This window comes from Cricetulus griseus, chromosome 3 (assembly GCF_003668045.3).
Source record: "Cricetulus griseus strain 17A/GY chromosome 3, alternate assembly CriGri-PICRH-1.0, whole genome shotgun sequence".
Lineage (NCBI taxonomy): Eukaryota > Metazoa > Chordata > Mammalia > Rodentia > Cricetidae > Cricetulus > Cricetulus griseus.
In genome coordinates this window covers 22,456,008-22,524,025 of record NC_048596.1, presented here as the reverse complement: position 1 = coordinate 22,524,025, position 68,018 = coordinate 22,456,008, and the positions used below count along the sequence as shown (strand labels likewise).

General features: G+C 39.9%; 2 protein-coding genes across 2 annotated transcripts; both read left to right on the top strand.

Annotated features, from left to right (window-relative positions):
• The first annotated feature begins 30,337 nt into the window (after window positions 1-30,337).
• Window positions 30,338-45,881, top strand: LOC118237717 (cytochrome P450 2C26-like). Its single transcript, XM_035441860.1, has 4 exons — window positions 30,338-30,505; window positions 32,026-32,188; window positions 32,354-32,503; window positions 45,712-45,881. The coding sequence occupies exons 1-4, from the start codon at window positions 30,338-30,340 to the stop codon at window positions 45,879-45,881; spliced, it is 651 nt and encodes a 216-aa protein (XP_035297751.1).
• Window positions 45,882-57,980: 12,099 nt separating this feature from the next.
• LOC100772776 (cytochrome P450 2C26) lies at window positions 57,981-62,735 on the top strand. The gene is made up of 3 exons (XM_035441861.1): window positions 57,981-58,252; window positions 61,022-61,163; window positions 62,331-62,735. The coding sequence occupies exons 1-3, from the start codon at window positions 58,022-58,024 to the stop codon at window positions 62,510-62,512; spliced, it is 555 nt and encodes a 184-aa protein (XP_035297752.1). The 5' UTR covers window positions 57,981-58,021; the 3' UTR covers window positions 62,513-62,735.
• Window positions 62,736-68,018: the final 5,283 nt, after the last annotated feature.

The window sequence follows — 68,018 nt, the reverse complement described above, 5'->3', positions numbered from 1 at the left end:
TGATTATGCACACACATCCACCCACTCACATATATACATGCAAAACAGGATGTGAAAAGGAAAGTACCAAAGCTCTTTGGCTGAGCATCACTTAGAATCACAGCTGTATTTGGTGTTCTTTTTTATTAAATTTATTTAATTTACAAACAATCTTATTTTACATATCAATCCCAGTTCCCTCTCCAAAACATCCTTGCATGACCCCCACCAAACCACCCATCCAACCCCACACCCACGTCCCAAGAGTGTGAGGCCTTCCGTTGGGGATCATCAAAGACTGTCACATCATTTGGAGCAGGACCTAGGCACTCCTCCGTGTATCTGGGATGAGAGATTATCCATCCATAGGGAAAGGGCCCCCAAAGTCCATTTGTGCACTATAGATAAATACTGGTTCCACTGTAAGAAGTGCCACAGAGACTACCCAGTCCTCCTAACTGACACCCATATTCCGAGGGATTGGTTCATTCCAATACTCTCACTTGGTCGGGTCAGCTGTTTCTGTGGGTCTCTCCAGCATGGTCTTGACCCCAGCAACAGCTGTCATGCCATGAGACAGGATGATCTGTGATGCCAGTGCTCTCCTTCCCCTCCCTCAGGCAAGTGAATAATATATAAAGTTTCCCCTTCCTGAAATAAACTGAGCTTGCTACACCTAGCTTGTCTCCTGGGAGACTTTGCCATTGACCCTGTGCCTACTCATCCCTTCCCCAAAGGGGAAGGTCAGGGGGACAAAGCAGCAGATGAAAGCAACAGTAGATAAAATGGTTTTTATTTCTTATAGCTGGTAGATTTTAAGGGAAATTTAGTACAAATTGAGCAAGTGTCAAAGAGCCCATACGGGGATCCTCCCAAACTTGGAATATTTAGGCACAATCAGGTGATAAAGAGGAAGTGAATGGAATAAATACAATAGGATAAAGACTTCTGACATGATCTTTAATGTAGGGGAAAGGAAAATCTGTGATAATACGTATGAACTGCTTGAACTAGGAAAGACCTTCAAAGAAATGAAATAACCTGTTGCAGTCTGACCCTTTCCTCCTTAAAATTGCAATGAACATTCTGCTTACTATAGCAACAGAAATAAAATTCCCAACAGACAAAAAAGGAAAGGCAGACACTTTCTATCTTTATGTGTCTTTTTTTGTTACTCTATTTCTTTTCCTTTTATATTTTTTCATTTTCTGAAGCAGGGTTTCTCTGTGTACTTTTGCCTGTCCTGGAAATCACTCTGTACACCAGACTGCCCTTGAAAATCACAGGAGTCTGCTTGCCTCTGCCTTCCAAGGGCTGGGATTAAAGGCATATGCCACCACGACCACCACTACCACCACCATCACCACCACCACCACCACCCAGATCCTCCTCCCTCCCTCCCTCCCTCCCTCCCTCCCTCCCTCCTCCCTCCCTCCCTTTCTCCCTCCCTCCCTTCCTCTCTCTCTCTCTCTCTCTCTCTCTCTCTCTCTCTCTCTCTCCCACTTTATCTTGTTTCTTTTCTATTCCAAGCCTACATATATATATATATTTTTTAAACATGCTGTAAACCCTCTGGAGGTTTATTTTCCTCTGAATCTTTCTTTACTGTAAATCTCTGCCTTTTTCTAGCCAGGAGCCTTTAATTGTTAAACAACATTGCTAAAATTAAAGCTGTGGCTGTTTTAGCTGCTGTCTTTTCAAGGTGGCATGGATTCATTTACCACCAGAACTGGGAACTGTGTTCACCACCTTGGTCTATACTGCTATCAAGCATCATGCTGCCAGCTTGGAGATGTGCTCACTGTCACTGCTAGTTGCTCATACACACCTTTCAGTTGTTAGCAAGGCCTCTGAAAAGTGCTTTTTGCCACTTATGCCATGTCTGGAAACCTCCCTCAATGGAGCTTCTTGAATCTCTGCTTGTCTATAGTAAAACAGAGCCAACCTGAGAAAATTCACTTGCCTCTTCTATTCTTTTGTTTTTAAAATCCCTTTATAAGTTTTTGTCAAGTTTTAAGTGGAAATTCATGCTCCAACTTGGGTGTCATTTTGAAACTTAAGCTTTTTAACCAGTCAGGTCCTGCTACCCTGATCTTGAAGAAACATTGTATATCATGGAGAACACAATAAAATAAAGGCCCCACCCATGCTTCTATACCAATCATGTCTCTTTTGACTGAGAAATGGATACAAATTATAGGACATTTTCATTATATTTTTGTTAATGTTTCTTTTAAATTTCACTCCTTAGCTGACCAAGACCAATTGGTGTTTACTTAGTGTGTACAGTAGTGGGTCTTCAGAAACATGTTAAATGGATTTTTAAACATAGGGTTGACAGAGGTAAACTGAACTCAAAGGTTTCACTTCTAATAAATCACACCGGGGAAATTGTATGAATGTGGCAAAGCCTTAAGCTCCCATCCAACTCTTATTATTCATACTAGAGAGAAACTATATAAATGTAAAGGTTGTGGAAAAGCCATCAGAACAAATCCAGTGTCCTAGCCTCTAGCTCTCATGTTGTGAACAAAAACTTCAAGACAACCTACCTCTTAGACTTAACTAGTACCTGGAAACCCTGTTTAGCAACAAACTACCTCCAAGAGATAGACAAAGCCATAGAAACCACAGAATGCTCCTTTCCAGCACGAAGCAATGAGAACACACTACCTTCAATTAATAGACAAAGCCATAGAAACCACCAAATTTTCCAACCAATAAAAAATGCTAACAAACCAGTTGCCCTGACTCTGGAAAATTCCTCTAATTGTTCCCCAAATATCAAGCAATCAGGATCCAACCTGTGCCCCTCCCATACCTACTGAAGTAATCCTATGATTTTTTCCTTTAAATTCCGGCAATAGATAAGGGACCTCATTCCCTCTGGGGGCTGCTGCATCAGCTTTCTAGATGGAGACCCTACAGGTAGGATGAAACAATAAAGCTTTGCATTTATAGTTCAGTGAGTCTGCCTCCTTGGTGGTCTCTGGGGGTCTTTGAAATTTGGGCACAAGAGGGTAAGCTTTGAATGCTTTGTAGATTTGTAAATAATTTAGAACAGAAATAGACAGTGGTTGTAGAGTGTATATGAGGAAATCATGCATGTATTGAAGTAGAATCCCCAGGAGCCATAGGCTATAAGGTAACTTCCGAGTGTCACAGGTAGGTTATGTTGTGTTGCCTCCCCAAGAATTTTTTGCTAAAGAAATCTTTGAAATCCACCAGTCATAAGGTTATTGCCACTGTTGTTCGCTGCATGCTAGATAGTAAGACCCCATATCTGAAAGCACCTCATATTTCTGGTAAAGTGTGTGGAGAAATCTGACTGGGGTGAATGGGAAGTTTCCTCTTTTCTGGACAAATTTTATACCACTTGAAGTTACCACACAGGCTCTTAGGGGAAACCTGTCCTCAATAATTCTATTCAGTTTTGCTCCACATTTGTGTCCCCCCACCTTACCAGGATTATGTTCCAATTGATATAATAATGAAGCGACTATTAAGGGAGCAACTAACTACTTCCTGATAGGGTGTGAGGACTACTATACAGGAAATGATTTACCTTTGGCTGTGTAAGCCAGGGTCTTCACCTGTGGCTAGGATGTTAGTTGATAGGTCATGTCCATAGGACGGCATTTCACAACCTGTGGCTCAACATGTTGAGTTGAATTTTTTTGAGTGGTTTTGTTTTTGTGCTGAGACTTGGCTATCTGGTGTCAGCAGGGTGTATACAAATGTGGGCATAGAGGTGAAAGCTTGGGGACCCTTTACCTGCCAGTGCCGATCTTAGGGGAGGGCAGCTGTGTGGGCCTGGGTCTGAGGTTCTGAGAACCCCTCACCTGTACTGGGGGATCTGAGGACTGCCTAATGGCTTTTGGCCTCTGTATTTCCACTTCTTGCTAACTATTTTGTAACTGAAGTGTGTCAACCCAGACTATGGCTTTGTTAAAATCAATTTTAGTTAAATTTAAAACAATCTTATTTTATTATCAATCACACTTTTGTTTGCCTCCTGTCCTACTATTCCCCCCACCAACTCCTATCCCTTCCCCCATCAACTCCTCAGGTATGGTGAGGCCTCCCATGGGGGATCATAAACTTCTGTCACATCATTTGTGGCAAGACCTAGGGCCTCCCCCATGTATCTAGGTTGATAGAGTATCCCTATAAAGCCGAACACACTATGGAGTCAGAACTAGATTGATCAGAGATAATTTATTAAAAAGTACTCATGCAACGGAGCCAGTGACCAGGTTTACACCAGATGCCTGCTCCTCCGTTCAGGCGGGTGGGAGAGGGGAAAAGAGGTTTGTATGTGTCTCTGATATTTAAAACCTTGCTACATCACTCTGACCAAAGTATTCTCCAAGCTACTCCTGCTGAAACAGGATGACGATAGCCTTGTGCAAAGAAAATGTTAGAGTAGTGACAGTCTTAAGTGAATTACATCCAGTCCATATTTGGTGAGAGATGCATGCTTGAAGGTCTAGTTTGAAGTCATTAATATGATTGAAGTTCTTGTGTTGATTGGAGTCAGTACCTGAAGTTCTGGCTGGATGTCAGTTGAACTGAGACAAATGGGATCCAGTGGACTCGATGAGGTGTGGCTCATTTTCTTTCCAGATAGTTCAAGGATTGCTGTTGACAGTTCTTTATTGGCTGTGTCGAAATCAGACATCAATGTTAGCAGAGAAATTTTTACTTGTGTATGTATGCATACCGGGAAAGGCAACAATGGGAAAATAACAATTCTGAGGGAATGTATATTTTGAGAGAAAGAGCCAAGAAAAGACAAATGACAGTCCCCAAATTTCCTCTTATTCTGTATTACATCAATTGGTTTCTTGATATAATACAGAAACTCTGAATTTCATTTTAGCAACATGCTTGAATTTAGAGGAGGAAAGCCAAATGCAACTCTAAAGCCAGCATTGGTTTAATTGAATAGGGACTATGAAATAAAGAGAGATAGGGTTCTCTGAGGATAGATGTAATATTTACATTATGGCACATTCCTTTTGTTCAATGGTTATAGCTACCTTCTCTTTCTATGTATCCACCCATGCAGTGTCCTTTGACTTCTGGAGGTGAGCTTTCCTGTGAAGATAAAACAAAATACTTCCCTTTCCTTTATGAGGCTTCTATACAGTTTATGAGATGTACCTTGGTAGAATACCTGTCACTTTTCCTTGTTGAGAGGTTTTTTTCTTTTCAATTCGAATCTTGTTCAACTTTGATGGTATCCAAAGTTTTTCTTCTCCTGTGGAAATCAATGCAAAACTCCTAGCCCATCCTAACACATGCCCTTGTTTCAATACATAGGTTAGTACATCTTTGAAGTATACCGGCTGATTCAGTTCAGCAGTTTTTTTCCATAGTCCAGTGCCTTTCTGCAGCTGTTTGCCCTTTCTCATTGGCATTAAGAAAGTTTAGTTAGTTAACAAAGCATTAAGCAACATATGTTTGGGGGGTTTAGTTATCACAGCCTGTTTATGGATCATCTCCTTCAGAGTTCTATTAGATCTCTGCACCACTGCTTGTCCTGTAGGATTGTGTGGTATACCGGTTACGTGCTTTATGTTATAATATTTGAAAAACTGTTCCAATTTAGTAGAGGCATATACTGAAGCATTGTCAATTTTTATTTGTGTAGGTATACCCAAAATCAACATTTCCTCTAACAGGTGTTTCATAAAAAGAATAACCTTTTTCAGAGCTATGAGCAGTAACCCATTGAAACCCTGAAAATGTGCCCACAGTATGATGCACATATTTTAAATTTCCAAATTCTGAAAAGTGAAAGGCATCCATCTGCCAAACCTCATTTCTCCAAATGCCCTTAGGATTACAGCCTGCTGGGAAGAGAGCTTAGTTATAGAAGGAACAGACAGGACAGTTTCTCACAATCTCCTTGGCTTGTTGCCAAGTGATGGAGAAGTCCTTTTTCAAACCTTTGCTATTTACATGGTGTTTCTTATGAAATGCTGAGGCTTCTAGCACACTTCCTACTAATAAACAATCAATGTCATCATTGCCTTGTGCTAGTGGCCTGGCAGACCTGTATGGGATCTGGTATATGTTATATATATAGGATTAATTCTGTTCTTAATTGTGTAGTAATCAATCTCATTATTGCATAAGAACATTTAAGATAGCCTTTTCACTCTTGCTTAGATTCTTATTTGGGATCATCCTTTTGGATCCCTGAACATTTCCCTAGCACCAAATTTCTCATTAAGCCCATAATGGCTCCCTCTATTAAGGTATCTCTTTCCTTGCTCTTCTCTGTCTTTCCCCCAACTTGACCTCCCTGATCCCTCATGTTCTCCCCACTCCCCTTCTCTCCTCCTATTTCTCCTACCTCCCCTCTCTTTCCCCCAATCTTCCATTGAAGCCAGGAGATTTTGCCCCTTTCCCCTTCTCAGAGTTCATGGATGTATCTCTTAGGGTCCTCCTGGTTTCTCTGGATTTGTGTATTGTAGCCTGGTTATCCTTTGCTCTATGTCTAATATCCACTTATTAGTGAGTACATACAATGTTTATCTTTCTCTGTCTAGGTTACCTCACTCAGGATGTTTTTTTTCTAGTTCCATTCATTTTCCTGAAAATTTCAAGGTTCCATTATATTTTTCCGCTGATTAGTAGTCCACTGTGTAAAAGTCCCACATTTTCTTTATTAATTCTTTGGTTGAGGGGCATCTAGGTTGTTTTCAAAATCTAGCTATTACAAATAATGCTGCTATGAACAAAGTTGAATGGATGCCCTTGTGGTATGAATGTTCATCCTTGGCTATATGCCTAAGAGTGAAATTGCTGGATCTTGAGGTAAACTGATTCCCATTTTTCTGAGAAACCACCATACTGATTTACAAAGAAACTGTACAAGTTTGCATTACCACCCGCAGTGAAGGAATGTTCCCCTTTCTCCACATCCTCTCCATCATAAACTGTCATTGCTGTTTTTGATTTTAGCCATTCTGACAGGTGTGAGATAGTATCTCAGGGTTGTTTTGATTTTCGTTTCCCTGTTGTTGAGCAATTTCTTTTTTTAAATTAGTCCAAACACATTTTAATTCCCCCACACAAACATTTCATTTATTCATGTGTTTAGAATTCTTAGCACTGAATCAGAGTTTCTTTCAGAAGAATCATTTTTCCCCTCAACACATAAGAAGAAATATTAGTAGTATTCTCCCAGTAAAATGAGACTCAAGGTACCCATACCTGGATGGCTCCAACAAAAAATTCCCAGAGTAGCCACTTAGACATTAATGTGAAGACTTGAGCTTACAAAGTTTGGAGCAGTGTGCACACATTTGTTCAGCGGCCCTGGTATGTCCTTCTGACACACACAATGACCAACCATGTCTAGATTCTCAGCCAGGTAGGTGAACATCAACCTCCAGGTTTCCTCTCTGGTGTCTGTGGATCTGTCCTGTCATGACAAAGATTAAACAATGCTTTATGATAGTATGGTTACTAACAGGAAGATTTGAGTGTTCCATATAACATACTTTCTTCAACTACAAAGTACTTTTTTTTACTCTGACACTAAAACAAGCGTCAATATTTACTTTTTAAATTAAAAACAAGATTGTTTTACATGTCAATCCCAGTTCCCACTCCCTCTCCTCATCCCCTACCACTCCCCCCCATCTAAAAGCCTACCTATCACATATCTTTCTGCTCCCCATGGAGGGTGAGGCCTTCCATGGGGGGATCATCAGAGTCTATCATACCCTTTGGGATAGGGCCTAGACCCACCCCCATGTGTCTTGCCTCAGGAAGTATCCCTGTATGTGAATTGGGCTCCCCAAATCCACACCTATGCTAGGGATAAGTACTGAACTACTACAGGAGGTCTGGTAGATTTCTGAGGTCTCCTTACTGAAACCCATGTTCCTGGGGTCTGGATCAGTCCGATGATGGTATCCCATCTATTAGTCTGGGAACCCAGAGCTCCCTGTTGTTCAGGTCAGCTGTTTCTGTGGGTTTCACTAGCCTGGTCTGGACCCCTTTTCCCATCACTCGTTTTTCTCTGCAACTGAATTCCAATTCAGTTCAGTGATTATTTGTGGGTGTCTGCTTCTACTTCCACCAGCTGCTGGATGAAGGCTATAGGATGGCATATAAGGCAATCATCAATCTCATTATCAGGGGAGGTCATTTAAGGTAGCCTCTCCTCTGTTGCTTGGATTGTTAGCTGGTGTCATCTTTATAGATCTCCAGACATTTCCCTAGAACCTGAATTCTCTGTAAACTTAAAATGTCTCCCTCTATTATGGTATCTTCTTTGTTGTTTTCTTCTATTTTTCCCCTGAGTCAACCTTTCTGCTCCCTCATTTCCTCCTCACCTCTCCTCTTCTCCCCTTCTCATTCTCCTAGCTCCCTCCCTGCTCCTCCCTTGCTCCCAACTTCCTCAGGAGATCTTGTTCCTTTCCCCTTCTACAGGGGACCATGTATGTCTCTGTTGAGCAATTCCTTAAGTGCTTTTCAGCCATTTGAGATTCCTATATTTAGGATTCTCTATTTAGTTCTGTACCTCACTTTCTAATTGGGTTGTTTGATGTTTTGGTGTTTAGTTTCTTGTGTTCTTTGTATACTTTAGAGACCAGCCCTCTGTCAGATATGGGGTTGGTGAAGATATTTTCCCATTCTGTAATCTGCCATTTTTTCCTGTTGATGGTATCCTTTGCCTTACAGAAGCTTCTCATTTACAGGAGGTCTCATTTATTAATTGTGGATATCAGTGTCTGTGCTACTGGTGTTATGTTCAGGAAGTGGTCTCCTGTAACAATTTGTTTAAGGTTACCTCCCACCATTTCTTCTAAGAGCTTCAGTGTGACTGAAGAGAATTTTTATTTTCTCTTTAAGGGCCTCAAGCATCCTCATGAAATTATTTTCTTAGGTAATTTTCTTCTACTTCGTGTCTGTTGGGATGTTCAGGTCTTGCTGCAGTAGCACCACTAGTTTCTAGTGGTGCCATATTGCTCTTTATATTGTTGAGTGTGTTCTTTCCTTGCTGTCTATGCATCTCTTCCTCTAATCGATGTAGGTGGAACTTGTTCTTTAGGGGTTCTCTCTTTCCCCAATTGGTATAGTTGGAGGCTGTGGCTCCATTGACTACTCCTCTAGGCACAAGAAGAGAAGAGCTTCTGTTGAAGGTCCTTCTGGTAAATGTGAGCCCAATGTTCAAATGGTCAGGCTTCTAGGAGCAGGTAGGGTTACAGCTCTGGTGGATACTCCTCCCGTTAGAGGAGTAGATGGGGTGGACGGTCCAGTAGTCAATGTAGTAGCAAAGTATCTCCAACTGTGAAATGGCAGTGGGTGCTGGCTGGGACACAGGTGCTCTTTCCCAGAGGAAATTTTTGTGGTAATTTCTGGAAACTACTGCTGGAAACCACTGTTGTCATTTCACTTGGTGATCACTCATTGCTCCTGGGCCTGAGGCTGGGCCTCCCTCTGATACTGCTGTTAGGTCTGGGGCTCGCGGCTCCCTTGATACTGGTTGGGGCCTGAAGCTCTAACCTCCCTCTGATGCTGCTCCTGAGTCTGAGGCTCATGGCTTCCTTGAGGCTGCTCTCTGCTCTGGACCTGAAGCTCAGGTCTTCCTATAATACTGCTTCAGGCTTTTGATACTGCTCCCAGGTTTGGGGCTCATGACTCCCTTGATATACTGCTCTGGGCCTGAAGCTCAGGTCTCCCTCTGACACTGATACTCTGGGCTTGAAGCTCTGGCCCTGAGATTCTGGCCTTCCTCTGATTCTGCTTGGGGCCTGAAGCTTGAACCTACCTTTGACACTGCTCCTATTCTGAGATTCATTGCTCCCTTGATGCTGCATTGGGCTTTCCTCTGATGCTTTCGGGCTGGGATTTGGGCCCTTCACTGATCCTGCTCTGGGCCTGAAGTTCTGGTGTCCCTCTGACAGTACTCGGGAGCAGAAGCTTGAATCCACTTCTGACCTCTTTCTTTATTCTGAATATTTGTTTTTTTTGTTTATTATGTGGTGAGGGGACCTTTTTTGATGCAGTCTATTTGTTGTTCTGCAAACTTCTTATACTTTCATAGGTATGTTATTCCTTAGGTTGTGAATGTTTTCTTCTAAATTTTACTGAATATGTTTTCTGCACCTTTGAGCTAGGCTTGTTTGTCTTCTTCTTTACCTATTATTTTTAGGTTTGGTCTTTTCATGGTGTCCTACATTTCCTGGATATTTTGTGTTAAGGATTTGTTGGACTTAACATTTTCTTTGGTCAATTAATCTATTTCCTCTAGTGTATCTTCAGCACTTGAGATTCTCTCTTCCATCTCTTGTATTCTGCTGTTTCTGCTTGCATCTGTGGTTCTTGATCATTTAGCCAGATTTTGTTTTTCCAACATTCCCTCAGTTTGTGTTTTCTTTATTGCCTCAAGTCTTGAACTGTTTGAATTGTTTCTTTCACCTGTTTGATTATTTTTTCTTGACTTCCCTAGCTTTCTTTAAGAGATTTGTTTATTTCTTGCATTTTTTGGTTTGTCTTTCATCCATTTTAGTTTGTCCTTTCTTCCATTTCTTTAGGGGATTTTTAAACTTTCCTGTTAAGGTCCCCTTTCATCTTCATAAAGTTGTTTTAAAGATCTTTTTCTCCTGCTTCATCTGCATTGGGATGTTCAGGTCTTGCTGGTGTAGAACCCTAGACTCTGGTGGTTTCATATTACACTTTATATTGTTGAATGTGTTCTTATACTGTTGTCTTCCCATTTCTTCTTTCAGTGGGTGCAGCTGGGGCCTCTCCCGGTGGGTTTGGGACCAAGGCTTTGATGATCGAAGCTCTACCAGTGGGTGCAGGGCTGCTCCCAGGTCTCTGTGGATTCAGTGGATGTGATGGGGCTATGTGTTCCAGTCAAAGGCCTCCAACAAAGAGTTGGAGGGGGCAGGAAGGCCCAGTACTTATGTCTCCCATTGAGAGCGGGGCCAAGGCTCCAATGGTGGCAGATGCTGGATGGTTTGGGCTGCCAGCAGGTCTCTGGGGATTTGGTGGGTGGGACCAAATATTGCTTTTGTTCTTAAAAACTCATCCTGAGAAAGGATTGGGGCTACCCTGAGATCCCAAACACCCAGTGTAGTCACTGGCTGGCTAATAAAGACATTCTATTGATTAAAAATGAATCTGAGCAGTCTTTTCTGGTGAATTAACTACAACAGTAATCTTTTATGTTAGAACTTGCCACCCACTTCCCATTTTTTCCTCTAAAGATCCCAAGTTTAGGGGAGGGATGATATGGGCAGCCCTTTGGGAACCAATGCTGATATTGTACCCTATCCAGAACTCATAACTCAGACCAGCTGTGAGACCAAATGAGCAGTGGGGATAGACCAAGGCCATGCTGCTTGTGTAATGATTACCTCTGAGGTTGATGTGTAACCTAAGGTCTGAGCCATCAGCCACCGTGGTTCTAGTGGGAAATGCAACAAGCCCAGGCATATGTCTATATTCCACAGGCTCTGTCCTCATCTAATACTCTGGGCATAAAAACCATTAGTATCTCACCCAGTTAAGATTTCCCAATTTTCAATATAAGTTCCAACATATAGTCATGTGCTTTCTAGTCTAGCCTATGTCCAGTAAATGTCTCTTTCTTTCTTTCTTTCTTTCTTTCTTTCTTTCTTTCTTTCTTTCTTCCTTCCTTCCTTCCTTCCTTCCTTCCTTCCTTCCTTCCTTCCTAATTTTAGATCAACATTAGTTAGACAATAAATTCTGCTTACTTTGCTTAAGACAACAGGGCAAGAAGATTTTGTGTACACTAAAGGTCTAAAGATTATGAAAATCAAACTTTTTCGACCTCTGTGTCAAAAAATGATTATCTAATTATTAACTAGATTCTAAAGATCATTAAAATCAGACTTTTCTGACCTCCACATAAAAAAGATGATCTAATTATTAACTAGATTCTAAAGATCATTAAAATCAGACTTTTCTGACCTCCACATAAAAAAAGATGATCTAATTATTAACTAGATTCTAAAGATCATTAAAATCAGACTTTTCTGACCTCCACATAAAAAAGATGATCTAATTATTAACTAGCTTCTAAGGATCACTAAAATGAAGCTTTTCTGACCTACATGTCAAAAATTATTTTTAAAACCTATTTTATTAATTTAATTATTTTATTACTTATTAAATTACACATGTGTGCTTTGATTGTCACTGCATAAGGTTGATAATGAGTCACAGTACACAGTGAGTGTTGGTGGACATAATAGAACTGAATATCTTTGTGGAGGGAGAAGGTCACTATGAGGGTTCACACCCTGGCTCCACTGCCAATAGTCTCTTTCTGGTCCAAGCATTGAAACTCCAAGGCTCAGCTTTAAATACCTAAAGGAAATAATTTTGGCTTAGACAAAGAACAGTCAAAAGAATAAATAAGAAGAGACATGGTTGTGAGTATTTCAAGAAAATTCACAGAATCTGTGTAGTATGACTTAGGAAATATTATATATAGTCATTTTAAAAGAGAATTGTTCATGCTAAGAAAGCTTAGGAATCTCTACTTATTCAATGTAGAAAAATATGAATACATCTGTGCAAATGAAGCCTTGTGTTTGTAATTTGCCATTATAATTAGAATAATACACATAATTCCATTATATTTGTATCTTTATGATTATTGTGTCCTTGTCTTCCATTTTGAACACTCTAGTCATTTTATACTACAATTTCAAACATCTCTAAGCATCCATGATTTGTCAAAGCCATAGTAATTGCTCTGTATACCAACTTCTTATTGAATAGTATGTTTTTTATATTCTCCACAATTAGAGAATTGTAATGACTAGTTTTATGTCAACTTGACACAAGCTTCAGTCATCTTAAGGGAAGGAATCTCAATTGAGAAAATGCCTCCATTTTCTGACTTGAGACATATGCCAAATTAGTGATTGATAGAAGATGGCTCATCCCCTTGAATATGGTACCATCCATGGGCTGGTTAACCTTGATCCTATGAGAAGGCAGCCTGACCAAGCCATGATGAGCAAGCCAGTAAGTAGCACCCATCCATGGCCTCTGCATCAGCTGCTGCTTCCAGAATCCTGCTTGTGTGCCTGTTCTGACTTTTTTCAATGACGAACAGTAATGTTTGAAGTGTAAGCCAAATAAACCCTTTCCACTCAGATTTGCTTTTGGTCATGGTGTTTCATCATAGCAATAATACCTTAATGAAGACAAGAATAAAAACAACAGAAACACTCTCCAGGGGGAGACTATATGGCCAAGAATCCCGTTTCTACTTTCTTCTTTCCATGCAATTACCTAATGTTTCTGTGCTCAGTTTACTAAGCTAGATTCACTTCTGGAGTACCATCCCAATATTTAGAAGCTGTATGGCTGATAGCTGGTGTGTTTGTGGGAGTGGGTGTGGTGTGTCTCCCACTCTTGTGTTAGTATTCTTTGGACTTTCCCTCCTGTAGGGTTTCCTTGTCTAGCCTTGATATGAGGGCTTTTGTTTTTGTCATATTGTATCTTGTTTTGTCTTTTTGACTATCATCTTGAGTCCTACTCTTGGATGAACGTATACAATTGTTTTGAACTCCTCAGTGTCACCCTGTGATCCCAACTTCATCCTGGGCTGTGCTCCCTGCAATGTCAACTGCTCCCTTATTTTCCAGAATCAGTTTGATTATAATGATGAAATTTTCTTACTTTGATGGAAAAATTAAATGATAATTTCAAGATTCTGAGCTCCCTGTGGATGCAGGTGAAGCCAAATTCCTTTCCTTCTGAGAACACACTATGGTCATTCTTTCTCACAGCTCAAATTCTCTATGGACTAATGGTGAGGTACATTACCCACATCCTGCCTATAGTATTATGAAAAAGGTATCTGGAAGGGAGGTCTAAGCCCTTTGCTAAACAAATAGGAAAGCAAAGAGAAAATGCCAGGTTGGCTTAAACTGCTTAGCTTCCTCTCAGTTGATAGTCTCATTGACTACTTGAAGAATTACCGGGAGGACTGGATGTAACAGATTGTAATGGGCATCAACTTATTTTGTTTCTGGGCACAGGGGAGTGTAGTTTTAATCATTGCTTGTCATGTTTCATACCTTAAGTTGATTTGGTTCCCACATGACTCAATGGCAGTTCTAGAGGCTCCATCTATAAGCTTTGACTTAACAATGGGGACATCAGATTAAGTATATTTCCTCAATATTTTACTTTGACATGATTTTGATTAAGAAAATATGTACTTTCTTTTCAGATATGTTTTCTGCACCCATTTTTAAGATTTCTATATATTGACTATACTTTCATCATTGAGTGTACACATTATAACCACATGTACATGTTTAGATTTTCTTGGCCACACATTGTTAATGACTTCTCTATTATATTTTAAGAGGTTTTCTTCTTATTTAAAATTTAAAATTAGCAAAATTCATACATGTATACAATGAATCATGATCATAACAATCCCTCACTTCTTACTTTCACCCTCTTTTTGGGACAACCAATCACATCTTCCAATCCTGTCTTACATTTTTAATTAATTTAATCCATTAATCTAGTTAGCATTGCCCATATGCACATGGGTGTGGATATCAATTGGGGTATGGGGAACCTATCAATTGCCACACAAATAAAAAAGTGACCTTATTTGAGCTCCTCTAGTATAAGTGGGGTCTTATGGATTATTTCACAGTCCATGTGGAACTTTTAGTTGGCTCAATCTAGTGAGGATCTTGTGTACATAAGCATAGTTATTGTGAGTTCAAGTGTGCAACATCCAAGTCGTGTCTAGACAACATCATTTAACAGCATTTTTCATTTGGTTCTCAGTCTTTCTGGCCATTTTTTCTTGATGTCCCCTGAGGATTGAGGGTATGGTTGAGCATACACACCTTACCTCCTTTTCCCCCACCTCCTTATCCATGCTTAAACCTTTAGCTCACAGAATCCTCTTTCTGTTCTTTAATGTGACACCTGTTCTACTATCCTTTTACTTAAATTTCTACTAACATCCAACTTAAAAAATACTTTTTTGAGATTAGAATCTAAGTACATTATTTTCCCTTTCCTTTCCCCCTCTTTAAACACTTCCATGTATGTCCCTGCCAACACACTTGTTTTCTTTCAACTTTCAACTGTAATTCCAGGGAAGAGTAGATGTGGAACTTGTGTTTGACTTCCTTCCTTCAGCATAACCCTTTACATTTCCATCCACAGCATGAGTAAGATTTAAATGACAGCATAGCACTCTATCATATGCATGTACCACAGTTTCTTCATCTGTCAGTAGTAGGTGCATATTAAAACCTCTTTCATTCCTGCCTTATAGTGAAAAGTGTCACAATACACACAGGGTTGTAGAGGCTGTTCCATACACCTATTCTATTGTCTGTGGGAATATAATAGTATTGGAGCTGGTGATGATATAGTAGTTCTGGCTTTAATTTTTGAGGAACTCCAAGGCTGTTCTCTGTTGTGGCACTGATAGTTAACTTTACTCCAATAGTTTATCCTTACTCTCCATATCCTCACCAGCACTTGGTCTCTGCCATCTTAAAGAGTGGATAACAGTACTCTGAGGAGGTGGCATCTCACTGTGGTTTTGATAAGGTTTCCTGAAGACTTTCAACTACCATTTCAGAACTATGTGATGCATACCTCAATCCTGATTTTCTGACAGTCTTATGATGTATGCCTTCACTATTTTATCAGTAGAGGATGACCCAAGCCAGGTTTTTCTGAGTCCATAGGTAGTGAGTGGTTCAGCATGTCTGTCTTCTGGGATTGGCATTATCTCATACACCTTTTCTATAGCCACCAGCTTATGGTCAGGCACTACAGGATTCTGCCTGGCTCTTGGAAGAATAGCCATGAATAGACAACTGCCAGGCATTTGCAATACAACCTGTTGCTGCATGCCAATTCTTTTCCCACAAAGGATGTTTGTATTAAATTGTGCTTCCTGGCTTTGGTGCCTGAATGGTATGGGAACACTTTTGGAGAGTCTATTCCCCACCAAGACTCCATTCAGATACATTGTGGTTTTGTAGCCATAAAAAAGCTCCCAGTGATGTAAGCCATGTCTGCCCCATGGCTGTACATGTTCCCACATAACTCAATGACAGTTCTAGAGGCTCCATCTATAAGCTTTGACTTAACCATGAGGACATCAGTCCCTGCCTGTTAAAACTCACAAAATTTTAGCAAACACTGAGACCAATTCAAGTTTCTGTGCCAGCTCCACCCGACATGTGCAATCTTAATCTCTCTTCACATCACAGGGAGTGGGGGAGGGTGGTGGTCACAGTTCATGGCTGTCAGGTTAATATCATTCCAGAAGGTCAATACTCAGACACGCAAAAGGAATGGGGCAATGAAGTGTTATCATCACTGGCTCAAAACTGGTTTAGAGACCATGGCATTGACTTTCCTTTCTACCAAATGTGTCCACTTCTGCTGGGTAACTACAGGGAAGTAGATGTGACAGAGACAATGCTTTATTCAGACAATCTTGACTATAATGTTTCTATTATACTCAGTTTGGACATTATAGATTCTTACTTGGTTGCCTTAGCTCTTGAACTTGGTCTAAAGAACACCTGCTCAAATATTGTTTCTGTGGGGATATGATCACTGGAGGACATTATTCATTACTTTTTGAAAAGCTGTCTGAATAAGTTACAACAACAACCAACCTAGTAGCACAGATTCATAAAAATGATAAAAGAATTACAACACGAAAACACTCCCAGTTCAAAGCATACCCGTGAAAGATTTGAGAAAATCTTTGCATTACTTCTATACTTCCCTCTTCATTGTTAAGACATTGGATTGAAATTTCTATATGGGATAAAGCAAGGTAGATAATTGAAACACTGGCAATACAACTATTTTCTTCATTTTAGTGGTCAGTGGTCACCATGCCAAAAAGATATCTCTCTAGGGTCTTCTGCCTGTGAATGCTACTTCCTCAAAAGAAGAGGTAAACATGAAGGCCAATTGACTGGTTAAACTGACATATTCCTATCAAGTTTTCCTTGCCAATCTCACACCCTTGCATTCATCTATACTCTGTATTTTAAGGGTGGAGAGAGGTTTGCTTTTGTTGGTTTGTAAATATATCATTACCTATATTGTCACTGGCACTAGCACCAGTGACCAAAGAACCAGGCCAGGTGAGAGTCTGTGGATTAAGAAGGACACAGCTCAGGTCATTAGGTAAAAGCAAATGCCATTGGTTTATTTCAGCCAGCAGTTTATTTACAAGAGGAGATGGAAAAACATCACCTGCTAGCAGAACAAATTCCCATGCCCTATCATAAACAAGGAAACCACAACCCCTGCCAATGGTCAAAGAAGCAAGAAGGGGATGGGGACAAGGCATAATGTTTCAAAACAAGAAAGGTTCATAATAGGATGTTGATACTAGTGGGCAAGGCCAGGAAAACAGGAGGTACCTGTGGTTATGCTGGAAAACAACTCACAGAGACCCCGTGGGGGCTGGGTCCCAACACTATATGATTTAGGGGAAATGGGCAGGAGCCTTTGTGGCCTCCGAGTCATTCTCCTGGTCCTCAGAAGTCAGGTTCAACCCCTCTTGGTGGTGACCTCGGTTCTCAGATTGGTGGGACACATCTTATGATTTCTTGTGGTGACAGATGCCATATGCACTGTGCAGATACTTCCCTTGACTCCCCTTGCTGAACACCTGCTGATTCATCAGGTGGAATGAAAAAGCTTTTTTTTTTCTTATTTTTGAATCCAGTTTCACAATAAAAAAACACTGCTTTTTTGTTTTATAACTATTTATATCTCAATATATTTTCTGTAAGAAAAATTTCTGCAGTCTAATTTTTATGATAATAACAGTGAGTCCAGGTTTGTTTCATAAATGTTTACATGTTTTCTTATTTTTTATTTTTTTATTTATTAGTTCTAGTTAGGGAACAAGCTTGCTTCACATGTAAGTCCCTTCTCCCTCTCCCTCTCCTCACCCCATCCCTCCTCCCCCACCCCAGTCTACCCCCCACCCCATACACCCACCACTCCCCAGGCAGGGTAGGGCCCTCAATGGGGGCTCTGCAAAGTCCACCAAATCTTCCTGTTCTGGTTCTGGGCCCTTCCTCATGTGTCCAGGGCCAGAGTGTAACCCTTCACATGGGATGGGCTCTCAAAGTCCCTTCTTGCACCAGGGAAAAATACTAATCCACCACCAGAGGCTCCCTGGAGTGCAGAGGCCTCCTTATTGACATCCATGTTCAGGGGTCTGGATCAGTCTTGTACTGGCCTCCCCGACAGCATCTGGGGTCGATGTGCTCTCCCTTATTCAGGCCAATTGTTCCTGTGGGTTTCTCCACCCTGGTACAGACCCCTTCGCTCTTCATTCTTCCCTCTCTTCAACTAAATTCCCAATTTCAGCTCAGTGTATATCTGTGGATGTCTGTCTCTGCTTCCATCAGCCACTGGATGAGGGCTCTAGGATGGCATAAAGAGAAGTCATCAATCTCATTTTAGGGGAAGGGCTTTTAGGTTATCCTCTCCACCATTGCCTGGATTGTTAGATTGTGTCATCCTTGTATGTCCCGCGCCCGCTCTGTATTCCTCGCCAGCAAGAAATACACGCAGGACACTCGGATCCTTCTGCAGACAAGCTTTAATGCATTTTACCAGAGTGGAGACATTTGAACCAAGAAAACCATCCCTTATAAAAGGCTGACCAGCCGCCTGGGACGTATTACCCTATGAATGGCTTTAGCTCCTCAGGCTAAAATGAGCCACGGGATAGGCAGAGATCAAAGGAATGGAGATTACCCAGCGCCTGTGAAGTAATTCACACCTTGGTGTCTTCAGGCAGCATTATAATGCAGGAACCGGCTTCCTACATATCACCCTTTTTTTATTAATTAATGAAAAGGCTTTATATTATTACAAGCAAATAGGTCACCCATATGTTGAGGGATAGAGGCAGGGGTTGACCTTCCCAAAATCAAACATTAAGACTGTGTACGAGAGTCACCATCAGGCTGTCAGTTTGACCCGAAGTACTCCCGACCTGTCCTCTGCCGTTTTTCTGGGAAAGGGGGACTGGGGCAGGTAACCCTTATGCAGGTCAACGTACCTCCCAGAGAAGCCTGTATAATAGGCAACTCTGTGCGATGCCTATGCTCAGCATCCCTCTTTGGGGCTGCACAAACCAGACACTCTACCCTGTGCAGTGAGCCTAGGCTCCGGGTGTGCAAGAGCTGTCTGGCCGGCGGCCTATTGCTAGTAGCCAAAAATATAAGCGCTTGGATGATCTCTTGGTTTGAGCCCTGGAGCTTACATGCCAGCCAAAGAAGTAACAGCATTTCGCAGGCGGCTGCATCAAACAATTATACCCACCCCTTTTCTCACAGACCAGCCAAAAATAACAGCAATCTGCAAACGGCTGCATCGAACAAACACCTCCACCCCTTTTCCGCCAAGGGCAGGAGTTAATCTGGATAACAATAGCGGCTCTCAACTCCCGGGGGTAGAGGGTGGAGTTCCGACTTTTGGAAGTCTGAAGGGACTCTTCGGGTGAGTCTTTCTGGGATCCACAGAGGATTTTCTTCATCCTGTGGAAAAACACATATCGCTCCCCTGGATCTTATGAGAATAGGATCCGGGCCTCTCCAAAGACCAGTTAAGACATCTTTCCATTTTACCATCTCCTTAGATCTATCAGGTTCTGAGGTATGGCGCTTGGCCGCTGTATGGCCCTGAACGTCGGTGTTTAGAAAATTAAGGGTAAAGAGTGCCATGGATATTGCAACTCTTGGCACCGAGGGTAAGGATGCTCCCATTCCCTCCTTTTGTTTGATTAAATAAGACTTAAGTGTGCGATGGGCACGTTCCACAATGCCTTGTCCTTGAGGATTATAAGGTAGGCCAGTTAGATGGGTAATTTCCATCTGTCTGCAGAAGTGCTGGAACTTTTGAGAGGTATAAGCCGGCCCATTATCTGTTTTTAGGATATGAGGTTTGCCCCAGGCACCCCAAGCCTCTAAACAGTGTTGAATCACATGCGCGGCCTTTTCCCCTGTCAAAGGCGTGGCACAAATTATGCCTGAGCAGGTGTCCACTGAGACATGAACATATTGGAGCTTTCCAAAGGAGGCAACATGTGTAACATCCATTTGCCACATCTGCAGCGGCCTAATGCCGCGCGGATTTATTCCTACATGAGGTGCAGGTAAAAATTCACAGCAGTTTTTACATTGAGTAACGATTTGTCTAGCCTCCTGCTTTGTCAAAGCAAATCGACGGCGTAAGGTTTCAGCCGTCACATGAAAGCGCTGATGAAATTCTTGTGCAGCTTGTATCTGGGTGGACAAGGCGGCAGCCATCAGCTTTGTGGCCCGGTCTGCCAAATCATTCCCAGAGGACATAGGTCCTGGGAGCCCCGAATGTGCTCGAACATGGGTGACAAAAACAGGGAACCTCCTGTTTGATAGGGTAATTTGTATTTTTTGAAAGATACCTGCAACTCTGCTGGAGGGTCGTATTATACCAGCAGTTTCAAGGAGGTTGACTGCATTAACCACATAGGAGGAATCTGATACAATATTAAGTGGCCCCGGAAAGGCCTCAAGGACTTCCAGCACCACTTGGCATTCAACGATCTGGGGTGAGGTTTCATTGAATTGTTTAGAAACTACCTTATTTCCTATAACATAAGCCCCTACACCGGTTTTGGAACCATCAGTATAAACCACCGTCCCATTCGGGATTGGATGCTTTGCTGTCATCTGTGGAAACACTATAGCCTGATTTTGTGTAAATTGTAGGATTGGATGTTTTGGGAAATGATTATCAATTTTCCCTGAAAAGGAGGTAACTAACACCGCCCAGTCATTAGAAGTAGCTGTTAGTGTTTGAATTTGCGCAGCGGTGTAAGGTACAATCAAGAGATGAGGGTCCCTGCCAAAATGAGCGACAGCTGCTTTTATTCCCCGAAGTGCGAGCTGCGCGACAGCATCCGGATACCAATCAATGATCTTAGCGGGGGAAGCATTTGGGTGAATCCAAAGCAACGGCCCATGCTGCCACAAGACGGCGGTCGGTAACTTAGCCGTTTTAAAGACGCATAGGCTGAATGGCAATGTCTCATCTATGCGATGCAATTGTGCATCCTGCAAGGCCTTTTCCACTTTTTGTAGGGCTTGACAAGCAGCCGGAGTAAAGCTTCTGGGGGAAGAAATATGAGGCTCACCTTCCAGGATGTCAAAAAGGGGTTTTAAATCTGCAGAGGGGATCTTTAAAAAGGGTCTCAGCCAATTTATATCCCCCAAGAGTTTCTGGAAGTCATTTAAGGTTCTCAGATGATCCTTGCGTATTTCTATTTTTTGTGGGATTATTTTTGTTGGGGTAATTACTGAGCCCAGGAAGAGACCAGTATCTGAGACCTGGACCTTTTCTGATGCTATCTCCAGTCCCCATTGTTTTAACTCAGCTACCAGCATGGGGAAGGCTTGTTGCAGGACCTCTATCTTCCTATGGCAGATAAGAATATCATCCATATAGTGAATCATAATCATGGATGTAAACTGCTTCCTTACAGGTTCCAATGCCTTTTGGACATACAATTGGCATATAGTTGGACTATTGGCCATGCCCTGTGGCAGCACCCTCCATTGGTACCTCTTGTCTGGTTCCATGTGATTGAGTGAGGGAACAGTAAAGGCAAACCTCTGCCGGTCCCGAGGAAAGAGGGGGATGGAGAAAAAACAGTCCTTAATATCTATAATAAGAAGCTTCCAATTTTGGGGTAGCGCAGAAAGCAAAGGGAGGCCTCTCTGGACAGGGCCCAGAGGGCGCATTTGGTTATTAATAGCCCGCAGGTCATGGAGCAACCTCCATTTTCCAGATTTCTTTTTTATAATGAAAATTGGGCTGTTCCAGGGAGAAGTAGAACTTTCTAAATGCCCCAACTGTTCTTGCTCCTGTATAAGTCTTGTGACTGCTTCCAGCTTTTCAGAGGATAATGGCCATTGAGAGACCCATACCGGGTCCTCTGTATTCCACGGTATGGGTCGTGAAGCCTCAATGGCCCCTAAATAAAACCCAGTCCTATTCTGCTTTGATTCCTTTTTTGTTCAATGGGCTCTATTCTACCTTGCTCCCTTCTGCCCAGGCCCCTTCCTGGTACATAGCCCATTTTTGTCATAATAGCTGATGCCTGAGGGGAATACTCATTGGTCAGGGTCATGCCCATGGCTTGTAACACATCTCGCCCCCACAGATTTACTGGGAGGGGCAAGACATAGGGGGTAAAGCGTCCCTGCCTGCCCTCGGTGCTCCGCCAGACCAAGGCAGCAGCACTAACAGCTGGAGAGGATTGATATCCAAGGCCTTGAAGAGAATGTGATGAAGTCACAGTAGGCCAGGATTTCGGCCACCAATGCAATGAAATGATGCTTTTGTCAGCCCCTGTATCTGTAATCCCCTCAAATTCTTTTCCATTAACCAATAATTTCATAGTTGGTCTCTCATCTAGGGGTATGGCCAGATAAGCTGAATCATTACCGGTAGAGCCCAAGGCTCTTTTTCGGGAGGTGCAATTCTCTCTATCCCCAGGGGAGGGCAATGGCACTAATTGTGCGATCTTATCTCCCTGCTTTATGGAGAACACGCCCCGAGGGCTGGAGCAGAGGACCTGGAATTCTTCCTTATGATATGGATCTACGATTCCAGGATACACAATGAGTCCTTGTAAGGTCAAGGAACCTCGGCCCAAAATAAGCCCAATGGTAGCGGGGGGTAAAGGCCCCGGAGACTGGATTGGGACCGGCTGAACATTCATTTGGGGCATTAATAAGAAGTCGGAGGCGGCACACAGGTCCACTCCGGAGTGTCCTCGGGAGTCCCTTCCTTCTCTGAGTTGCTTTTCCGGAACTGGTTCCCATATTTCTGAGGGCCCTGGGACCATGGGCCCCGCAGCCCGTTTTTTGGTTGGGACACTTTAGGTTCCTCCCTAGGGGGTAAAAGCCTACCTTTTATGTCCCGCACAGATTTGCATTCGCTGGCCCTATGATAACCTTTTCCACAGCGCCTGCACAACTCCACTTCTCTAATCCTTTCAGGGGCTCTACAGTCCTTTTTAAGGTGCCCTGTTTTTCCACAGTTAAAGCAGGCAGACATATTTCGGCGCCTTTGGGTTTGTAAGATGGCTGCGGCCAAGCCTGCATTAGTAAGTGGCCCTCCGAGTTCTCTGCAGATCTTTAACCAGTCCTGTAAACCTTTACTTTTCCGTGGAGCTATGGCTGCTCGGCATTCTTGAGTTGCTTGTTCAAAGACTAATTGTTCAATCAGAGGCATGGCTTGTTCTGCATCACCGAATATCCGGCTAGCAGCCTCTGTCATTCTGGCCACAAAGTCTGAGAATGGCTCCTGGGGCCCCTGGACTATCTTTGTAAGATGTCCACCTGATTCATCTCTTTTTGTCAATGCCTTCCATGCTTTAATGGCGGCAGCTGATATCTGGGCATATACGCCCCAAATGTAATTAGTTTGATTGAGGGCATGTGGCCCCTGTCCTGTCAGCATTTCAAAGGTCCATTGTCTCTGATTTTCATTTTCTGCTGTGACATTGGCCTTTGCCTGTGCCTGGGCTGCATCATAAAAAAGAGCCTTCCACTCCATATATTGTCCCATATTGGGGAGCACTGCTTTTACTGTTGTCTCCCAATCAGTGGGTGTCATAGCATAGTTTGCTAGTCTTTCTACTTGTATTGTTGTAAAATTGGCATTGACCCCATACTTCCGGACTGATTCAGCCAATTCTTTAATCTGATTATAGTCTACGGGAGCATGTATTCTTGCCCCCTCATTTTCAAAGACTGGGAAAGCCATCTGCAATTTCCTTCGCTCCTCTAATGGTAAAAAAGAGTCAGTACCAAATAATGGCGGTGCTGATGGAAGCACACCCGCTGGATTAACAGGCGGTGGCCTCATATTTGCTTTTATTTTTGGCAGCTCCTCCTCTAGCTCTGTTTCCTTGTTAGAGTCTAAAATCTCAGAGTCTGAACTGCTCTGCTCCAAGACCTCTAGTTTCGTTGTAGGGCAGAGGCTAGGTTTTAAATCTTTATTTCTCTTAAATTCACCGGGGTGTGACCGGTTATTCCCTATTTTCTCTCCCCCTTTTTTTATATCCTGGGGAGGGCCTTTTTCCTTGGACATGTCCTTCCTTTTTCGAGCTCCTATTCTCTCATCTCGTTCGGTTTCTGATATATTATCCTGTACCTCTTTAAGCATTTTTTGACTCTCTGCTACCATGGGACGGCAAGCCTCAATCTCTATATAATTTTTAATTAGGTCTCTCTGTTTTGAAGAGCCCATAATGCTGGAGGCTACCTGGGGTAAGCTTGGTCTCGAACTGGAACACCAGCCACGGTGGGCATAATATAAGACCAATGTGAACAAAATTAGAATAAAGACTAGAATTAAGGCTTTTCCATCCCATAGTGGTGGCAAATTAAAAGCAAAGTCAAAAAGGAAGGTGTCAGAATGAAGCATACCTCTCCGAACTTACCACCCTGCAGTTCTGAATCCACCCTGTTAGAGGGGTCTCCGTGATGCCGGAGATGTTAACAATTCCCGGGTTTCGGCACCATATGTCCCGCGCCCGCTCTGTATTCCTCGCCAGCAAGAAATACACGCAGGACACTCGGATCCTTCTGCAGACAAGCTTTAATGCATTTTACCAGAGTGGAGACATTTGAACCAAGAAAACCATCCCTTATAAAAGGCTGACCAGCCGCCTGGGACGTATTACCCTATGAATGGCTTTAGCTCCTCAGGCTAAAATGAGCCACGGGATAGGCAGAGATCAAAGGAATGGAGATTACCCAGCGCCTGTGAAGTAATTCACACCTTGGTGTCTTCAGGCAGCATTATAATGCAGGAACCGGCTTCCTACACTTGTAGGTCTCTGGAGATCTCCCTGGTTCCAGATCTCTTCTCGGACCTATAGTGAGTGGCTCCCTCTGATATGGTATCTCTCATCCTGCTCTCTCTCCTCTATTCTTCCCCCAACTCAATATTTCTGCCCCTCCATTTCCTCTCCTCTCCTCCTTTTCTCTTGCTCTTATTGTAGCAGCTCCCTCCCCCCTACCCTCATGCTCCCAATTAGTTCAGGAGTTCATGCCACTTCCATTCCTGGGGACCATTTATCCCGTAGAGTCCTTCATGTTTCCTAGTTTCTTTGGTGAAGAGGATTAATAGGCTGGTAATCCTTTGCTCTATGTCTAAAATTCATATATGAGTGAGTATATACCATGTTTGTCTTTTTGTGACTGGGTTACCTCACTCAGGATGGTTTCTTCTAGTTCCATCCATTTGCCTGTGAATTTCAATATTTCATTGCTTTTTTCTGCTGAGTAGTACTTCATTGTATAAATGTTTGCATGTTTTTTATGAAAAGAAATTTGGTGTTGTAACGAAGCTAGAATTTTTGAATCCCAGAATCAAATGACCTCAGACCATCTTAGTTTCCTTTATAGTGATTTTCCCAAGTCTGTATATGACCTATTTTCTTTGTGAATATTAGGTAATCTTTTTGAATAAATAAATAGATGCCTGTCTTCTACCAACCAAAATGCTAAAAGTGTCAGAAAACATCTGAGACCTTTACATGAGATTTCATAATCACCTTACCTAAGGCTTCTATTGATAAATTTGACAAATGCCTTTGTGTTTAATTTTTGAAATTGTTTCCATGGTGAAACAAGGTGTTGGGGAAAACATTTTTCTGGTTTCTCAGCCATTGTGCCTCCTATTGACTCCAGAAGAAACTATTTGTTTTTATTCCTATGAGAGAGAGATATTTCTTAGACACAGAAGATGAACTATTTCAGAAGAGAAACATGACTGGGAATCAGAATGAAGAGGAACCAATGCAGAAAAGGAAGAGTGAGTATAATGTCAAAGTCATGATAGACTTGAATAAAAACGGCACTATAAAATCTATTCAATTGTGTAATGAATGGACACTAGTAATTTTTTCATAAAATATCAAAACATTTTTGAAAATTCATGTGATGTTGAGAGAAAGGAGAGAAGCTAAGAAACAAAATGTAATGAAGTTTCAATAAAAAAAGATTTCTTGCTTCAGGTTCCCTGCTGGAGCCACCTGAGGTCAGGGGACTGTGCACTGGGGAACACATCCCAGTGGATCAGCCCACCCAGAGTCTGCCAGCATCCTATTCCACCCTTTGCCCATGGGAGGAGATAAGCCTGGGCCAGTTTTTGGCCTGCCTTCTGGTGCTGTGCTCAGAGCCTCCTAAGGCTTGGGGCCTGCACATGGGGAATTCATCCTGGTGGAATAGCCCATCCAGGATACCTCTTCCTCCCACCAGAAGAGGAGAGCCATCAGATTTTGGACCTGTTTGCACCTTTTGGAAGAGAACCTTAGACATGTACCCACCAGGAGAGGAAGGCACTCCACTTGCATCCACTGAAAGTGGAATGGGAAGAAGACAATATAAAAACACATTCAGCAACAAAAAACCAATATAACACCACCAGAGTCTAGAGACTCTACACAAGCAAGACCTGAACATTCCAGTGTAGATGAAGCAGAAGGGAAAACAACTTCATGAAAATGACAGAGGCCCTCAAAGAGGACATGAGAAAATCCCTTAAAGAAATGGAAAATAAAACAAACCAAAAATTCAAGATACCAACAAATCTGTTAAAGAAAGCCAAGAAAAAACAATCAAACAGATGGAGGAAACAATTCAAAAAGTTCAAGACCTAAAAGCTGAAATAGAGACAATAAAGAAAACACAATTGAGGGAATGTTTGAAATAGAAAAGCTGGGTAAATGATCAGGAACTAAAGACATGGGAGAGAAAATCTCAGGCATTGAAGATACACTAGAAGAAATAGAGTCATTGACTAAAGAAAATCTTGTGTCCAACAAATCCCTAATACAAAATATTCAGAAAATATAAAACACTGTGAAAAGGACAAACCTAAGAATAATAGGTATAGAAGAACGTAAAGAAACCCAACTCAAAGGTGCAGAAAACATATTCAACAAAATCATAGAAGAAAACCTTCCCAACCTAAAGAAAGACATGCGAATGAAAGTACAAGAAGCCTAGAAATACCAAATAGAATGGGCAACAAAAGTTCCCTCCCCACATAATAATCAAAATCCCAAATATATGGAATAAAGAAAGAATATTAGGAGCAGCTAAGGAAAAAAGTCAAGTAACATATAAAAGAAAAAAGCAATGGAATCTTGAAATTCGCAGGCAAATGGATGGGACTAGAAGAAACCATCCAGAGTGAGGTAACCCAGTCACAAAAGACAAAAATGGTATGTACTCTCTCATATATGGATTTTAGATCCAGAGCAAAGAAGTAGCAGCCTACAATCCACACCACCAGATAAACTAGGAAACAGAGAGCACCCTAAGTGAGACATACATGGTCCCCTGGAGAAGGGAAAAGGTACAAGATCTGCTAAGCTAATTGGGAACATGGGAAGAGGGGAGAGGGAGTTAGAAGAAAGAGAAGGGGAGAAGAAGAGAGGAGGGCAGAGGAGGACATGAGGGAGCAGGAAGACTTAGTCAGGGGAATAATAGAGGAGAGCAAGAAAAGAGATACCATAATAGAGGGAGCCATTATAGGTTTAAAGAGAATTCTGACACTAGGGAAATGTCCAGTGTTCTACAAGGTTGACCCCAATTAACAATCTAAGCAATAGTATGGAGGCTACTTTCAATGCCCTTCTCCAATAATGAGATTGATGACTACCTTATATGCCATCTTGAAGCATTCATCCAATAGCTGATAGAAGCAGAAGGAGACACCCACAGCTAAACACTGAGTTGAACTCTGAAATCCAGTTTCAGAGAGGGAGGAGTCCCAGGATCACAGGGGTCAAGACCAGGTTGGAGACACCCACAGAAACATCTGACCTGAACAAGGGGTTGCTGATGGACCCCAGACTGACAGCTTGAGAACCAGCATATGGCTTTTCCAGACCTGAATGAGAAAATTAGTTTGGAGGTCTGAACAATCTAGGGGACCACTAGTAGTGGATCATCATTTACCCCTAGTGCACAAATTGACTTTGGGAGCACTCTCCACATAGAGGGCTACTCTCTCAGCCTAGACACACTGGGAAGGGCGTAGGCCCTGCTCCAAATGATATGACAGAATTTGAAGATCCCCATGGAAGGCCTCACCCTCCCTGGTTAGTAGAAAGGGGTTGGGATAATGGGTCTGTTGGGGGCAGGGAAGGAGAGGAGGGAGTGGGAACTGAGATTGACATGTAAAAGAAGCTTGTTTCTAATTTAAATTTGTAAAAGAAAAAGAAAATGCAAGAAGCTTACAAAACACCTAATAGAGTGAATCACAATAAAAGTCCCCTCCCTACATAATAATTAAAACCCCAAGCATACAGAATAAAGAAAGAATATTAAGAGCAGCAAATGAAAAAGGTCAAGTAACATATAAAGGCAAACCAATCAGAATTATACCTGACTTCTCCACGGAAACTATATAAGACAGAAGGTCCTGCATAGATATTCTAAAAGCACTAACAGACCGCCAATGGCAGCCAGGACTACTATACCCAGCAAAGCTTTAAATCACTATAGATGGAGAAAACAAGATATTCCACAATAAAACCAGATTTAAAGGGGAGGAGGGGAAGGAGAGGGAACTGGGATTGACATGTAAAACAAGCTGGTTTCTAATTTGAATAAAATGATAAAATGAAAAAGAATGATTTCTCAAGAATCAATTCATCTTTGATTGAGTAATGTGATTAGTTATTATACATGTATTACCATCAACTCTATTGTTAAAAAGCAAAGCAAAATGCAGACAAATTTAGTTCAGAGGCCCTTCTCTCTTTCAGTGTTCTTGGTTCTTATATTCTGTAAAAGGAATAGTTCGTCCAAAGCATCATCCCGACTTACAAATGTGCCAGACCTAGTAGCACCGCAGGCATGAAAAATATCTACTGAGACTGTATTCTTTGGGAATTTAGAGCAATATGATTTGGGTAACAAATTATTGCTTACTTTGTTGTAGATAATGAAGATAACCATGATTTTGGGTTATTGGAATTTATCTTAGCTCCCTTTGTAGTTATTTTTGTAATTTTTGAGTAAGATTACAAAACATGAGTGAACTTTTCTGACTTCTATGTTAAAACAATGATGACATAATTATTAACTAGATTCATGACTGTTAGTGATTATCATCAATATAGTAACATAGTTCACAGTTAAGCAATTATGATGTATATAGTTGAAATGCATGCCTTTATGCAGGGAAGTTGTAAGTTGCAATAAATATGGGTTAAGTTATAAATGCCCTCTTTGCCTCAGGCATTTTAACACTTGGTACCCACTTGTTGATGCTCTTTGTGGGGTGGTTAGGTTATATCAATTATTGTTACAGACTATAGACTATTGTGCTTATTCAGTTTAACATCTGCACTGGGACTAGGAGAATTCAAATACCTTTCTTTAAGAATCTGTGTTAAAGCTAGGGGAGTAAGTATGCCACTTAGATAGTCACCTTGATTTCTAAATTCTTCTGGTCATGAACTGTGAGACACTGTCCCATCACCTTTAGAAAAAAAATCTTTCATGATTGGAATACACAACACTGATAAATGAAGACCTTTCTTTAGCTAAAAGTTAAACATCAACTTATGATTCAAGGTGTGTTAGTCATAGATATATTTTGTTATCTTCGTTTTACAAATCTCCAAATAGTGAAATAAAGATCTATAAGGCTTACATTGTTGAACCAAATATGTCCCAATGTTTAATATAACAAAAAATATTTAAAATCATCATGACCATGGTGCAGTACAAATGTATTTCTAGCCATTGGGACAATGTAGTAGAAGAAATGCCACTTTGTGGTCAATCTAAGCTATATAGTAACACTTTGTTTAAAAAGAAATATATTTCATGGAATATACAAATGCTTCATAAGTCATAATCTCCTCCCTGGTAACTAACTGAGAATATAAATGTTGAGTAGTTTTCTTAAATCTCAAATTTAATCCATTGCTTCTCATGAGGAGTTTCACATTATAAATTCATTTGTTCATTTTTATTAGCACTATTTGGAAAATAATCAGTACCATTAAACTAGAAATTCAAATGGGTACCCTGTAAAAGAAGGACAAGTGTAAAGACCATCTTATTTTTATTTCAATCAAAAGGGCAAAGTTTACTTGATAGAGAGAGATTAAAGGTTATCTGGTTAGTCAATCAGGTTTCAAGAGTAACTTGTTGATCCTGAAAATAGTGTTATAAAAGCCCCATGCTGGCTGATCACAGCTGTGTCAGTGAGAGGGGTCTCCATGGATCCAGCTGTCGTGTTGGTGTTTATTCTCTCCTGTCTAGTTCTCCTCTCACTCTGGAGACAGAGATCTGAGAGAGGGAAGCTCCCTCCTGGCCCCACTCCTCTCCCACTTATTGGCAATTTCCTCCAAATAGATGTGAAAGACATCAGCAGATCCTTGACCAATGTAAGTATTCTTTGTGCTCCTCCAATATGTTGATGAACAAGATACATTGAAAGCTGCTTTTAATGAAAACCTAGTGTCAGAGGCAATATTGATATAAATAACCATAAAGTCAAAGCCCTTTCAAAGTATTATATACTTTCTGACTTTTACAGCTGTCCTTGGTCAGGAATTCAGTAATGAGCTAAGGCTCAGGTGAAAGGACATTTATGTCATTGCATTTTATAAAAAAGGAAAAAAATCCCATTAAATTACAAAATTCATGACAATTTCCTATCTTAAAAAACAGCTTTTCCAATTAGTTTTGTTTGAAGGTCAACAGCAAGGAATAGATTATTCAATACATCAGGTAGAATTTTAGATATCCGTTTTTACTGATGTTATCTATTTGATGCTGAACTCTAAAAGACTTAACTGATGCCTAATTTAACTAAGTACCAATGAACATGGAATAACACAAGAAATTCAATACAGAAGCCAAGATTTTGGCATATTTGTTGATATTTATATTCAGTTTAATATTTGTAAAGCCTAAGTCTGGGGTTAAAAATTCTGCAAGAGAAGGAACTTTTTCTGGGAAATATTGCATGCCTAGGTGCAGCATGTGTGGTACCCACTCTTTACATTTGTAGTAGCCAACTGCCAAACCTGGACTGCTGAACAGAACTCTTTGTGTTGACTTACAATTTTACATCTCATATCTAAGTGGGCCTGGCTTTGTTGCTTTATTTCTGTATCATTTCTTCTATTTCATTTGTCTACTTGTCTATTTTTGTTAGTACCAGACTGTTTATATCACTATAGCTCCATAATATAATTTGAGGTCATATATTGTTATACATTGATCAGCATTTTTAGTTCTTAGGAGTCCCTTGACTATTCTTGGTTCTTTGTTGTCCCATATGAAGTCCTCTGTTGTTTTTCTAAAACTGTAAATATATCATCAGAAGTCTGATGCATAGTATTCAATCTATAAATACAGAAGTATGGGTTTAGTAGTATGGGCGTATTGTCCTTGGTTTCTGCTTATTTTCTGGTCTTCTGACTGGAGTGTTAGAGTGTGTCCACACCTGTGGGCTGGATTTTTGCACATCAGAGTGGAGTGGCCTTTGTTCAAACAGGGCATTTCTGTCCAATTTGGGGGATGGGGACATGGTGGGCAGGATGGGAGGGGTTATTGTGGGTAGTGTAGGTAGGTACTGAGAATAGAGGCAATCAGCTGGCAGGTAGGTTGTCTACATGGGGTTTTGGTGGCCAATTTCGTGCTGAATGATTTGATGTGAAAATTCATTGTAATCTTTGTGCAACAAATATCTGAACCCTCAGCAGTTACATGGTTCCCTTTGGTGATCAATAACTGCTATATGATACAAATAGGCTCCACAACCATTGGGGGCTGAGTTTTGCCTGAATAAAAATATTAAAATACCACGAGTGATAATGTTAGTGTGAATGAGGTTGACTCCATGGAGATCAAAGTGACTTTTTTCACTAATGTTTATATTTTTCTTTCCTATATCCAGTTATCAAAAGTCTATGGCCCCGTGTTCACCCTGTACTTGGGCATGAAGCCCACTGTGGTGTTGCATGGGTATGAAGCAGTGAAGGAAGCTCTGATTGACCATGGGGAGGAGTTTGCTGGAAGAGGAAGCTTCCCTATGGCTGAAAGATTAAATAAAGGCTTTGGTAAGTAAGTGTTCATGTGAGTGCTGCATGGTGTTGACTATGAAGGTGAAGACTGAAAAGAGGGGCTGGACTTCTTGAGGTACGTGTTGGTCCTCTCTATGGTTTCACCTATCAGATCTCTCGTCTCTTCCCAGAATCTATTTCAGTGTTTTACCATTTCTTCAGGCATTATTTTTAGCAATGGAAGCAGATGGAAAGAGACAAGGCGCTTCACACTCATGACTCTGAGGAATCTGGGCATGGGCAAAAGGAGCATTGAGGACTGTGTTCAAGAGGAAGCACAGTCTCTTGTGGAGGAACTGAGGAAAACCAAAGGTAAGTGCAGGCTTAAACATTTGCATCTCAGTTAGGTATGTGTGCACGTCATGTTAACCTTATCCTATCTAAAATATTTGTTGTTTTGAAATCATAAACAATGATTATAGGTTTATGTTAATTTTCTGTTGAGCTGCAGAACTAAGCATTTCCATTAGCACAGGAGTAATTTGTCTTTGTGGTTCATTTCACCATGGAATAAGTGGTTGTGTTAATGGTGACAGAGCCCAATCTGAGGATATTTGTTTACATTTCTTGGATCACAGTGGTTTGAGCAAATTAACTGAACTTTACAGGATTTCGTTTAGGCCCATGTTTTCAGTCCTGAGTAACAATAATGTTATTCATGGTTTTCCTTTCTCAGTTGAGTGTAATAAATTTTCACCAATAACTGTGTCTTCTACAGCATATCAAATTTTATTGTTATTTGTTTAAAAATTATTTACTATATTGTGAATGTTACATAATGAGTTTTGATCATGATCCCCCATCAACTTTTCTGAGATATACCCCCATTTTCCTATCTATCCTACTTTGTGTAGTTTCTTAATTTAATATCAACCAAACCTGATTTGTGCTTGACATATATGATTTTTAAAGAAAATTTTCATTAGTGCTTTCAGAATTTTGTACTTGTTTAAAAATATGTTTTAATTGAAATAGAATTACGCAATTCCTCCCTTTTACTATTCTATTCCTTTCCTGATGCCCTCCCTTGTCCCCTTTTCATTCTTTTTACATTCTTCAATCATTAGCCACTTGTCTTTGAGTATTTTTGTATATATGCATGTACATAGACACATATGTATATAACTTCCAAACCGGGCCAAGAGATCAAGCCACATAACTGTCATCCACATTGAGAGAGTCTAGTTTTGTTCCATGCAGGTTTCCAAGCTCTCAGTCCAAAGTGCACGAGCTCCACTAGTTCAGGTCAGCTGTGTCTGTGGTTTTCCACATCTTGCTCTTGACCACCCCCTTGTTTATATGATCCCTCCTCCCTTTCTTCAGCTGAACTCCAGGAACTCAGCCCAGTGCTTGTCTATGGACACTGCATCTGCTTCACTCAGTTATTGGATATAGGTTCTATGATGACAATTAGGGTAGTCACTAATCTGATTAAAAGGTACTAGCCATTCAGACACCTTCTACACTATTGTTAGGAGTCTTAGCTGGGGTCATCCTTGTGGATTCCTGAGAATTTCTTTAGTATCAGGTTTCTCCCTAACCCCATAATGGCTCCCTCTATCAAGATATCTCTTTTATTGCTCCCACCCTCCACCTCTCCCACAACTCTGTCTTCTTGATCCCTCATGATCCCATTTTACATCCCTTCCTTTCTACCAGCCTGCCCTGTATACCCAGGGGATCTTAACTATTTTCCCTTCCTAAGGCCCTCCATGTGTATCCATCTTAGGGTCCCCTTTCACCTAGATTCTTTGGAGTTATGCACTGTATCCTGGTTATCCTTCTCTTTACATCTAATAACCATTTATGAGTGAGTTCATGCCAAATTTGTCTTTTTGGTTCTGTATTACCTCACTCAGGATCTTTTTCTAATTCCATCCATTTGCCTGCAGATTTTGAGATGTCATTGTTACATCCGAGTAATACTCCATTGTGTAAGTGCTCCACATTTTCTTTATCCATTCTTAGGTTGCAAGGCATCTAGGTTATTTCCAGATTCTGACTGTTACAAATAATGCTGCTGCTATGAACAAAGTTGCACAAATATCCTTGTGGTATGATTGTGCTTCCTTTTTGTTTATACCCAAGCGTGGTATTGGTGAGTCTTGAAGTAGATTGATTCCAAATTTTCTGAGAAACTGTCCTACTGATTTCCAAAGTGTCTGTATAAGTTTGCACTACCACCAGCAATGGAGGAGTGTTCTCCTTACTCCACTGTCATCATTGTTTTGATCTTGGCCATTCTGACAGTTGTAAGATGGTATCTCAAAGTTGTTTTTATTTGTATTTCCCTGATGGCTGCAGATGTTGATCAATTTCTTATATGTCTTTTGGCCATTCCATTTTTTTTTATGTTGAGAATTCTCTGTTTAGATCTGTACTTGATTTTTTAATTTGATCATTTTTGTTTTTGTGTCTAGTTTCTTGAGTTCTTTTGTAGATTTTGGAGGTCAGTCCTGTGTCATATGTGGGGTTGTTCAAGATATTTTTTTCAATTCTATAGGCTGGCGTTTAGTCTTGTTGACTGTGTCCTTTGCTTTAGAGAAGCTTCTCAGTTTCAGGAGGTCCCATTTCCTGGTTGCTGCTTTCATAGTCTGTGCTACTGCTATTACATTTAGGAAGTAGTCTCCTTTGCCCATGTGTTCAAGACTACTTCTCACTTTCTTTTCTGTCTGGTTCAGTGTAACTGGATTCATGTTGAGATCTTTTGAGTTCAGATTTGTGCATGACAATAGACTGTTTTTATTTTCATTCTTCTACATGTCATCAACCTGTTATCCCAGCAACATTTGTTGAAGTTGTTTTCTTTTTTTTCCATTGTACAATTTTGGTTTCTTTGTTAAAAAAATCAGGTATTCATAGTTGTGTGGATTAACGTCCGAGTCTTTAATTCAATTCCCTTGATCCACTTGTCTGTTTTAATGCCAATACCAAGCTGTTTTTATTACTGTAAGCTTTACAGTAGAGCTTGAGGCCAGGGAGGGTGACCCTGAGTTTTTATTTTTCTATATGCAGTTGAGTATTGTTCTTTCAAGGTCATTCAAGAATTGTTTTGGGATTTTAATGGGGTTTGCATTGAATGTGTAGATTGTTTTTGGTGAGATTCCATTTTTACTCTGCGTATCCTAACTATCCAAAAGCATGGGAGATCTTTTAATTTTCTGATGTCTTCTTCAATTTCTTTTTCCAAGACTTATAGTTCTAGTCATACTGCTTTATCCCTTGTTTAGTTATCATTACCCCATGATATTTCATGTTATTTGTGGCTATTGTGAAAGTGATGTTTCTCTGATTTATTTCTCATCCCTTTTATCATTTCTATATATGAGAGCTACTGATTTTTTTTAGCTCATCTTGTATCCTGCCACATTACTGAAGGTGTTTATCAGCTCTAGGGAGTTTCCTGGTACAGTAGTTTGCAACACTTAGGTATACTACCATATAATCTGTAAATAGTGGAAGTTTGACTACCTCCCTTCTAATTTGTTTTCCCCCAAGAGATTATTTTTTATTAGTTCAAATTACAAGCAAGGCTGCTTCACATGGTAATACCCTCTCCCTCCCTCCCTCCCTCCCCTCCAGTCCCCCACCAGCCCTCTACCTCATCTCCCCTCTGGTCCCCAGGGAGGGCAAGGCCCTCCAAAGTTGGTCATATCATCCTGGGAAGGGCCTAGGCTCTCCCCTATGTGTCCAGGCTGAGAGCTCATCCCTCCATGTAGGATGGGCTCCCAAAGTCCCTTCTTATGCCAGGGATAAATACTGAAACAATCCTGAGTGAGGTAACCTAGTCACAAAAAGACAAGCATGGTATGTACTCACTCATATACGAATTTTAGACATAGAGCAAAGGAGTACCAGCCTACAATCCTCATCACCAAAGGAACTAGGAAACAAGAAGGACTCTAAGAGAAAAATGCATGGTTCCCAGGGAATGGGAAGGGGCATGATCTCCTGAGCTAATTGGGAGCCTGAGGGTAGGGAAGAGGGAGCTTCCAGAATGAGAGGGGGAGAAGAGGCAGGGAGAGGAGGAAATGGAGGACCAGGAAGTTTGAGTCGGGGGAAGAATAGAGGAGAGCAGGATGAGAGATACCATAACAGAGGGAGCCATTATAGGTATGAAGAGAGATCTGGAATTAGGGAGGTTTCCAGAGATCTACAAGATGACACCAACTGACAGTCTAGGCAATGGTGAAGAGGCTACCCTGAATTCCATTCCCCTATAATGAGACTGATGACTGCCTTATATGCCATCCTAGAGCCCTCATCCAGTGGCTGAGGGAAGCAGAGGCAGACACCCACAGCTATACACTGGACTGAACTCTGGAACCCAGTTGCAAAGAGGGAGAAATGAAGAACAAAGGGGTCAGGACCAGAATGGTGAAACTCATAGAAACAGCTGACCTGAACAAGGGGGAACACATGGACTCCAGACTGATGTCTGGGAGGCCAGCATGGGAGTGATCCAGACCCCTGAATGTGGATGTCAATGAGGATGCTTCGGGACTCTATGGGGCCCCTGGTAGTGGATTCATAAACTAGGGATAAATATTGTCCTGCAACCAGAGTCCCCAAAGATGTTTCAGGTGTCCTAACTTACACCTAAGTTCAGGGGACCTGATTTTGTTCTATGCTGGTTTCCCAGCTGTCAGTTTTGGGTCCATAAGCTCCCCCTTGTTCAGGTCAGCTGTTTCTGTGGGTTTCCCCAGCATGTTCTTCTCCCTGTAGCTCAACATTCTTCCTCTCTACAATTGGATTCCAGGAGTTAGGCTCAGTGCCTAGCTGTGCGTCTCTGCTTCTGCTTCTATTAGCTACTAGATGAATGCTCTAGGATGTCATTTAAGGTAGTTATCAATATCATTATAGTGGAAGGGCATTTAAAGTAGCCTCTCTACTATTGATAAGATTGTTAGTTGTGGTCATCCTTGTAGATCTCTGGACATTTGCTAATGCCAAATTTCTCTTTAAGCCTATAATGGCTTTCTCTATTAAGGTATTTCTTTTCTTGATCTCTTCTATTATTCCCCTGACTCAATCTTCCTGCTTCCTCAAGTCCTCCTCCCCTCCTCCCCTCTTCTTCTCCTCATCTCTTTCTCCTAACTCCCTCTCCCTTTGCACCGTGCTTCCAATTTGCTCAGGAGATCTTGTCCCTTTCCCGTTCTCCAAGGGACCATGCACATTTCTCCTTGTTGCCTAGCTTTTCTGGTGGTGCGGATTATAGGCTGGTAATCCTTTGCTCAAAGTCTAATAGATTTATATGAGTGAGTACATACTATGTTTGTCTTTCTGTGACTGGGTTACCTCACTCAGTTTCAATATTCCATTTTTTTCTGCTGTATATTTCTCCAGTTGTATAAATGTACCATATTTACTTTATCATTTCCTCAGTTTATTGGCATCTAGCTTGCTTCCAGTTTCTGTCTATTACAAACAATGCTGCTATGAACATAGCTGAACAGATGTCCTTGTTGTACCATTGTGTATCCTTTGGTTATATACCTAGGTGTATTGCTGCATCTTGAGGTAGACTGATTCCCATTTTCCTGAGAACCCACCATACTAATTTCCAAAATGGCTGTTTATGTTTGCACTCCCACCAGCATTGGAGGACTACTCCCCTTTCTCCACTTCCTCTCCAGCATAAACTTTTGTTGGTGTTTTTGATTTTAGCCATTCTGACAGGTGTAAGATGGTATCTCAGAGTTATTTTTATCTGCATTTCCCTGATGGTTAAGGATGTTGACCACTTTCTTAAATGTCTTTCAGTTATTTTAAGATTCCTCTACTGAGAATTCTCTATTTAGTTCTGTACCTCACTTTTTAATTGGATTATTTGTTATTTTGGTGACTTGCTTCTTGAGTTCTTTGTATATTTTGGAAATCAGCCTCCTGTCAAATATGGTATTGGTGAATATCTTTTCTCATTCTGTGGGCTGCAGTTTTCTCTTGTTGACTGTGTGCTTTGCCTTACAGAGGTTCCATTTATTAATTGTTGAACTCAGTGTCTGTGCTACTGGTGCTATGTTCAGAAAGTGGTCTCCAGTACCAATTAGTTCAAGAGAGTTCACTCTTTCTCCTAAGAGAAAGAGTGTGGCGGGTTTTATGTTGAGGTCTATGATCTATTTGGACTTAAGTTTTTTTTCCTTTTTTAAATTTGAATTAGAAACAAGATTGTTTTACATATCAATCCCAGTTCCCTCTCCCTCCCCTCCTCTCCTACCACCCCCCCAACTAAAACCCTACCTATCACATACAGTTTACGATCCCCAGGGAAGATGAGGCCTTCCATAGGGAGGTCTTCAGAGTCTGTCATATCTTTTGGGATAGGGTCTAGGCCCACCCCCTTGTGTCTAGAGTCAGGGAGTATCCCTCCATGTGGGATGGGCTTCCAAAATCCACACCTTTGTTAGGGATAAGTACTAATCTACTAAGGAGGCCCCATGGATTTCTGAGGTCTCCTCACTGACACCCACATTCCTGAGGTCTGTATCAGTCCCATGCTGGTTTCCCAGCTATCATTCTGGGGACCAAGAGCTCCCTGTTGTTTGGGTCAGCTATTTCTGTGGGTTTCACCAGCTTGGTCTGGACCCCTTTGCTTATCACTCATCCTCTGCAACTGGGTTCCATTTAGTGATTAGCTGTGGGCATCTGTTTCTACTTCTACAAGCTGCTGGATGAAAGCTATAGGATGGCATATAAGTCAGTCATCAACCTCATCATCAGGGTTAAGTTTTGTGCCTGGTGATAGATATGGATCTATCTGCAGTCTTCCATATGCCAGCATCCTTTTATGCCGGCACCATTTGTTAAAGATGCTTTCTTTTTTCCATTGTATTTTAGCTTTACCAAAAATCAGGTGTTCATAGGTATGTGGGTTGATATCAGGGTTTTCAATTCAATTCCATTTGGCTACCTGTCATTTTTTTTTTTTTTTTTTGCGAATAGCAAGCTGTTTTCATTACTAAAGCTCTATAGTAGGGCTTGAAATCAGGGATGGTAATGTCTCCAGAAGTTCATTTATTATAGAGGGTTGTTTTGGCTATTCTGGTTTTTTATATATATAAAGTTGAATATTGTTCTTTCAAGATCTGTGAAGATTTGTGCTGTGATTTTGATGGGGATTGCATTGACTCTGTAGATTACTTTGACAAGATTTTCATTTTTAATATTTTGGTCTTACCTATCCACTAGCATGGGAGATCTTTCTATTTTCTGTTATCTTCTTTTATTTCTTTCTTTAAGACTCAAAATTCTTGTTATACAGGTTTTTCACTTGTTTGTTTAGAGTTATCACAAGGTATTTCATGTTGCTTGTGGCTGTTGTAAAGGGTGATATTTCTCTGATTTCTTTCTGAACCCATTTATCATCTCCATATAGTAAGGCTACTGATTTTTTTGAGTTAATTTTGTATGCTGTCACTTTATTGAAGGTGTTTGTCAGGTTTATGAGCTTCCCTGGTAAAATTTTTTGGGTCACTCATGTAAACTATTATACCATCTGCAAATATTGAATGTTTGATATTTTCCTTTCCAATTTGTATCCCCTTTATCTTCTTTTTTGTCTTATTTCTCTAACTAGACCTTCAAGTACAATATTGAAGAAATATATAGAAAGTTGACAACCTTGTCTTGTTCCTGATTTTAGAGAAATGCATTGAATTTCTCTTCATTTATTTTATGTCGGCTATTTCCTTGCTGCATACTGCTATTATTATGTTTAAGAATGTTCCTGCTATCCCTGATCTCTCCAAGACCTTTATCATGAAGGTGTGTTGGCTTTTGTCACAGGCTTTTTCAGCATCTAGTGCAATGATATGTGGATTTTCTTTCTCAGTTTGTTTATATGGTAGATTACATTGATGAATTTTCATATGTTGAAACATCCCTGTGTCTCTGAGATGAAGCCTACTTGATCATGGTGTAGGCTTCTGATGTGTTCTTGGATTCAATATGCCAGTATATGATTGAGTATTTTTGCATCAATGTTCATGAGGGATATTGGTCTGTAGTTCTCTTTCTTAGCTGTGTCTTTGTGTGGTTTGGTTACCAAGGTAATTTTAGCCTGATAAAAAGAGTTTGGCAATGACCCTTCTGCTTCTATTGTATGAAATACTTTGAGGGGTATTTGTATTAGCTCTTCTTTGAATTCTGGTAGAATTCTGCATTGAATCCATCTGGCCCTGGGCTTTTTTGTTTCTGAGAGTTTGCTGACTGCTTCTATTTCATTAGGGATAATAGGTCTATTTAAATTCCTTGTCTGTTATTGATTTAATTTTGGTAGGTGAAATCTATCCAGAAAATTTTCCATTTCCTTTAGATTTTTGAATTTTGTGGACTATAGCTTTTCAAAGTATGGCCTGATGATTCTCTGGATTTCCTCATTGTCTGTTGCTATGTCCCCCTTCTCATTTCTAATTTAGTTAATTTGCATGTGCTCTTTCTGAATTATAGTTAGTTTCATTAAAGGTTTTTTAACTTGTTGATTTTCTCGAAGTACCAACTCTTTATTTCATTGGTTCTTTGGAGTGTTTTCTTTGTTTCTACTTTATTGATTTTAGCCCTCAATTTGATTATTTACTGGGATCTAATCCTCCCAGGTGAGGTTGCTTCTTTTTGTTCTAGAGCTTTCATTTGTGCTGTTAATTCTCTAGTGTGACTATTCTCCAGTTTCTTCATGTGGGCATTTACTCCTAGGAACTGTCTCTTAGTACTGCTTTTAAAGCATCCTTAAATTTCAGTATGTTGTGTCTTCATTTAGAAATTCAGACAGTATTAAGAATGGACTAGAAAGCTATACCCTACCAAACTGAAAAATCTAAAACACACACACACACACACACACACACACACACACGCACGCACGCACGCGCGCACACACACACACACACACACACACACACACACACACACACACACACCGTGGTGTGTGTGTATCAAATTGAAACCTCCAATGAAATGGTAGCAATAATTAAAATCCTCTCAAATATCATAGGCCAGGAAGAGGCTGATTCAATGCATTATTCTCCTAGAGCTTCAGAAAGTACTCCTTGAATTATTTGGTAAAATATAAAATGATGAAAATTCTAAAAATCTTTCTACAATGTTGTTAGTGCCCTGCAACCAAAATTATGCAAGGCATAAAGGAAAGAAAGAAATGATGGAATCAAGACAGACAGACAGAAAGAAAGAAAGAAAGAAAGAAAGAAAGAAAGAAAGAAAGAAAGAAATATTGTAGGCTAACATCTCTAATGACTATGGAAAATATTTTGTCAAAAATATTTGTAACCAAATTCATAATGCATCAAAAAGATTACCCACTGTGATCTTATTAGATTAATCCCAGAGCTTTAGGGATGGTTCAACATATAGAAATTAATAAATATATACAATTTCATTATTTCTTCTTGCATGAAACTTATCATTTTAACTTCCATTCTACTGAAATATATATGACAACACATATCTGCAATATGCACAAGGAGAAAGCAAGGACTTTATTTCTTAAATATATGGTGTCTTCCATTAAACTTTTTTTGTTTTTTTTTTGAGACAGGGTTTCTCTGTGCAGCTTTGGAGCCTATTGTGGCACTCGCTCTGGAGACCAGTCTGGCCTCGAACTCACAGAGATCTGCCTGTCTCTGCCTCCTGAGTGCTGGAATTAAAGGTGTGCACCACCAATGTCCTGCAAATATGAGCTATTTTTGTAAACCATTTCACTCTGTCTTTAACCCTGTTTATCATTTCTTCTCATTTCGTGTGTGTGTGTGTGTGTGTGTGTGTGTTCAGAAAATAAATCACTTTTCTTTTGCTACCCCTATAAGTGCTACTTACCCAAGAAGTTTCTGTTCTGAAAAGAAAATCTGGTTAGATATTTGATTTCTAAGGACTTTAAGTCCTTTCTTCAAAAAAAAGTGAAAGAAAAGACTAAAAATCAAATTTAATCTTTGAATAGCACGTACACACATAAGAAAATTCCCAATATTTTACCCTTTACTGTTTTGGGCTTAAATAAAACATTTCCTGATAGCATAGAACATAGTCATTTTTTTAAACCCTGGCATAGTGAAAACAATGTTTTCATTGACTCATATTTAATAATTTATTTAATAATGTATTTATTCATTTATTTTGGTTTTCCAAAACAGGGTTTCTCTGTGTAGCTTTGGAGTCTATCGTGGAACTCACTCTGGAGACCAGGGTGGCCTTGAACTCACAGAGATCTGCCTGCCTCTGCCTCCCAAATGCTGGGATTAAAGGCATGTGCCACCAATGCCCAGCATATTTAATAATTTATTAATAACACTTTTAATTCATGTAATCCTTACATGATATCTACAGATTTAAATTTTGGTTCACCTTGAATGTAACATATATTTATCATTTGATCAAAGCAAACTCATTATAGAAACGATATCAGAAGAAAATGCCCTGAGAGCTGGGGAGATGGCTTATCACTTGAGAGAGAATGCTCCTTCTGAGTAGCAGCAGTGGCATCCTAGTGCCCATGCCATGCAGCCCCATGAGATCTGACATGCTCTTCTAGCCTCCATAGATATACACCACACACACACAAACACACAATACACAGACACACACACACACACACACACACACACACACCCTACACACCACATACACACATTCTCACACACGAGAGCACATGCACACAAATAAAAATAAGTCTAAAAAGAAATTTCTTTTTAATTTACTTTTATTTAAATTAGAAACAAGCCTGCTTCATATGTCAATCACAGCTCCTTCTCCCTCCCCTCTTCCCCTGCACCCCACCAACTCCCTACCCCATCCCCCATGAGGCCTTCCATGGGGATCACCAATGTCTGTCATATCATCCAGGACAGGGCCTAGGCATTTCCCATGTGTCCAGGGTGAGACAGCATCCCTCCACGTGTAATGGGCTCCAAAAGTCCATTCATACCCCAGGGATAAATACTGGTCCTCTACCAGAGGTCCCATAGATTGCCGAGGCCTCCCTATTGACACCCACATTCAGGGAGTCTGAATCAGTCCCATGCTAGCCTTTTAGCCATTAGTCTGGGGTCCATGAGTTCCCCCTTGTTCAGGTCAGCCATTTCTGTGTGTTTCACCAGCTCAGTCTTGACCCCTTTGCTCTTCACTCCTCCCTATTTGTGACTTGATTCCAGGAATTCAGTTCAATGTCTAGCTGTCTGCCTCTGCTTATATTAGCCACTGGATGAAGGCTCAAGGGTGGCATACAAGGTAGTCATCAATCTCAATTTCAGGGAAGGGCATTCAAGGAAGCCTCTCCACTATTGCCCAGATTGCCAGTTGGTGTAATCCTTGTAGATCTCTGGAATTCTTGCTAATGCCATATCTTTCCTCAAATCTATAATGGCTTCCACCATTATGATATCTCTCATCTTGCTCTCCTCTATTCTTCCCCGAAGTCAACCTTCCTGTCCTCTCATTTTCTCCTCTTCCCTCCTCTTCTCACCTCCTCTTTCTCCCAGTTCCTTCTCTACTCCCCCCCCCATGTTCCCAATCCACTCAATTGATCATGTCACCTTCCTCTTCTCCAGGGTACCTTGCATGTCTCTTTTAGGGTACTCCCTGTTTCCCAGGCTCTCTGGCGGGCAATCCCATGATCCATATCTAAAATCCATATATGAGTGAGTACATACCATGTTTGCCCTTTTGTGACTGCATTGCATCACTCAGGACAGTTTCTTCTAGTGCCTTCCATTTCCAGGGAATTTCAAGATACCATTGTTTGCTTGTTTTTTTTTCTACTGACTAGTACTCAATTGTGTAAATATACCAGATTTTCTCTATCCATTCCTCAGTTGAGGGGCATCTAGGTTGCTTACAGGTTCTGGCTATTACAAATAATGCTACTATGAATATAGTTGAACAGATGTCCTTGTTGTATCAATTTGCATCTTTTGGGAATATGCCTAAGAGTGGAATTGCTGGATCTTGTGGCAGACTGATTCCCATTTTCATGAGGAACTGCCATACTGATTTCCAAAGTGGCTGTACGAGTTGGCACTCCCACCAGCAGTGGAGGAGTGTTCCCCTGCCTCCACATCCTCTCTAGCATAAACTGTCAGTGTTGTTTTTGATTTTAGCCATTCTGACAGGAGTCATATGGTATCTCAGAGTTGTTTTGATTTGCGTTTCCCTGATGGCTAAGGATGTTGAACACTTTCTTAAGTGTCTATCAGACATTTTAGACTCCTCTATTGAGAATTCTCTATTGTGTTCTTTACACCACTTTTAAATTGGATTATTTGGCATTTGACCTGTAATACAACACATATGTACCACAAATTTTAAGCATTATATCAGCATGGTAATTTAATAATCGTGATGTGAGGAAATGTTTATAAATCTACCAGCCACACTCTTTCCCAAATAGGCTGCAGATTTTGTTGAACATAATCATCATTTACTTATTATAAAAATAAACATTAATGTCACTAATACTATTTGTAGTGTGTACCTTATGAAGACATTGCATAGTAGTGTAACAGGTGCTTTGAAAATTCCCCCCTACTGTCTTCATTCTGGCCCACCTCATCCCCTGTTTTCCTATTGCATCCTCCCTAGGCTTATTTCTTATAATTAAAAATATTGTTTAGGTTTCTTTTATGTGTATAAATGTTTGCCTGCACATTCATGCATGCACGAGTTGTGTACATGGTTCCACAGAAGTCAGAAAATTGTGTCCTATTCCCATGAAGCTGAGGTTACAGAAACTTATGATCCACCAAGAGGGTGCTCAGAACTGAATGTTGGTTCTCTCAAACATCAGGGAGTACTTTGAATACAGAGCTATCTTTCTAGCACTGACCTTATTATTCTTTGTGTCTACTTTTCAAATATTGTATTTACTTCCTATGAAACAAAATGTATTGTTGTAAATGATGAAATGAGAAAAGGGAAATCTCTGTCACTTCCTTAATATTGTTTCTCCCTCTTGGAATTAACTATAAAAGAAAAGTTTTCATTTCATTTAGTAATGCAAAAAAATCTACATGGAAGTGGCTTTCTTGAGTTTAGACATTACTCTCAAGTAATTAGGAGGAATTATACCCATGTTTTTCCTTCTAATATGAGTATTTTCTCCTTCCTTGGATCAAAACTTGCTTTGGTTACTCACTGTGGCTGCAGAACTTCCGGATGTACACTTTTCTATTCAAATTCCAGTGTTATATGGTATTTAGGCATTCTAGTAAGAAATAATTCTGTTCCAAATACTAGAAATTTTGGGTTTATAAAATCTTTTCTTCCTTTCACATACCAGATAATGAAAAGTGTAAAAGATATATTTCTGTTCTTATTTAACTGGTGAGGGTGAGGCCATCACAAGTTTAAGGTTAAAGTGATACATTGATTCTGCATAAATGAATGCTTAGCTGTTAGGAAAACTGTAGATAAGATATGGTTTAAAACTTTTAAATAATCTTTCCCTGTTAACAAAAGCAAAAATGTCTTCTTTGTATATTTTAATGGTATTTCTCCAATTGTTTCTAATTCTTCAGGTTCACCCTGTGATCCCACGTTCATCTTGGGCTGTGCTCCCTGCAATGTGATCTGCTCCATTATTTTCCAGAATCGTTTTGATTATAAAGATCATCATTTTCTTACCCTAATGGAAAAAGTTAATGAGAATTCCAGGATTCTGAGCTCACCCTGGTTCCAGGTGAAGTAAAGATCTTTTCCTTCAGGGAACACTGTTATAGTCTTTCATTCTCACAGGTCAAATTCAATATGGACCAAAAAGTGAGGTGATCAGACACCATGGTTCTGAAGAACATATTGTGGAAAGAATATCTGGAAGGCAGGTCTAAGTCCTTTGCTATACAAATAGCAAAACTGAAGGGAAAATTCCAGGTTGGCTCAATCCTGCTAGTTCTCTATCCATTTCCAGTTGATGTTCACAGAACAGTTTTCATAAGAGATTCCATAGAAATCTAGAAGTGTTGCCAATTGTTCATAGGACGTTATTCGCTGAATAATTCTTATCCTGTTCTATTATTAAACATATATATCCTTATCGTATTACTAGGCAGGAATATCTTAGTTTAGAAAGAATATTCTCTTAAAGAATAAAGAATATTAATGGCAATGAAATCTGCCAGGAAACAGAGTAGTTTTAGTGGTTTGATGGGTCAGCTGGAATCCTAGTTGACATACAGACAGGTAGAAAGGAGAAGATGAGTGATTTAATGCTGTGTGGCCCACATCCATTTCTCAGAGTTGTCCTAGGCAGAAGAGGCATTTCCTGAACTCTCCATAAAGAATGGCTGGGATTTGGGCACTCAGAGCAACAAGGCACTAGGCAATCAGACACTACTATGTTAAGTAAATATAAGGTGTGGTGTGGGAAAGACAGAGAGTTAGAATGGTTCATGTCCTATGGAGAGAGCCACAGCTGAAGAGGTGTGGAGAAGCTGAAGGGGTATTGAGAGAGCTGAGGTGGGTGGCTTGATTGCTACCCAGGGCCATGGTGACATTTGGGCATCACCTGCTGCCAAGGACCATGTCTGTGTTCATGGTCCTGTTGAAGCCTTTGTCTGTATTGATGCCCATAGCTCCTGATACCACTGAAGGCCAAGAGGAAAGGGCTGCACGGGGTTTGTCCTGGCACTCACTGGCTAAAACACTAGAGAGAACAGTCCCTGTATTTCCTCTGGGAAGCAGAGTGGAAATGAACCTGTTGACCAGGTTTTGGAATTAGCCTAAAGAATGTATGCTTGGGGGATCTGACTCTACCCCTTATCTGACATACGGTGGCTTGGGTCAGGGAGAACTGATCTCCTCCTCCACTGTTTGTGGAAGGTGGGACTAGCCCTGAGGTCATAATAACTGGAGAGCTGCCTTTGCAGCCACCACTGCAGAATGCAGGAAAGCAAACGCTGCAACTTGCCTGGGCAAAGAGCAGAGCTGACAGTGTCCCCAGGGGTGCAGGTGAGTCAACCCTGAAGTAGTGAGTATGGGAGAGCTAGCCCCAATACTTGTCTGTCATGTGATGGTGTGGTTGGGAGAGATGTCCCCTTTACTCTCTCACTCTCACCACTGAGGCAGATGAGGGAGCTGACCCTTCCATTTACCAGCTGCAGCACTCAAGAAAGCAGGCCCTGCTCCTAGCCTAGGCAGCAGAGTAGAGCTGACCCATTTAGCAGAGGCACAGGTTAGCTGACTCCCTGGGTGTGAGAATGGGAATGCTGACCACACCTCTTCACCTGTCATGTGGTGGTAAGGGTGAGGGAAAGATGCCCTCCTCACCTTGCTGCTGCCACCTGTGGTGGGTGAGGTAGCTGACCTTCCTCCTTACCAGCTTCAGCACCTGGGAAAGTGGGCCCCACACTTCCCCTGGGCAGCAGAACAGAGCTGACCCTATTGACCCCATTGATTTGGGTCAGGGGCTGAGTGTGAACCAGCCTAGAGGATGTGAACATGGGTTATCTGGTCCTTCCCCTCACCTGTCTTCTGATGGTATGTGTGGGCTAGCAATTCCCTCCCCTCCCTTGAAGCCTGTGGCGGGTAGGAGGGCTGGCCCTGACTCATCAGAGTGCGATATTTGTCATTGCCCTTCACCAGCTGCAGGATTTGGAAGAGTGGCCCCTGCACATTGCCTGGGTAGCACAGTAGATCTCCCACTAATATTGCACATGTGCAAGAGCCAAATCTGGGGGCGTGAAAGAAGCTCGTTGCTATAAGTGGTGAATTAGCCAGGGCAGTGCCAGAGAGCTCACCCTCGTCAGGAGTTAAGTAGACAGTTGGAGAGGTGGCCATCACAGCATCTACCCAGACTCAGAACTAGGGTTATGAGTAGACGCACAGCAACATCAACCCCACCTGTGATCTGCTGGAGCACATGGAGGGGCTGGTCCTGCATGCACAGGGCTACAAGATCTTCACAGTGCAGGGTAATAAAAGGATATCCAAGAGAACTCCCAGTAAAGACCAGGTATTGACATTGTAATAGAAATCAGAGGCCTCGAGCCAGATCAATGACTCCATGCAGTGAACACTTGCAAGTAAAGATATACGGATAAATATGGGTTTATTGTTGATACTCTACGTCGCACTGCAACTTTCATGATGATATTTTTTCTCTTAAATTTATTTTATTTTATTGGGGGGGTCTTGTAAGGGCTGAGGGTAGTTGTGAGGGTATGCAGAAGTAGATGGGATCAAGGTGCACAGTGTGGGGGACACACAGAATAAATACAAAGCAAGTTTAAAAAGAATGGCTGTGATCATAGAGAAACCCCTAAGGGCTGTGCTGTATTTTGCTTTCAAAGCCACTCTGAGCATCACTCACTTCATTCCATGTCATATACCAGTTTACAGGCATTCAAACTGCATGTGCTACTGGTTTTGCTATAAATCAAGATGCTTGTCTCTCTTCACTGCAGCTGTCATCTAAGACCTATAAATGACAATTATTCACATCATATCCTGTTTCATAATTGAGGGAATAAAAGGAATAAGCCATCAGTCAAGTTTCATAAATATGCTTCATACTGAAAATGATTTGTGAATGTGGAAACTTGATTATGATCTTTGATGATTTGGGCAGGAATCCCCCCTATTTCTCTCTATTTTCACAGAGAATTGCTGCATACATGAAATAAAACACCTCTTTCTCATGTGGGACACTAGTTTTTATTCATGTTAGAATCTATAAACCCAAGTAGGTCTTGATAAGTATCATGGATATGTGTATTTCCTCAAATCTGTTCCTTTAACAGTTTTTTGGCAAGTGCTGGTGATATGGATCAGTGGTTAAGAGTGTGTGCTTATCTTCGTAATCTTCCAAAGGACCTGAGTCCAACTTTTATCATGCATGTTAGGTGGCTCAAAACCACTAGCATCTGGGGATCTGATATCTTTGGCCTCCAAGGCACCCACACATACATGGCACACACATGTATGCATGCATACCCATTCCACACACACCACTAAAAGTAAAAATGTACATATTCTCAAAATTTTCTTTGATTTTGTAGGTCTGCAATAATTTCTCTTCACTAATTGACTACTGTCCAGGAAGTCATCACACAATAAGAAAAAATTTCAATTATATCAGAAGTTACCTTTTGGAGAAAATAAAAGAACATCAGGAATCATTGGATGATGCAAACCCTCGGGACTTTATTGATTGTTACCTGATTAAAATGAAGCAGGTAAAATATTAATATAAATTTATTTTATTGTTTGTGTATTTTGTGGCTTGTTGGACACCAAAATGTTTATCAGAGATGGTTTAAGTTAGTTGTAAAATGAAAAGTAAAGACTCAGAGACTGTTACTAAGTTTCATACTTCAAGTTCATATCAGAAAGTCAAAGAAGCTGGCCACTAGCTTCTTACCTCTACATCAGGTTAAATGGGCTGATCCTAGCTCCATTAGCTGGAGCAGCTGTATTCATCAACCAATAAGAGAAACAGATATTCAGAGCATAGAGAAGGACATCCCCACATCTCCACTTTTCTGTCTAAATAAAAAGGAAGGTTTCAATTTTAACATAGTAAAATTATATATGACAAAACTGTTATCAAGCAAGAATTATAGGTACTACATTTAGCCCTCTAATATTTGGAAAAATTTAATGAAATTAGTTTATCATCTATCATGTATCTTTGTGAGTCTAAACTTTTATATACAATATCTTTTATCATTAGTAAGAAAAATCATAACCATATCTATCTGTCTTCACCTTCATCAAAGACCTCAGAATATATATATATATATATATATATATATAAAATCTAGAATGAAGCAGTTTGGAGAGAACTATGCCAACATTCTCACATAGTGTTATAAATGTTTCTCTTTATTTAAATGGGGTTGGTAATAAATGGTTAATGATCACAGTCAGTCTCTATCTAAAGAAAATGGAATTTGTTGTAGAAATGAATACTTTCCATTGCTATAGATTTTGCTTTACTGATAAAATTTATGTTTTTGCTATATTATATTTCTACTCTTGTTTAAATATTGTTTTTATACAGCTCATTTAAAATGCACCATATACTTAAATACAGATTTAGTCACTCAAATAGTTCTGTTAGTTAGATTTTCTAGGTATACTAAGACATATTTCAAATTGACAAGTATTCATCAAAACTTTTAAAAGACCTACAGAATATGACATTTAAAATGGTTTATTAGAGTTTTTCACAACAACAAGACACAACTACTCCTGGCAACATCACTTTGCTGCAAAGAAAGGAGGTGGCACTGCACTCCTGAACTGGCATAAAATCTTGGACATTCATCTAAATTCACTGTGTTTCAGTACTTCCTCCTCTCTTTGCTGCAAAATTCATTTTCACATTTTAATAGCACAATGCACTCATTCCTCATAAATGGTCATTTGTGTTATTTCTACCCTAAATATGAGGGTTGTGAGTCAACTGATAATGCCTTTCATTTCTTGACCAACTGCAAAATATTTGCATTAATATACTATTTTGTATCTTTGAGATCCAAATAGCTGCCAAAATTTGTAATTTGAAACTTTATTATTAACATCAACTGAGTGAGTGTGAAGTGGTACCTTGGGACAGATTTGATGGGTATTTTTTTAAATAAACAGTGAAAATGGAAATCTTTTTAGATGTGGTTTTGCCTTTCTGTGTCTACAGAGAATTTTTTATGTTAAAAGTAGATGGTTCAATAATAAATTATGATACAATGTGCATATATAAGCATGCACATTTAAGCTAACTTTAACTGTTCAATTCATAGGGACTAGATTTATCTTCTTACTTAAAATTAAAAATAAGCACAAACGAAACATATGAAATGATAGATTTCAAGATACTAGACATCAAGAAACAATATTATGTGATAACCATTGAGACACAGATAGTATGTTTATCACAACAAATTCTTTGATGAGTTTTTAGGGCATAATGCAAAGTTTGCTGTTACAATTCAGTAATCTGTACTGGCCAGTCCTTGGGGTTCTGACAGGATAAGCCCTCAGCTGCAGCCACCAAGAGCACCACCTGTGCATATTCACTGTGTTCCCTTTTAAAGGGTCCTGCCCAACTCCCATCCTGCTCTTCATTCCTCCCTCCCTCCCTCCCTCCCTCCCTCCCTCCCTCCCTCCCTCCCTCCCTCCCTCCCTCCCTCCCTCCCTCTTTCTTTCTTTCTTTCTTTCTTTCTTTCTTTCTTCCCCTCTCTGTACTCCACTCTCTCCACCTCTCTTTCCTCTCTCTTCCCCTCTTTCCCCACTCCTCTCTCCTGGTGCTCCTGCCTCTGTCTACAGATAATTTTTATTCAGATATTTTTTCCATTGGCTTGCTTGCTGTGTGGAGCTATAGAATTGTGTGCGTATCTAGACACTAACCTTTCTATATAAATGACATGGAAACATATTTACATCCTGTATGTTGTCCTTTTCACATTCTTAATTATATCCTGAATATGTTATCTTTTGTTGTGGATGAAGTCTGGTTTATGTGTGTTTTGGGTAATTTGTTCTGAAATCTATGAGTCCAAATCATAAGGAATGATGCTTATCCCTATGTTACTCTTCCAGCATGCTTCTCTTCATGTAGCTATATTGTCGATCTGTCATCACTTGTTGAAGACCCTTCCTTTAGATGGAGTAATCTTAGAACTCAGTTGTAAAAATCCTAGCCATAGATGTTTGGGTTAACTCCTGGCTATCAAAGCTCTCTTGATTTGATATTGATTTGTTTGTCAACACTTCACTGCTTTCATTTATTGTAGCTCTTCAATAAGATTTTCTAAAAAATTGATTTATGTTTGATACATCAGTTTTATTTTATTTTGTAATATTTTCTTTATTCTCTGAGAATCTTATATGAAATTTGAACATAACACTCAACTTTCTTTATCCTCCTCCCCATCCTCTCATCTCTTCCTATCAAATATTGTCATTTCTTTTTTTCCCTTCTCTCCACCAATGAGTCCAGTTTCCATTGCTCACCTAACCTCAGGCCTGACACATGATTAACCTACCAGGGGTCACAACATTGAAGGAAATTGACTTTTGCCTTCCCAGAAGCTAATCTGTTAGAGGTCTGATTTCCTATTTCCTCTCCACACTTTGTCCTGGGTTTTTATTGAGTGAAGCCTACACAGTTTTTGTACAGGCAGCCACAGTCACTACAAGTTCTTATGTTCATCTGTCCTTTTGTGGGTAGAAAACACTGCTTCCTTGATTTTTTAAATCATTGATGGCTCTTAACATTTCTGACCCCTTTTCTCCAAAGGTACTTCAATCTTCAGGGGAGGAGAGTGTCAGGATTTAGGAGTGATCAGGTCACAATTCTTTGTTCTCTGCACATTGAGCAGTTATGCGCCTCTGTATTAATTGCCATCTTCTGTAAGGAAAGTTTCTCTGATTAAAAAGTAAGAGAGTTCTCATCTATGGATATAGTAGTATGTCATTAGGAATCATTTTAACACTATGTCCATTAGTCCATTAGACTAATGGATTTGCCAACCAATTCTAAACCCCTTTAACAGTGGCAGATATGGATCCTAACTAAAAAAGGGACCTTGGATTCAATGAGAAAGTGGTTGTTTGCTCCAGTGAAATTGGTGTAACTATTGTACTAGTGGACATACTTTTCAGGACAGTCATTGTTGTAAGTTGCAAGTTCTCAGCTGGGTGAGACTGAGAATAACTTTTCTCCTACAGTAGCACACAAAGAACATTCCAGCACCACAAATACTAGCCAATAGTGTTGAAGCTTCTTGATGAGTAGCAGATTTATTTCTTTGTGTTCTGTGACTGAAATATATGGTTTCAGCAAAATAGCGTTTTACTGTCAAGTTCTGGAGAGTAACCAAGAATATTGGCAATGACCTGTGATACTTAAGGATACATGTGGCTCTATTGGCCAACGGCTCAAAAGAATGTAATCTTTTACTGGTCCCAAGATTAGACCTACCACACACTCTTCTTCATATGGTTGTGATGAGAAAAGATAGAAAATTAATAAATATATCCTTTATGTTTTTTAACCATACAGGTGTCATGCAGATAATCACAACAATGCAAGAGTTAGGCTAGGAATTAGGGTAAAATTGAAAGTTATAAAAATCTGTGTCATAGACCTTGAAATCATATGCTAATTTCTTTTCTACTCTACATCCTACGTTCTTTGTTGGCAACAATGTAATAGTACACAAATTGAATTGGGAGACCACTCCATATAGAGGGATTCTCGCTCAGCCTAGACACAGGTAGGAGGGTCAAGTCCCTGTTCCAAACAGTATGACAGACATTGATTATCCCCATGGAAGGCCTCACCCTCCCATGGATGCAGAAAGGGGATGGAATAAGGGGGTCAGTGGGGGGCAGGGGAGGACAGGATGTTGAGGGGACTGGGATTGACATGTAAAACAAGCTCATTTCAAATTTAAAGAAAAAAGAAAAAATGTAGAAGTCTTATTATAAAAACTTTGTACAGAAATAAAACTTCATGTCAAATTAACTAGACCCAAAGTTTATACAACTCAGTAAACTTCTATACAGGTAGAATAACTATTTGAAATGGAAGCTATGGAGTTTTACTTTAAAGTTTATACTTTCAGTAATATATATATATATACATATATATATATATATATATATAATCCAAAATATATATATCCAATATATATATATATATATATATATATATATGTGTGTGTGTGTGTGTGTGTGTGTGTGTGTGTGTATGTATGTGTGTGTGTGTGTGTGTGCACTTGTCTAAAACTGTAGAGCCAATGTAATCAGATGTGCTAATAAATAATTTGCCAAATTATCACATCAAATTATTCTTAGGCAAACCACAATCAACAATCTGAATTTTCACTTGAAAATCTGGCAATCACTTTGAGTGATCTGTTTGCTGCTGGGACAGAGACAACAAGCACAACCCTGAGATATGCTCTCTTGCTCCTGCTGAAGCACCCACATGTCACAGGTAAGGGCACATGTAGAACCACAGTATTCCTATCTGATGTTCAAAAGACTCTTCTAGTTTCATGTGTGTTGTTATTCTTAGAGAAGTCTCAGAGCTTCACCTTCTTGCCATTCACTGGCTGTAATGAAGAGTGTGACTAAGAGAAACAGACTCTGGTTGTCACAAAAGCAGTCAACTTCTGCTTAGTGTCTGAGTTCTCTGGAAGGCTACAGGCATGGCGAGGGTACATTATCCTTTGGATATATGTTCTTCTACTCTTAAAAGCCATGTCTTTAGATCAGCTAAAGTCTTTCAGTTTCCTTTACTTATTCGGATGAATCTAGCTTTGGGATGGAGAAAAGAAAACTCACCTCACTGAACCATAAGCAGAAGCTGTAGAACTTTCTGAGACTGGCTGAGATAATGTGCATTTTGAGAAGTATCCAAAATATTTGGGTTCTCTAAAAACATTTTCCATTGATGCAGAAAAATGTAATTAAGGAATTTTATCACTTTAGATGTCCATTTCCTTAAACTTCTGTTAAACAATGATTTATTTCAATTGTACCAATAGAGTTTTCTTTTACATTGTACTTTAAAACAGCTCCAGTATTCCAGCATATACAAAACATGCCCTCACTCCTGTGCCCAATATATACTGCAAGACAAAAGCACAAATATGAATGAAAATTTATATTTTTTGGATAGGAAGAGATAACAATAATCAGCTAAGAAGGCTTCACCAAATTACTGAAACAACAGTATGAGGAATAAAAAAATAGATCAGGAAATATGATGTTGAAATATAAATGTTAGATGTTGCTTGTTTTTATTTTTAGGAAAGAAGTATTTGGTTTTACCATAGGTTCCTGGGCTATCTCATATCCCATTACTGGCCACCCAAGCAGTTTCAGGAATGGTTTAAATATCATGGGGTGGGCCTCAGTTCAAATCAGTTCTTGGTTGGTTACTCCCACAAGTTTGTGTCGCCATTGCCCTATCAAATCTTGCAGACAAGGCACCATTGTTGTTCATAGGCTGGGCTGGTGTTTATGATCTTTCTTTGACAGTATGCAGAGTACATTCTTATACTAAATATTGTAACATAGGGGTGAAGGTTCCTATAGGCATCAGATTGATTTCTCCATGTTTACAGCATTGTGTAGGTGTTACTTCAGCAATGGGATCTTGCTGTTAGTTTGTGGAGAGCAACCCATTGTCTTGGCCACAGTCTTGGTTGTTTGGGGATTTCACAGAATTCTTTTGATACCCTAGTACTAGAAGTTTCATTTGATGACAAGGAATGTTCAGTTGGGGCTCTGTCTCCTAAATATTTGGCTATTTCATTTAGATCACCTTCATATATGTTTCAAATATATATTTAGGAAGTTTCTACTGTGTTAAGATTCCATACTATCCCTCAAATGGCCCTGAATTTTAAATTTCTCTCCCTGTATTCTCTCCTACATTCCCATGTCTCCTTCCCAATTAATTTCCCTTCATATTTCCATAATTATCTATTCTACCTCCCTTTCTTAACAAGGTCTATCTATCCTACATAGTCCCTAATTTATATCAAACCTCTGTGGTTCTACAGAATGAAGCTTGTTTATCAATGATTTAACTGCTAAAATCCACATGTTAGTGGTTACATATCGTATTTTTCTGTTTGGGTCTTGATTACATGACTAAGGGTGGTTTTTTTTCTTGATTCAGCCATTTAGCTGAGGGATAATGATTTTATTCTTTTTTAATGCCTGAGTAATACTTAATTTGTTGAATGCATCACATTTAAAAAATCAATCTATCCTTCTGTTTAGTGACATATTCACTGTTTTCTATTCCTGGATATTATGAATAAAGCAACAATGAACATGGCTGAGCAAGTGTTTCTGTGACAGGATGAAGCAACTGTATGTCCAAGAGTGGTTTAGCTGTATCTTGATGCAGATTTATTTGCAACTTCCTAAAGTCCTATCACACAGATATCCAAAGCGGCTGTACAGGTTTGCATTCCCACCAACAATGCATTAATATTCCTTTAGATCCCCATACTCAAGAGAATGAGCTGATACTTTTTTAAAACTGATATTCTCCATTCTGTTGGGTGTAAGATGAAATATCACATACTCTTATTTGCATTTCTGTGATGACTAGGGATTTTGTTCATTTTCTAAGTTTCTTTAAGTTTTTCTCAGCCATTTCAGTTTCATCTTTTGAGAATTCTCAGCTTGTACCTCTACCACATTTTATTATTTGGGTTATTTGTTTTCTTGATATCTTTTTTGAATTCTTTTTATATTTTAGATATTAGCCCCCTATTTGATGTGTAGTAAGCAAAAATCTTTTCCCATTCTATAGCCTGCTGCTTTTGTTCTAATAATAGTGTCTTTTGCCATACAGAAGCCTTTCAGGTTCCTGAGGTCCTAAAATGCCATGGGTAATGAGGAAAGAGGAAGGCTGTATGTGTTTTGATGTGTTTGTTCATATAGATAATGTAGATATAACTGAAAATTTCATTTCCCATATCTGAAATTCATAAATGTTGTAAATCTGTGGGCATATAAGAAACAGTCATTTTGCAAATTGTGAGCATGGGGGGAGGGGAGAGGGAACTAGGAGAATGAGAAGGGAAGAAGAAGAGGGGTGAGGAAGACATGATGGGGCAGGGAGGTCGAGTTGGGGGAAGAACAGAAGAGAGAAAGATAAGAGATACCATAATAGAGGGAGACATTAAGGTTTAAAGAGAAATCAGGCACTAGGGAAATGTCTGGAGAGCTACAAAGAGGATGCCAACTAACAATCTAAGCAACAGGGGAGAGGCTACCTTAAATGTCCTTTCCTAATAATGAGATTGATGACTAATTCATATGCCATAGTATAGCCTTCATCCAGCAGCTGGTGTAAGTTGAAGCAGACACCCACAGTTTAACCTTGAATTGAACTGAAATCCAGTTGCAGAGAAGGAGGACTGATGACCAAACGTGTCCATACCAGGCTGGTGAAACCCACAGAAACAGCTGACCTGAACAAAGGAGAGCTCTTGGTCCCCAGACTGATAGCTGGGAAACCAGCATGGAACTGATCCAGACCACCTGAATGTGGGTGTCAGTGAGGAGACCTTGGAAATCTATGGGGCCTCTTGTAGTAGATCAGTACTTATCCCTAGCATAGGAATGGACTTTGGGAGCCCATCCCACATGGAAGGATACACCCTGAACCTAGACACAAGGGGAATTGGCTTAGGCCCTATCTCAAAGAATATGACAGAATTGGAGGCCCCATATGGAAAGCTTCAGCTTCCCTGGGGAGCAGAAAGGGTATGGGATAGGTAGGATGTTACTTGGGGAGTCAAGGGGGGAGGGGAGGGAGAGGGACCTAGGATAGACATGTAAAATAATTTTCTTTCTAATAAAAATTACAAACAAAAAGAAAAAAGAAACAGTCATTTTACAAATATGAGTATATTTCATAAGTAGTGGAAAATGTTGAACTTGTTCAATATGGGGTGTGAGAAATAAAGAATTCTTTTGAATTGTACATATGCACCACATAAACAGGCTCATAAATATACATACATTAGAATGTGACTGTAAGAGAATATTATATTTAGATAGAGATTTAGTATCTGACTTCTCATGTCCTTTAACAGAGACATAAGCATGGTGATTATATTGTTTTACTTGATACTTTTATATACTTATACTTTATTTGCCATTATGGCTACTAAATAATAAGTATATGCTAACCTACCATAATATCTACATAGAAAGATAGTGATATAAACCCACAACATAGCATTATAAATATATGTATAAAAGCTTTTACACATGAAAGAAATAATGAAGATTTATAATTCTGTTGGAATGCCTACATTATGGTCTGTATGGCCTGACATTGTACCAACCATGTCACTTTTCTATTCCCCCATTTCTCACTGTGACAAAACAGCTAAAGTACAGGAAGAGATTGATCAAGTGGTTGGCAGAGACCGAAGCCCTTCCATGCAGGACAGGAGCCGCATGCCCTACACAGATGCCACGGTTCATGAGGTCCAGAGATTCATAGACCTGATCCCCACCAACCTGCCCCATGCGGTGACCTGTGACATTAAATTCAGGGATTTCTTCATCCCCAAGGTAAGCTTGTCTCTTCTCTGCTGCACCTCTGTCCTCTTGTTGCTTCCAGTTTCACAGTGTGGTTCCAGTCCTCTGAGCCACCCAGGGCTGCTTGTGGTTTGTACTGCTCCATGATCTGGAGGCAGCACTGCTGCAGGTACAGATATATCTGGTAATGATACTTCCACATTTGCTCTCTCTTCCAAACACTTTTGGGCAAAGCTTAGGTATTTCTGTTTGAATGTTAAAACATTTTGTCAAATTCCAAAAAGTCTTTTCTAGATTTTCATCATTATGAGAAAAATAATCTTCAAAATGGAAAGAATCCATATCCTGAAATCTTCAATTCCTTAATAATGCTACTTCATTCAATCATTTATTTGCCCTACTTTTTCCCATAATTCTCCTAATTTGGTTGTTCCACCTATAATTTCTGCCTGTCTACAGGGCAGTCAACATTTTATTCTATCAGTCAGAGTGGGAAATCTTCACAGTGTGCAAAGGATTATTCCACAGCACATCACTTGTCACATTTCTCATGAGAATGACAATTGTAAGTTTAATATCTCCCTATCAAGTTTAACGATATAGGAATACATGGATAGTTGTGTAGTTCAGGTGAAAATTTTTGCTCTAATTTTCTTAAGGATATAAGAAATACTTTAATGTGGATCCAATTATTTATGAGCATGGACCAGGAAAATAGAGTTTTATTTTGAGATAATTTTTATTCTCAAAAGTCTGTCCATTTTTTTTGAAACAGTTCTCTGAACCCATTTATGGTTCTATGTATTGTTTCCTCTTTGATCACTGACTGTATATGTTGCAAACATATATGTATATTGGATTTTCTCTACCACATATTACTCCTATGGTAAGAAAATTCTGTCCATATTTTTCTTCCTCATACTTGTTAGAATTTTTGTATTAAAACCAAATTGTTGGCTTAAAACTAAGTTATAAACATTTTCTGATGTGGTTCTGTTTGTACTCATTTCATTTCTGTAGCCACTTAGTGGTACTTTGAAGACACTATATAACTTCTTATTGAGTGCCAGATACTACAGATGAAAAATTCAGATTTTTTACCTCAATATCTTCATTCATAAAGGATGAAGTTGCTCTTTCCTGGAGGGTCTTGTATTTCTTCAGGGTGAGGTGGGGCAAAAGGCATTGATAAGGCTCCAGTTACTAACACTGTGTAGAGATGAAGGAACTAATTTTTCCAGGCAGCAATGAGTTTTACTTTGTGATAACAGATTCAGTACAAGGGTTAGGTGGCCAGTGTTCTCTGTTTGTCTAAAGGACACTCCTGAGGCAAGACTGTTGAGGTCTATGGCTAATATAAAAACTCATTTATGTCTATGTCATTAGCCTAAGTAAATGATAAGTCGAACAAAGGACAAGTTTAGAACAGTGTATCTCCACATACCTACCTTGGGTTTAAGCCCCAGTTCAAGTAGAGTATTGCCTCAGCTAAACATATATCCCATCATCCCTCTGTTGCCGGATGATATTATGACTGGTCTTTATGGGGTCTAGTCAAAGAGAATATAACATTCTCTTCCTTTATGAAACAACCTGGCTATTTCACAGCTGATTCTCCTTTCTGACAAATAGGATAAGTGTTGTTGTTTTTTTTTAAATCAGAATGGAGCCACTGATCTCAACAGAACTAGTAGAATAAGAAGGAACCAATAAGCATTTCCATAATTGTTCTGGCAGATTTCAGGCTTTCTGTGCTGTGAGAACTGTGCTGCCCCTTTATAGACATTGTCATTATAACAGAGAAGCAGTCACAGGCAGAGTGTAAACAAATGCTTATGGATATAATTCATTCAAGTCCTATTGACACTAGAACTTAATTTTCACATAGTTGACACATGTCAATAATAGTCTTTTTAGTTTAAAATTATAAGCACATTTAGTTTAGTCACATTCTACTTCATTTGGCAACCCTGTAAAAGTTTTAGACCATGTTCCTGGAAACTTTGACATAATATAAGTATAGTTTGTGTGCTTGTTGAAGAAACCTTGCCAGCATCATCTCCCAACAATTTCTGTGTATCTTCAGTTGTATTGATTTAGCTGTTGTCAGATCATGACTTCATAACTTACCCTTAATTTTATTTGGAATTTATTTTATTTTCCTCCTTTCCTCCCCATTCCATTACTTCCTTTCCTTCTCCAAATTGTCTTCATCCTGTTTTTCTGACACATATGTGCATTTCTGTGTTTGTGTCTGTGCATTCACATAGATAGTTTCCATATATGACTGCACATCTCTAATCTGGTGCATAGCCCAACATTTGCTTTCTCATCCTATAAATAGATAGACATATAGATAGATTCTGTAAACAAAAAGTGGTATTTTTCTTCCCAAAGTTTCCCTATTGTCTTATTGAATGGTCTCCTCTTCTGTTCAAAACACTCAATAAACTATTCCATCTGGAACCTGATTCACATGTGATGTGTGTAGACAGATGTGATGAGCTATAGCAGACAGGGTTCAGAGAAGCATGAGTCCAATCTGAAGGAAAGAAAGAATAAACTTAGGAGTTTTATTTCAAGTACTCATGTGAAATGTCCTTGAAGGCACTTTAGCCACACCACTGTGTCTGGTCTCAAACTCCTCCCTGCTCCTAATCTGCTCTGTGTGTTGAAACTTCACTACTGTTATTTGAACCTCATCCCAACAATGGAGCTGAAGGTGAACTAGGTTATTTCCCTAATGTGCTTTAGCTCTATGATTTTTTTTGTAACTTGATTTCTCCTTGTGTGTTATTATAGGGAACAACAATAATAACATCACTCTCATCAGTGCTTCACGACAGCAAGGAATTCCCCAACCCAGAGGTATTTGACCCTGGCCACTTTCTAGATAAGAATGGAAACTTTAAGAAAAGTGACTACTTCATGCCTTTTTCAACAGGTAAGAGAAATTCATTTCCATGGATCTAGTGACATGAGAATCTGGGGAGGTTTACATAGTGGCTCCCTAATGTCAAGTAGACTTGCAAGGATCAGGGGTATGCCTTTCATTGTTGATGCATTGCCATAAAAAGAGATTCCTTCTCTGTCAGGATATAAAAGTGAGGCTTTGATTGTTTAGTCATTGTTCAGAATTGAGAGAGCTAGAGTGTAGACTATTGGTTTTCGTCTTTTAGCTACTTTACAGAAATACCAAAGAAAGCAAACTTCATTTACCCTTTCTCATTCACCATGAAAATGGAGACATCATAACAAACATTCATCTCTATTTTTCTGTGTCAATCACCTCCTTGCTCAACTATATAATTAACATGTCTCCAAAAATACAGACAATTCCTGAAAGCCTCAAGTGCCCTTGGTAAACACCTGAATGAACAATACTTATCAAATACCAATTTGACTAGGGCAATGAGAAAGTCTTCCAGATCTCCTGGTTTTGATGGATAAATCAGAACATTTATCTCTCAAATATTATGTATTAGTGGCAAAAATAGTGCAACATTCTAATACATGAATTATTTGCTGCCACAAAGGCATGGGTAATGGAGAATTATAAAAATAACTCACATATCATTAAAAAAGGCCATGAACCATTAGCTTAGATCATATTTTTCACAGTTCAGAATGCCAGAAGCTTCCAGAATATCATATGATGATGGGCATTATTGATGAGGCAGAACACTCTGCACATATGATGAGAACCCTGTTCCTTCTCATTCAGGGTAAGACTAAGTGATATGGGGTCAACATCTTCAGTGTGCATGCTGTCTTTGGATACATAGCTTCTATCCTTGGTTTTGTTATTTTTGATAATGAACCCAGGATTCCTCTTCCACTGTCTCCAAGTCAGTCTGAATACAGATGTGAACAACCACACCTAGCTAAATAGTATTTTTGAACTGTGTATTTCTTTATAGTGTAAGTTAATTGAGCAACAAATTTGCTCCACATTTTTCTATTTGCCTAGTTATCTGCCCTTTAATATGTCCATCCCTCTACCAACCAACTCAATAACTTACCCTGAATTCATAGCCTCTTGTGCAGATACAAGTATAGTGATTCTTACATTTACATATGAAAATAATAATCTTTTTGATATTTTTCCTAGGAAAACGGATATGTGCAGGAGAGGGCCTGGCACGCATGGAGCTGTTTCTATTCCTGACCACAATTTTACAGAACTTTAAGCTGAAATCTCTGGTTCACCCAAAGGACATCGATACAAACCCAGTGGTAAATGGATTTGCTTCTCTGCCACCCCCCTTCCAGCTCTGCTTCATTCCTGTCTAAAGGAAAGTAAACTTTCTGGCTCACACTCTGTTGTTTTCTGCAATCTGCTCTAGACCTTCATTGCATCAGGGACAAAGTGTTTTTCCTCCCATCTCACATATTCCCATTCTGTCAAGTCCCAGGAAATACCTGTCAATCATTTTACAATTTCTGGAGTCACTGCACAAATATAGTTCTATTTTCTATTCTTTGCAACAGTGTTATTATCCTTTGTGCTAATATGTATCTGGCCTTGAGCTATAATAGAACTTTACTGTTATATAACTAATATAATTCATTGTCGTTTTTCTTCTTCATGCTTTCAATAATAAATACATTTGATTTGTGTACTTGTTCTGAGACTAGCTTATAATTTACATAAGAAATGAGAGAAAATACAGTTCCCAACATATCTTGCTTGCCCACACACTGTGAAGGATAGTGAATGCAAGATGAGGGCTAGAGAGATATTTCATCCACTAAGTGCTTGCCACACAAACTTGAAGGCCTAAATCTAATCTCTCTTATGTATATAATGGCCAGGCATGCTGGTGTGTCCTTGTTATACCAACACTGGGGAGACAGAACAAGAGAGATTCTATAATCTTGCTGAACACCAAAGCAAGCATAATTAGTGAGCCCCATCTCCCTATTTCAAATTCAAGTTTGTTATCTTGCAAGTAGCATCACTCAAGGTTCTCTGACTTCCACATATGTGTATGTACATGTACATACATTCTCTTACATATGTGTATCTGATAATGCACACACACACACACACACACACACACACACACACACACACACACACACACGCACATACATACATGCAAAACAGCATATGAAGAGGAAGGTACCAAAGCTCTTTGGTTGAGCATCATTTAGAATCACTGGAGTATGTTTTTTTTAATTAAATTTATTAAATTTAGAAACAATATTATTTTAATATCAATCCCAGTTTCCTGTCTCTCCCATGCTCCCATGCCCCACTAACCCACCCATACCATCCCACACCCACTTACTAAGACGATGAGGCCTTCCATCAGGGAATCATCAAAGTCTGTCACTCCATTTGGGGCAGAGCCTAGGCCCTTCTCTGTGTATCTGGGCTGAGACAGTATCCATTCTTGGGGAATGGGCTCCCAAAGTCCATTTGTGCACTAGGGATAAAAAAACTGGTTCCATTGTCAGAGGCCTCATAGATTGCCCAGGCCTCCTAACTGGCACCCACATTCAAAGGGCTTGATTTGGTCCAAAGCTTGTTCCCCTGCTTTGTGAATGGGGTCACTGTGCTCTCACTTAGTCATGTCTTCTGTCTCTTTGGGTTTCTCCAGAATGGTCTTGACCCCCTTTCTCATCCCTCCTCCTTCTCTAAAAGGATTCCAGGAGGTTGGCTCAGTGTTTAGCTGGGGGTGTCTGCTTCTGCTTCCATTAGCTACAGCATGAAGGCTCTAGGTTGGCATTGAGGGTAGTCATAAATCTCATTATAGGAGAAGACAATTAAAGATAGCTTCTCCACTATTGCTTAGATTCTTAGTTGGAGTCATCTTTATGGGTCTCTGGTCATTTCCCTTGTGCAACATTTCTCTTTAAACTTATAATGGATTCCTCTATTAATGTATCTTTTCTTGCTCTCTTCTATTTTTTCCCCAACTCAGTCTTCCTGATCCCTCATGTTCTCCTCACCCCCTCCTCTTCTCCCCTTCTTTTTCTCTTAATTCCCCCTCTCCTCCCCCCATAATCCCAATTTGCTTAGGAGATCTTGTCCATTTTCCCTTCTCTGGGGTACCATGTATGTCTCTCTTAGGGTCCTCCTTGTTTCCTAGTTTCTCTGGAGGTGAGGATTGTAGGCTGATAGTCCTTTGCTCTATGTCTAATATCCATATATGAGTGAGTACATACCATGCTAGTCTATCTTTGACTGGGTTACCTCTCTCAGGATGGTTTCTTCTAGCTCCATCCATTTGCCTACAAATTTCAAGATTTTGTTGGTTTTTTCCCACTGTGTACTATTTCATTGTATAAATTTACCACATATTCCTTCTCCACTCTTCAGTTGAGGGGCATGTATGTTGCTTCCAGGTCCTGGATATTACAAAGAATTATGCTATGAACATAGTTGTACAGATGTCCTTGTTGTATGAATGTGCATCCTTTCTGATATGCCTAAGAGTGGAATTTCTGGATCTTGAAGTAGACTGATTCCCATTTTCCTGAGAAGCTGCCACACTGATTTCCAAATTGGCTGGACAAGTTTGCACTCCCACCAACAGTGGTGGAGTGTTCCCCTTTCTCCACATCCTCTCCAGCATAGACTGTCAATGATAATTTTGATTTTACCCATTATGGCTGGTGTAAGATGATATCTCAGAATTGTTTTGATTTACATTTCCCTGATAGCTAAGGATGATGAGCAATTTCTTAGTTGTCTTTTAGGTATTTTATGTTCCTCTTTTCTGAATTGACTATTTAGTTCTGTACTCCATTTTTTAATTGGATCATTTTGTGTTTGGGTGACTAGCTTCATGAGTTCTTTGTATACTTTGGAAATCAGTCCTCTGTCACATGAGAGGTTGTTGGAGATCTTTTCCCATTTTGTGAGATGCTATTTTGTCTTATTGACTGTGTCCTTTGCATTATAAAATCTTCTCGGTTTTAGGAGTTCCCATTTACTAATTGTCTATCTCAGTGTCTGTGTTAGTTTAGTTATGTTCATGAAGTGATCTCTTGTACCAATTCATTCAATGGTACCTTTCACTAAGAGGATCATTGTGGCTGAATTTATGTTGAGGTCTTTGATCCACTTGAACTTAGGTTTTGTGCATGGCAATAGATAAGGATCTATCTGTCTTACCTACATATCAGTATCCAGTTATGCCAACAACATTAGTTGAAAATGCTTTCTTTTGTCCATTGTATAATTTTAGATTCTCTGACATAAATCAGGTGTTCATAGGTGTATGGATTAATATCAGGGTTTTCATTTCCATTCATTTGTCTACCTGTCTGTTCTTGTGTGAATACAAAATGGTTTTCTTAACTATAATTCTGTAGTAGAACTTGAAGTCAAGGATGGTGACACCTCCTGAAGTACCTTTATTGCACAGGGCTGTTTTGGCTATCTGTTTTTTGTTTTTCCATATAAAGTTGAGTACTGTTCTTTCAAGGTCTGTGAATTTTGCTAGGATTTTTGAATCTGTAGATTGCTTTTTGTAAGATTGCCATTTTTACCTATCCAAGACCATGGGAGATCTTTCCATTTCCTGGTATTTTCTTTGATTTCTTTCTTTATGGACTCTAAGTTCTTGTTATACCCAATTGGGTTTAACAAACAGCTATAGAACACTACATCCAAACACAAAAGAATATACGTTCTTCTCAGTGCCACATGGAACATTCTCTAAAATCAACCACATACTTGGTAACAAAGCAAACCTCTACAGATACCAAAAAATTGCAATAATCCTCTGTATTGTGTTGGATCACCATGGCTTAAAGCTATAATTCAACAACAACACAAATTGTTGAAAACCTAAAAGCTGAAGGAATATGAACAATGCTCAATTGCATCACTCCTGGGTCAGATGATATCGTAATTTCCATAAGTGACCTGAAAAATTCTACCAGGGAACTTATCCTACAGCTGATAATCACCTTCAGCAAACTAGCAGGATACAATATTGACTCAAAAAAATCAGTCACCCTGCTATATAGAGATAATAAATTTGCTGAGAAAAAAGTCAGAGAAACATCTCTCTTTACAATAGCTACAAACAACCTAAAATATCCTGGAAGTGTTTATATTTGAAACAAATAAACAGTGTCCAGGAGTAGCTCCATCCTATAGAGGAAAAGTAACAGAGATGAATATACATGTAGGGTCAGGTCATGCTCTGCTTTGCTGTTATTGTCAATAAAAGATAAAAATTTAAACATGCTTTTGACTTGATGTTTTCAGGTTAGAATTGATCATGCATTTGCTTTCCTATTGCTAACCACATGCTCCATATTCCTCACTTCTCTTTCCAAAGGAATAATGGTACCAGGAAGTGTCACATTTGTATGATTTCTAGATTCTACATTCCCTTCCCACTGCACTACAAGTAATCAAATGAGAAACTTTGGCATTACTGATTATCACTTCCTCTCTTAGTTTCAAGGGAACCACATTGTCGGGTATTGCTGAGTTCCTACCTTGGGGCCTTCTGCACATGCTATTCAATCTATATATAGGTTGTTGTGGTACAAAATGTGGTTCTTTGTGAAAATGAGCTAAAATACTAATATTTTATATGAAGTTATATATTTTCTAGTAAGGATATGCTACACAATTGACTCCATTGTTTACAGGCTTTAAACTTGCATTCAGATATGCCACCTGTTTTCCTAAGTATCCCCATTGCAGTCAGATTACAGAGATAATAATTAGTTCTAAAACTACATGAACCAATTGATTTGATAAATTAACTCTCATTTATCATCTGTATGCCTATATATCATCTATCTATCTATCTATCTATCATCTATCTATCATCTCTCTATCTAATATATCTATCTATGTACTTTGACTCTCCTATGTCTGTCTGTCTAGCAGTGCAGGCTTCTGCCTATCTACCATATTGGTTGTGTCTCTAAGAAATCTGTGCAATTTAAGAAGTAATTTTCTTCTTTTTTAACTTTAAAAATATATTTAATTTTCAAAATTAAGAACAATCCTATTTTCTATACCACTCCCAGTTCCCTCTCCTTCCTATCCTCTCATGACCCTCACCAACCTCCATCCCACCCCACATCTACTCCCCAGGGAGGGTGAGGTCTTCTATGGGGTATCAATAAAGTCTATCACATCCTTTGGGGAAGGGCTTAGGCCCTTTCCTTATGTATCTAGACTTAGAGAGTATTATAGAAAATGGACCCCCAAAGTCCATGTGCTAACGATAAATGCTGGTACCAATGCCAGAGGTACTATAGATTGCCCTGGCCTCCCAACTGACACTTACATTCAGTGGGCCTGGGTAGTACACTGGGGTCCCTGTGCTCTAACTTGCTTAGGTCAGTGTTTCTGTGGGTTTCTCAAGCATAGTCTTAACTCCTTTGGTCATTGCACTTCCTTCTCTACAACTGGATTCCAGGAGTTCAGTTCAGTGCTTAGCAGTGTGTCTCTGCTTCTGCTTCCATCAGCTGCTGACTGAAGGCTCTATGATAGCACTTAAGGCAGTCATCAATCTCATTATAGAGGAACGTCATTAAAGGTAGCCTCTCGAACTATTGCTTAGATTCTTAGTTGGTGTCATCCTTGTGTATCCATGGATATTCCCCTAGTGCCAGATTTCTCTATAAACCTATAATGTCTCCCTCTATTAAGGTATCTCTTTTCTTGCTCTCTTTCTCTGTACTTCCATCACCTCATTCTTCCTGATCACCCATGTTCTCCTCTGCCCCTCCCCTTTGTCTTACCTCCCTCCCTCTTCCCCCATGCTCCCAATTTGCTCAGGAGATCTTGTCCCATTCCCCTTCTCCAGGTGTT

What these genes read in the sequence shown, in the direction of transcription:
- LOC118237717 (XM_035441860.1), top strand. Translation starts at nt 30,338, where the DNA reads ATGGATCCAGCTGTCGTGTTGGTGTTTATTCTCTCCTGTCTAGTTCTC. An exon ending in AAGATTAAATAAAGGCTTTG is followed by an intron (nt 32,189 to 32,353) that starts GTAAGTAAGTGT and finishes CCATTTCTTCAG; the next exon opens with GCATTATTTTTAGCAATGGA. An exon ending in GGAACTGAGGAAAACCAAAG is followed by an intron (nt 32,504 to 45,711) that starts GTAAGTGCAGGC and finishes CTAATTCTTCAG; the next exon opens with GTTCACCCTGTGATCCCACG.
- LOC100772776 (XM_035441861.1), top strand. Translation starts at nt 58,022, where the DNA reads ATGTCACTTTTCTATTCCCCCATTTCTCACTGTGACAAAACAGCTAAA. An exon ending in GGGATTTCTTCATCCCCAAG is followed by an intron (nt 58,253 to 61,021) that starts GTAAGCTTGTCT and finishes GTGTTATTATAG; the next exon opens with GGAACAACAATAATAACATC. An exon ending in CTTCATGCCTTTTTCAACAG is followed by an intron (nt 61,164 to 62,330) that starts GTAAGAGAAATT and finishes TATTTTTCCTAG; the next exon opens with GAAAACGGATATGTGCAGGA.